Source organism: Carlito syrichta, unplaced genomic scaffold (assembly GCF_000164805.1).
Source record: "Carlito syrichta isolate Samal-C Ts95f unplaced genomic scaffold, Tarsius_syrichta-2.0.1 Scaffold301915, whole genome shotgun sequence".
NCBI lineage: Eukaryota > Metazoa > Chordata > Mammalia > Primates > Tarsiidae > Carlito > Carlito syrichta.
In genome coordinates this window covers 215,745-287,833 of record NW_007246011.1, presented here as the reverse complement: position 1 = coordinate 287,833, position 72,089 = coordinate 215,745, and positions in this window count along the sequence as shown.

Sequence of the window (72,089 nt, the reverse complement as noted above, 5' to 3'; positions counted from 1 at the left end):
TTTTTTTTTAATCAACAAAACCCTTTCTGGGAAGAAGCTGCTGGGAAAGACTGACTAAGTGGGCGCTCGTGAAGAAATGACCAGGGCTCTGCTGGTGAAGCAGCTGGTGCTGCAGCTGCACTGCTTGGTCCCTAGTGCTTCCCAGGTCATAGAAACTGAGCACCATGTTTTTTTAAACTGACAAAGGTCTTCCTGGGAAGAGGTGGCAGGGAGAGACTACTGGCTCCTGGCTCTGCTTCACCACTGCAGTGGGAGAGATTACCAGATGTAGGTTCTGCCTCATTACAGCAGTGCCTGGCTGGACACTGGCAGCAAGGACTGCAGAGGGAACCCAGAAGCAGAGCCCCACTTGAGAAGATGAAAGAAGCACCCCACCACCAACATGAAGATGGAAAAGGAAAGTGGTCCTACTTGCTCACCACAGAGCAACAGACCCATTCTCTGTGACCTATGGATCGACTACTCAGAGGTTGATTGTGACCCAGAGGGAATATCCTGAAAGTGTAGATTCTGGAGGGACAGGACAAGTGATAAGTCTCAGGTGCTCCATCCAATACCCTGATTTAGTCATAGGACAAAGGGTATGGCCAGAAAAGAATGAGGAAGATCTCCAAGGAGATCAGGGGTGAGTCTGGGGCTGTCCCAACCCCCTCCTCCCCACCAATCCTCTGAACATCAGACACACAAGGCTGAGGCATAACTGAGAGGGATGAACCCAGGTGGAGCGTAGACATCAGTCACAATAGGAATCCACTCCAGGATAGGCCTGACTGGGACACCCTCTGCTAGTACCTGGGGAACAGACAATCCTACACCTCAACTAGAGGGAATCCCCCTAACCATATAAGAATGGGAGGGAATGACTGCAGCCCCAACTGCCCCCACTGCCTCCTCCTCCTTCCCTGACTTGGACACTGGGGAGAAAGTGAATGAGGTCAAGCTCTGCAGGAGACAACAGAGGGGCAGCTGAGAGGAAGAATGACAGATTCAGCCACAAAAGGACAGGTTTTTAAAATTTTAACTACTTTTGTCTGTTCATTTGTTAGTTTTTCTAATTTTTCTGTATTTTGCCTTTGTGCATGAATGTGTATGTGAGGGTTCAATCTGCATCCCCCGCTTTTTATCTCTTTCTTCTTTTGTTTTTGTTTTCTGTTTGTATGTGTATGTGAATTATTGAGTGTTCAACTTTCAGGTTTTTTTTTTTGTTGTTGTTGTTTTTGCTCTTCTCTTTTTTAGTTTAATGTATGTGTGAATATATGTGTGAGGGTTCAAGCTGAATTCCTTTTTTTGTTTGTTTCTTTCTTTCTGTCTCTTTTTCTTCTCCTTTCATTTTGTGCTGGGCATGTGTGTATGTGTTTGGTTTTCTGAGCTTTTGTTTTATTTTGCTTTGTTGTTATTCCAGTTGGTTTTGGTGAGTGTGTGTATGTGTGTGTGTGTGCATGTTATTGTTTTTTTGCTTTGGTTTCTGCTTTCATTGCTCTGTGTTTTCTTCTTTTTTTAGTTTTTGTCTTATTTCATTCTACTCTTCTCTGTTCTCCTAATTACTGTTACTGTATCTTGGACTCAGAGGGGATACACACACACCCATTGCATCATCATATGGAGTGGTGACAGGGAGTGGGTCTCAGGAAACCCATACTACAATTAGTGAACATTGTAACTTGCAAGTATTTTCTGAATCCTAGTTCCCCATCCTCCACTTTATTTGACTCTCAAAACTACAAGAGACAGAAAGTTTCCCACCCACAGTTCTGTTTCAAAATAGACCAAATTCAGTGCCCTGATCAGAGAAGAAAGGAGAGCTGAGGAAACATCAGAAGTGAAAGCCTCTCCCACTGTCATTGAATAATGGGACTAAGGAGAAAAGAAAGAGATCTGTCACAATTGAGGACTAAAGTTCAATAATCAAAGTCCACAAAGATAAACAATTTCAATCAAGAATTTCCTTCTCAGCAATGCTCAGCTTCATCAGTGTTGAGGAATTAAAATCTTTCTGAGACATCCAATTCCTAAAAGAATATGCATCTTCAGGTCACTTCTACAGGAGATAGTTAGACAGGTATTAAGCACAGAAGAAAGATAAAAAAGTATAACCGCATACTTTCCAAGAGAACAGCACAACACAGAATCAACAGAAAATACAGTGCAACAGCAAACATGAAAGCACATACAGACATCAATCCCAAAGCTAAAAGAAAACAAACAAAAAAATTTATAAGAATCTCAAGATGGGGATAAATGATCACATTTCAATAATCAGTTTGAATATGAATGGACAAAATGCACCACTGAGAAGACACAGGATGGCAAACTGGATAAGAAACGATGACCCAATTATTTGCTGCATCCAGAAAACTTATCTCACCACAAGGCATGCACACAGAAGCAAAGTTAGAGGAAGAAAAACAAGTTTCCAGGCAAATGGATCACACCCACACACAAAGATAGGAGTAGCAATGTTAATATCAGAAAAAACAACCTTTAAGATATCCAAAACTAAAAAAGATATGAAAGTGTACTACATAATGATAAAGGGTTCAATCAATCAGTAAGAAATATTCATCCTAAATATATATACACCCAACACAGGAGCACCAGCATTTATAAAGGAACTACTAAGTCAATTACAAACAGATATAAATTCTAACACTATTATAGCTGGGGACTTATGTGCCCCCACTAAATACCCTAAGTAGACCATCAAGGCAAAAAAAAAAAAAAAAAATCAACAAAGATATCCAGAACATCAACTTGATGCTCAACTAAATGGACTTAATAGATACCTACAGGATATTCTACACAACAAATACAGAATATACATTCTACTCACTGTCACTTGAATGTACTCCAAGATCAATAACATCCTTAGCCATAAATTAAGCATAAACAAATTCTATAATGTTGAAACAATGCCATGCACCTTCTCAGACCACAGTGGAATAAAAATAGACATCAAAACCAACAAAAATTTCTCCAAGATCCACAAAAATGTGGACACTAAAAAGCATGATGGTGAATGACTACTGAATCAACACAGAAATCAAAACAGAATTTAAATAATTTCTGGAAACAAATGAAAATGAAGAGACATTCCACCAAAACCTCTGGGATGCCATGAAAACAGTTCTAAGACAGAAATTTATATCTCTATGAACACATATCAAGAAAATGGAAAGATCACAAGTTAACAGCCTAACAAATCACCTAAAGGAGTTGGAAAGACAAGACCACCAAAACCTTAATATTAGCAGAAGAATCAAGATCACCAAAGTAAAAATTGAAGTATGGGACATAGAATACAAAAGTATCATAGAAAAAATAAACCCAACAAAAAGCTGTTTCTTTGAAAGAATTAACAGGACTGATGGTTCCTTAGCCAGAATGACCAAGAAAAAGAAAGAAAAATCCCAAATGAACACAATCAGAAATGCAAAAGTTAAAATCACAACTGACCCTGAAGAAATACAAAATATTATCAGAGATTACTCTGTGCACCTGCATGCAAACAAACTTGAAAATCTAAATGAGTTGAAGGACTTTCTAACATCACACAACCTCTCAAGGTTAAAACAAGAAGACATTAGACACTAAATAGACCAATAACAACTCAGGAAATTGATTCTGTCATGAGAAAACTACCTACAAAAAAAAAAGAAAGAAAGAAAGAAAGAAAAAGCTATGGACAGGATAGCTTTCCAGTAGAACTCTATGAAATGTACAAAGAGGAGCTGATTCCAATCCTATTGAAAGTATTCAGGCAATCAAGAAAGATGGAATTTTCCCCAAATCAGTTTACAAAGCTAATATCACATCAATGCCCAAACCAGGTAAATATCCAGCAAAAAAAGAGATCTACAGGCCAATATCCCTAATGAACATAGATGCAAAAATTCTCAACAAGATTCTAGCAAATTGGATCCAACAACATATCTCAAAAACCATCCACCATGACCAAGTTTGTATGGTTGGTTCAACATTTTCAAGACTATAAATGTAATTAAATACATCAACAGATGTAAACACAAGAACTACATGATTCTATAATTAGATGCAGAAAAAGCTTTGAATAAAATCCAAAATCCCATCTTGATAAAAAAAAAAAACCCTCAAACACCTAGGTATAGAAAGAACATACTTCAAAATAGTAAGTGCCATCTACAATAAAGCCACAGCCAGCATATTGCTAAATGGATAGAAACTGGAAACATTTCCCCTGAAAACTAAAACAGGACAAGGCTGCTTACTCTCACCCCTCTAGTTCTATATTGTGTTGGAAATCCTAGATAGAACAATTAGAAAAGAGTAAGAAATCAGGGGTATACAAATAGGAAAAGAAGAAGTGAAGTTATCCCTCTCTGATGATGATATAATCCTATAACTCAAAAATCCAAGAGAATCTGTCAAAAACCCGTTTGCACTGATAAAGCATTTTGGCAAAGTCTTAGGATACAAAATAAATGTGCAAAGACTGTCACATTCTTATACATCAGCAACAAGCAGGCAGAGAACCAAATAAAAAGCACAATCCCATTCACAATAGCCACAAGAAAAATGAAAAGCTTTGACATCATTCTAAAGAGAAGTGAAAGGTTTTTACAATGAAAGCTACAAAGCACTGCTCAAAGAAATCCAAGAAGACACAAAGAAATGGAAAAATATTCCATGTTCATGGATAGAAAGAATTAACATTGTTAAGATGTCCATCTTACCAAAGCAATCTACAGATTCATTGCAATACCCATTAAATTACCAGCATTCCTCTTCTCAGACCTATGTTATGACAATACAGAAATTCATATGGAAACATAAATGACCACAAATAGCCAAAACAATCCTTAGCAAAAGAAACAAAGCTGAAGGTATCACACTTCCATACTTCAAACTTTACTATAAGACTACAGTAATCAAAACATCCTGATATTGGTACAAGAACAGGTATACAGACCAATGGAACAGGATTGCGATTCCAGAAGCAAAACTTCAATTTCTCAACCAACTCATTTTTGACAAAGTCTCTAAGAACAACCACTGGGGAGAGGATAGCCTAATCAGTAAATGGTGCTGGGAAACTTGCTGATTACATGCAGAAAATTGAAACAGGACCCCTACTATCACCATACACAAAAATCAACTCTAAATGGATCAAAGACCTAAATGCAAAACTCAAACTATAAGACCTTAGAAAATGCAGGAGACACCCTTATGGAAATTGGAACTGGCAACCAATTCCTGATCAAAGCCCCAAGTGCCAATGTTAGAGATAAGGTAGACACATGGGATTTCATCAAATTGAAAAGCTTCTGCAAAGCAAAACTAACCTTCAAGAGAATGGGGAGACACTCCACACAATGGGAAACATATTTGCCAACTGCCTATCTGACATAGGCCTAACATCCAAGATCTACTAGGAACTCAAATGTGCTGAAAGGAAAAAAAACAAATAGCCCTATTAAAAAGTGGGCAAAAGACATGAATAGACACTTCTCAAAAGTAAAGTTATGGGAAGCCAGCAGACCAAAAGAAAAAAAAAGTGCTCAGCCTCACTAATCATCAGATAAATGCAAATCAAAACCACATTGAGATACCACCTAAAGCCAGTAAGAATGTTTTTCATTAATAAAACAAACAATAAGAGATGCTGGTGAGGATGTAAAGAAAAAGGAAGGCTTCTACAATTGTTGGTGGAAATGCAAGCAAGTGCAACCTCTTTGGATAACAATTTTGCATTCTGAAAGAACTAGAAATGGGCCTTCCATGTGACCCAGCAATCCCTCTATTGAGAATATACCTGGGGGAACTCAAATAATTGTTTAAAAAAAGATATCTGCACACTCATGTTTATTGTAGCATTATCCACAATAGCAAAAACATGGAACCAACTATGCTGCCCATCCAAACTGGCCTGGTTAAAAAAATGTGACACATATACATGATGGAATATTATGTAGTCATACAGAAGGACAAACATATGGACTTTGCAGCAAGTTTGATAGATTTAGAGTGTATCATACTCAGTGATCTATCACAGAAACAAACAACAGAGCACCATATATTCTCTCTCATAAGCAGAGCTTGAACAATTATCACAATATTATAAGAAAGGGATTGGCAGTAGTGGGAAACTGCCAGGGGGTGGAGGGTGGGATTGGCAGTAGTGGGAAACTGCCATTTGAGGGGGTGCACACCACATCAGTAAGCAAGGGTACCTGTATCATGAACATTTGTATACCTAATCCTGAATTGTACCCCACATCTTTAAAATAAAAATAATTTTAAAAGTTTTAAAAAATCAAATTTATTTTCATTCATAAATGAAATATTTAGGCATAAAAATAATAAACCATGTATGCTGACAGCTACAAAAATACTGATGATATATATTATATACTTATAGACTAATACATATATAATATGCATATATATAATACACATATATATATACTAAATACATGTGACATACACCAAGCTCATGAATTGAAACTCTTAATATAATAAAGATGTCAAATTTCCCCAAATTTAAAAGGAAAGACAAAATAGAATGTCGATAACAATTTTAGAAAAAAGAATAAAGTGTGAATAAACACTTAATCTTATTTCAACATTTATTATATAGCTAAATAATAAGAACAGTGTGGTACTGGTAGGAACTACATAGACTCATAGATAAATGGAGTACACAAGTACGGTAAAATGATTCTGAAAAAATAAAAACAATTCAATGAAGAATGCTAGGGTAATCGGATATTTGTAGGCAAAAGTGATATACAGCCTAACCATACATCCTATACAAACAATTAACATAAATAAATGACAGAACCAAAAGACAAGTTTTAAAAAAATACTTTAGAAGATAACGTAGGAGGACATTTTTAAGATTTAGAGCCTGATGAGATGTTCTGAGACATGGCACTAAAATCATAATCACACAAAAATGATAAATTTTATTTCATAAAACAAAAACAAAAACAAAACACTTTTGCTCTCCTAAAGACCATGTTAGATAAAAATACAAGTTACAGACAGGGAAACATGTTTTCAAGCTACAGAGCTGACAAAAAGCTTATATCTAGAAATATAGAAAACTCTCAAAAAAATTCAGTTAGAAAACCGACACAAGAAAGGATATCTTCTTAATTCACTAAAAGGATATATTGAAACACACATGAAGAGATGATAAACATCACTAGCCAATAGAGAAATGCAAACTAAAACCATAATGAACTATCCTTACAGACCTATAAGTATAGCGAATGTATACATAGTGATAACACCAAACATATAAATGCATATATAGTGATAATACCAAATGCTTGCAAGAATACAGATAAACTAGATCTTTCATATACTGCTGGCAAAAACCTAAAATGACACAGCACCCCGAAAACCATTCTGGCAGTCTGCAAAACATACACTTACATACAACCCAACAATTGCACTCTTGGTCATTTATCCCAAAGGAATGAAACCTTGTATTTTCACAAAATCCTATACACTAATGTTTATAGCAACATTATCTGTAACACCCAAATGCAGGAAACAACCAAAGCACCCTACAATAGGTGAATGATTATATAATCTATGTTACATTGTCTATGAAATATTACACAGCCAAAAATAGGATTGCACAATTATTACACGCATCAACTTTGGTGGATCTCAAGGGCATTTTGCTGAGTGCACAAAGCCACTGTATGATTTCATTTATATGACATTCTCAAAATGACACAATTATCTAGAGGGAGAATAAATTAGTGCTTAGGGATAAGAAATAAAATGGATTGGAGATGGTAAGAAAGGATGTATATAAAACAGAAATGAAAGATCTTTGTGGTGATGAAATAGATATATCTTGCTTGTGGTAGTGCTTACAGGAATCTACCTGCATAATAAACTGAATATAATTCTGCATAAAAATAACAATAACAACAACAGAATAGAAACATAGCTACAGATGATAAATTTAACAGAGCATTACAGAAGGTAGTCATAAGTATAGGGCTAAACTACATATTTGGTCTAGGCACTGAATTGGTTTATGATCTGATTTTTCATAATTAAATAACTTAATATAGAAAAGAACAAGCAGGCACACAGATAGCAATGAAATCTTCTAAAATTCAATGTTTATCATTCCTGGCCTGCCAGTGGATTTGACATTCTGTGGTGTTTCAAAACAATAGTAAGGCTGAGAGTGGCAGAACAATTTTATTATTTTAAAACATGTTTTAAGTAGAGTTAAATTATGCAGAATACGTTAAGATATAATATTATGCTATTTTTTTTACTGGAATAAAATGAATTCAAACTGACAGATAAATTAATATGATGAATTCATTGCCCAGAAAGAAAGTCAGATCTGTCTTTAAATAATATGTCATATTCATCAAACTATAAACATTTCTTATTTATTTCTTTATAGACAAAAATATATAAGATAGAAGAATACTCTGGCTTCTGCCATTCAACTATATGGAATACGATAGCATTACATGTAATATAAAAGGAATTTCTGATTATGAAATATTGTATATATAAAAGGAAAAACCAGCCAATTTAGACTCATTTCCTGAAGCAAGTTATTTTTAATGAATTTGCCTTAAAATATGAAATATTTAGACTTCTGGAAATTTCAAATCTCATATAGACCTTTCTTTAAAGATAATATGGTTTTTGTATGATAATTTTCTTTTTTCACCACTTGCTGTATTATGTTCAGAGAAACACCTTAATATAGCCTGCTATTGTCTAAAAAGATGATTTATGACAAGGTGAACAAGTTAGAACAACTTTCTTTTTTAACTCATAGTAATAAAACCATCTTTTCTTTTGTGAATATAATTTAAAATTTTAATATCCTTCAAGAATTATATTATTCTAATTCCTATATTGCTGTTGCTAATAATGTTGTCCTCTTTTTGTATTAAAACGGTGGCTCAGCCTGTAATCCCTCGCCTTTGGGAGGCTGAGTGAGTGGATTGCCTGAGCCTGTGGGTTTGAGACCCGCCTGGGCAACTTGGCGAGACCTCATCTCTACAATAAATCAAAAAATTAGCGGCGCGTGGTAGCACGTGCCTGTACTTCCAGCTACTTGGAAGGCTGAGGCAGAAGGGTCGCCGGAGCCCAGCAGGTCGAGGCTGCGGTGGCCGGGAGCGGCCACTGCACTCCAGTCTGGGCGACAAAGTGAGATTCCAACTCAAAAAATAATTAAAAAAAAAAAAATGTGTCTCCGCTTCTATAACATTACTGTGGACACATCCCGTTGCTCTTTAGATAGTGACCAAAATCTCATTTATTCCCTTATTTTACCTGACTACAAATGGAACTATCAAAAAAAGACTTGTTTTTTATTTCCTATTTAGCGTTTAAAATGAGTTTAAACAATTAGATCACCACCACAACAACAAAATGTCAAAGTTAGCTGTCTTGAACCATAGGGGAGGTCTTATAATCACATTTTGGGAAAGAAGTTTACCTCTGGGTCCTTATTACACCAACTGAAAAAAACGATTGTTTGGTTAGCTGCAGCAAAGAAGATACTTTTTAAAAACTACTAAAAATTCCCATAAATGACTAAAGAGACAGCACTGTTTTTGTAGTTCTTTCTTTATATATATTTAATACCTCACAATCACAGGCATTAGCAATAGGTCAGCTCTATTGTCCTGTGAGTCATGGTTTTCTTAAGCATCCCTCTTGTTTGGGGTTGGAAGAATTATTGGTAGCTGTTAATCACAGTGTCTGTACTTTTAAGAATTATAGTGGTAAGTGGCAATCATATGCTTTCTTCTTTCAGTGGCTATTCTCAGTGTAATTTAAGTCCATTATAATACTGATTGGCAAATGCATACCCTTTCTTCTGGTATCCTACTGAGTATATAATTCCTTTTTCATTTTTGCTATCAGATGAGGTCCACTTGTGGTTATTAAACAGTACTTCTGTGTCTAAAGGATGCTGCATTCAATTGTAATTACCTGATCTGAGAGAGTTCTTTAGAATATTTTTTTTCTGTTTAAACTGTATGTTATATATTTAGTTTTCTTTATCAAGAATGCAAATCTGCAAAGATGTCATCACATATATAAAAAAGTAAAATCAGTGTTTTGACACTCTATCTGACCATATAGAAATATCTGCATGTTTCAATCATTTGAGTATACTTTTTTTTCTTTTTCTTTTTTTTTTTTGAGTCAGGGCACACTCTGTGGCCCAGGCTGTAATGCAGTGGTGTGATTACAACTCACCACAGCCTCAACTTCCTGGGCACAGGCAATCTTTCTGCCTCACTCTCCTGAGTGGTTGGGACTACAGGCATGAACCACTATGCCTGGCTGTTTTCTTAAAATTTTTTTGCAGAGATGAAGTCTCACTGCATTGCCCAGGCTGGTCTTGAACTCCTGGACTCAACTCCAAGCTAGTCTCAAACTCCTATCTCCACCTCCCAAAGGGCTGGGATTACAGGCATGAACCACGGTGCTAAGTGAGATTATACTTTTGTTCTGTTTTGTTTTGTGTTTGGAGTTGGAGTCTCACTCTGTCGTCCAGACTGGGGTGCAGTGGCCGCTCCTAGCCACCGCCGCCTCGACCTGCTGGACTCCGGCGATCCTTCCGCCTCAGCCTTTCAAGTAGTTGGAACTACAGGCGCACGCTACCACACCCGGTTAATTTTTTTAAATTTATTGTAGAGATGAGGTTTCGCCAAATTGTCCAAGCGGGTCTCGAACCCACAGGCTCAGGCAATTCACTCACCTCAGCCTCCCAAGGCGCGGGATTACAGGCTGAGCCACCGAGCCTGGCTCAGATTATATTTTTGTTTGTGAAGTATGCTAAAGAAAAATTATTAATTATACCATTATAATATATATTAATTATTACTATTTTATTCAGTAGTGTAGAGGTTTTTGACTATGATGATTATAACTTTGATTTTTAAGATATTTCAGCAGGTTGGAAGAGTAAACAAGTTCTGGTGACTGCATATCCATTGACACCCTTTAAGGTAGATTTAAGGGAAAAAAATGTCTGTATTCTAGCCTTCTCCTGAAGCTATGCATCTGAACAGAGGAAAAAACATTCCTCATAAAGGTCTGTAATTTCACTTAGGATATTACAGTGAAAATATGCTTTTTTGAAAAGTTTCCAAATGAATATATTAAAGTGCTTGCTATCGGTGTCTCAGTTAGCCTTAGGGAGTAGCAAACGGAATGGAGAGATACCTTCCTGCAAATGGAAAAGATTGAATAATGATAGCTCAGTTGCTAAACAACAGTGACAGCATGAAAATATCTATAGTTTTTTCTGGAAATACATAATTAGCTAATATTTATACTTTAATTTCACCCTGAAGACAATTTTTTCTGCAGACACTAAGATAATAGAATTACTTATAATTGAGTGTGAATAAATGAATAACATTGCCATGTCATGCTATTCTGGAGAAGTAAAGCTAATATAAGTTTCAGATTAATTATTTGTGAGAAACTTGGTATTAGCAAGTACTATTATATTAAGATTTTGTTGAAACTCCAGGTATCATACATCCTCTAGAACATAGATAAAAACTCATAGCAAAAGCTATGGATTGCCCCCAGATGCACATTTTCTGGCTTCTGGTACCATGTTTTGAAGGCAGTATGGCTGGGCATTTACATGCTCTATTGCAGTGTATGTGTAAGTAGCATCACATCGTCTTACATCTCTCCCATATAACACGCTTTCATATATATAGATGTATACACGCACACACACACTGAAGGAAGTTTAGTTTGTTCAAGTGCTTGGAAGGATGGTTTTCAAACTGTTTTCTGTAAGGCCATGAAGGATTCCACAAAATGCCTTAGGGCAGTTTGCAGCAAAAAGGAATACCTGCCTTAGTTTTATCTGCATTTTATACTAGCATTTTTTAAAAAATGAGTTTACTTAAAGAAAAATTTTAACTTCTATATAAACACTTGATATTATTTCCGAATAGAACACTTTAAGATTTTTTTTTTTTTTTGAGTTGGAGTGTCACTCCGTAGCCCAGACTGGAGTGCAGTGGCCACTCCCGGCCACCGCAGCCTCTTCCGAGTAGCGGGAATTACAGGCATGCGCTACCACACCGAGCTGATTTTTTGATTTATTGTAGAGATGAGGTCTCGCTGCCCAGGTGGGTCTCGAACCCGCGGGCTCAGGCAATCCACTCACCTCAGCTTCCCAAAGGCATGGGATTACAGGCTGAGCCACCGAGCCTGGCTAAGATTTTTTTTTTTAATTTTAATTTTAATAGAGACAAACCTTAATTTGAATACAAAGGCAGTCAGGGCCAAACTTTTCTTTTAAATCAGCTGCTCTAACACACTTTTTCTTTGATTTTATCAGATAAAGATGATAATTGTTTACATTTTAACTATAATTACATGATATTTATGTTAAAATATTATTTTTAAAGTATTTCAAATTCATGAGATTTTGGTAGAAGCTAGTACATTTCTTAAACCCCATTTGTTCCTTCATTTTCCATTTATGAGACTCTATATTTCAAACTAATCATAAAAGAGTAAACAACATGGAAATTTTGGAAGATAATATTATAAAACTATAAAATTCGACTTACAAAGTTTTATATTCCCAGACAACACAGTGCAGTGTATCTTAAATGTTATTGTGCATAACAAGGGTGTATTTTTGTTTAAAATACAGATGCCCAAACCTCATGCTCAGATATAATGATTTATAGTAGGTGATCTGAATCTGCACTTTTAACAACCAACACAGATGGTTCTTCATTAGAAGATTCATAGACTACATTTAGAGAAAGACTGATTAAAGTCATCATCACTTCTTTATTTTCATATTCTCTGTCAACTGTTTTATTCAGATTCACACTTACACTTTATTTTATATGCTACAAGTGAGATTACATATGAAAAGTGCACATAGTAGCTGCATTTCAAGTAGCTATGCCTTATACCTTCCCTACAGAATCATGATTGAAAGAGAAAAAGCAATGGTGCTAATATTCTAGACTGAGTATCTATAATCCATAACTTTTGTTAGCATTGTGTGCAATTACATTCGTTAAAAAAAAAAAAAAATAGATCTAAAGGAAAGAACTACACACAAACAGTGGTTGGGAATTATGCCATAGTTGCTAGAGAAAGGAAATATAAGTGATTTTCACTAGAATGTTATATATAGTAGATCTGAAAATACAGAAAAGGACACAATTCATTATCCTTTGTAGAAATTATTTTTAAAAGAATTTTATTTGAATTATTTATGTGAAACTTTATATTTTTAAAAATGTCTTTCTGTTAACATGAATCAAGTTTGCAAGTAATTTAATCTATTTTCTATCCAAAAAGGCAAGATGCACATTTCTAATCTAGCCTAATTCATCCCAATTCATCATAGCCTCATGCAACACATTACATTAATATTCTCCATTTTGCTGTTCAAATCTCCCAGAATAATTAGTAATATGTTTACATTCAGAATCAAGTGATTTAGCGGTCTACCATAAAAACATTTCTAGAAACATTATTACACTCATCTTTGGGATACTACGGATGAAAATTTTACTCTCATTTTCTTAATATAAGAGCTTATTTAAGAGCTACTAATCTTCAAAAGTCTGTACTACAAACTGTTTCATGTTCGGTTTCCAATTTACTTAAATAAATAAAAGCTGTTTTGCAACAATCATGTGTGAGTTAATAAACCTGTCATTGTGCTATATATCTGGGATGGAAAGATGTTACACATTCATTCAAGTGTTAAATTTATAAAACTTATTCCATATGTAATTATGATTATTTTATGGATATTATTGTAATTGATCTTATTGTATTTTATGAAGAATTTCTTCAAAAGAAACACTAAGCCAAAGTGCTTCAGGTAGAAATTTATAAAAGAAATGACTCCTGCATGATGAAAAAAATAGTCCTTGACCGTGCTATTCACAGGTTATCATTAAGTTAGCATTATGTTCCACACATCTTTTTTTTGAGGTCACTGAACAGAAAAGAGACTTGAAATATTGGTTTTAAATATGCCTATTTAGGAGGATATAATTTTATTTATTTTGTGAAGCATATTTTATCTATTTTTCTAATTATCTAAATTTCCATTACTGAAAATTCTGTACATATTCTGTGTTTGGAGGAAAATACAAAGATGGAAAAAAGTATACAAGATCATAAAAATCATGCCAAATATTAATTCATTTTATATTTTGGTAGTATGCACTTCAAAAATACTTTTATGTTTTTATACATGTATTTTTTGTATTTGTATATGTATTGTATTTTATCAATGTATTTATATAATCTTTTTTCTACAAAAAAGTAAATTATGAGGCTGATTATTATTTTTAGATTTTGTTTTCATTTGGTTTAAAACATAAAATCAGAGTAGCTATTCAGATATTAATAGAATAAGTTTTGTAATTTACCTGGAAAATTATAAATATTTAAGCAAATACAAACGTTTTTGTCTCATTTGTTTTCTTTTTTTGAGTTGGAGTCTCACTCTGTCACCCAGGCTGAAGTGCAGTGGCATGCTCATGGCCACAGCAGCCTCAACCTGCTGGGCTCAGGCGTTCCTTCCCCTCAGCCTCCCAAGTAACACCACACCCTGCTAATTTTTTTATTTACTGTAGAGGTGAGGTTTCACTAAGTTGCTCAGGCTGGTCTTGAACCCATGAGCTCAGGCAATCCTCTCACCTCGGCCTCCCAAAGTGCTGGGATGATAGACATGAGCCACCACGCTTGGCCTGTCTCACTTGTTTTCTTCATCAGTCGTGAATTAATATATTATATCCACATTCATTTTTTCATAGTTTATATTCACTGAATTCATCTCTGTAAACCCCACTAAAATTATGAAAAAAATAAGTTCACAGGTTGATAATAGATTTTAGTAGATCTGTCTAATCCGTGTTCATTTTTGTACATGGGAAGCATTTGCAATAGGCAGTTAAATATTGCTTCAACTGAATCAAATGAATCAAAACACACTCTGGCTGATTATGTCATTTACAAAACACAAATAGAGTGCTCAATGAAAATTGACATGCAAATATTTAAAGCCAAAAATCTTAGGGTTATTATAATTACTTTTTAATTTTCTTTCATAACCCATATCCCAATTCATTAACGCCAGTGAATTCTTTATGTCACTGTTTTCAAACATATCTAAATTTCTACCACTTCCCAAAAACTTTCACTGCTATAACTCTGGTCATAGTCACCACCTTTATTTTTAAATCCCTTTTATTCTAATAGTCACCTAACAGAATTTCTTTCTACTGTGCCTGTTTCCCTATGGTCTTTTTTTCACCCAGTATCTATACAGATATATCTAAATGCACAACATCAGAAGCTTCTGAATAAATTAATCCAAATGGCTATGCCTCACTCTTAATAAGATTTTAAAAAATTTAATACTTCCCATTCTCTAAAGGATGTTTCCCTTCCTCTTTGAAACATTCTTCTTCTTTAGGAACTGTATCAATTATCTTTTGCAGCATAACAATATCATTATAGACTTAGTAATGACTACATTTGAGGGGGTCCTACCCCTGCAAGGATCGGAAGTCTCTGGCAGTGTGATGGCATCAGCGATTTAACTGGAGGGATAGATATAAAAGGAGAAAGAAAGAGACTGGAATCCTGTTCAAGTGACCAGAAGCTGTTTAATGGGTGCAATCCCAGGCCTTTTATCCCCAAACTCTACAAAGTTATCATCATGGGAAATCCTGCTGCTATGGTTACACAAAAGGTAGCATGTGCCTTTCACATGAACAGGTGCAGGTGCACACAGGACACCCCCCACTGTCAAGCAGATGTATTTTTCAAACATAAGGAAAAACATAAAGTTCTTATTCAGTTTCTATGTACCCTTAATTGTTTATAGCTACATAACATCGTTCAATACTTACACCTGAAACCAACATAATGATATATTGCCTTTTACTATTCTATGCTAATTCAAACTGGTTTCTATAAAACAGTTGGTGCTATGGTTACTCTCTCCTAGCACCAGCTGGCCTAATACAAACTTCACTGGCCCCTCTAAATCATACTGAACTAAACACACTTCTATAATAAAATGGTTACTAAAATTTTCTTAATCTTTATAAACTATTTCTAAAACCTATATCTATAAATTTCTTAAAGTCACATCAAGAGAACCTGTGGCCTGCACTAAGACCCCTCAATGTGACTCAAAGTCAAACTTAAATTGTTTTAAAGCAAAAGACCATAAACCATGGGAAATGGGAACAATGGACGCCCGGGTTTAGCTGTGTACGTTCCCATCTCAGAGTTTTCTATTAGAGCCAACAGGAGCCTATCCTGGTTGCTTGTGCCAAATGGAAAAGGAGGGAGGGAATGGGGTCAACAGCTCCCAAACACATCCTAGTGGTATCAGGGTCAACGGCCCTTCCTGATCCCTAACGCTCAGTGGACCTCCTTGGCCGGCTCCCAACATACATTCATTTAATATTTCACAGTATCTGTAGGCCAGAAGTCCAAACTTGACCTAATTGTGGGTCCTGTTCTTCAGGACCTCACAAGTTTGCACTGCAGAAAGCTGTCAGCTGGGATCAAAGTCTCATCTGAGGGTTCACTTTGGAGATCTGAGATACATGTGGTTGTTGGCAGACATTAGTCCCTTGCATCCTCATTGATAGAGTCAAAATTTTGTGCTAGCTATCAGCCTGAGACTGCCCTCATTCCCTAGCTTGTTGCTTTCTGGAGGCTGCTATCCGTTCCTTGTCACATGAGCTTCCTCAAAATGGCAACTTATTTCATCAAAGCCAGCAAGGAAGAGTAACTTCTAACAGGATAGATACCACAACTTTTTGAAGCATAATTGAAGACATGATCTCCACTCACCTATGTGTTATTCTTTTTTATAAAGTAAGTTGTTGTTTTGCCCACACAAGGATCACCTGGAAGCATAAATATCAGGAACTAGACATCATGAGACCCACCATAGACTGTGTCTTTGCACTTATTTTTCTATCTGATCTGAAAGATTTTCCTTCAAATATCAACCAAGCTCTCACCTCTCACTTTATTGAAGACTGTATTCAAAGGTCAATTTATTGGAAAAGACTTGTTTGTCCCCACATGAAAAGAGTGTCCTGAAGACAGTTTTTAGCATCTTACCTTGTTTTAGCTTTTTTTTGTTCATGGTGGTTATCATTACTAGACAGAGCGTATATTTATTTTCTGCTTTACTTCTCTAAATATAAACTCCCTTAAGGCAGATATTCTGTATTTTATTCTCAGATTTATCTCTGCCTTCTAAAAATGTTCTAGGCCCAAAGAAAAAAAAGATGTTAAAAAATCAGTAAGGTTTTTGAAAAAACCTGAAATGTATACTTATTACCTGATACATTATGAATCTTACAGTGTCTTATATATCTGCACTGTGTAATAATAGTCACTAACAATATGTGACAATTTTAAATTAATTAAAATTGAATAAGTGTTAAATATCAGTTTCTCAGTTATATTAGCCATGTATCCAGTGATCAGTAGCCCACACAGGCCTAGTGATTACCATAATGGAAAGAACCCAAATTTAATAGCTTCATCATTGTAAAAGTTCTATCAATCAACCCTACTTTATGTGTTTACCTTTTCCTTCACACCAAGTTTTGAATTTTCATGGAGAATAAAGTCCTTCTTAGTCATTTTTATATCTAAATTTGTTTTCATTATAGAGAGCTTAGAAGAGTTTACAGAAAATTGTTGAATAGATTGTTGGATAAAAGAGTAAATACTTACAGACCAATAAATAAAATTATTTAAAATAATACAATAATTTATTTAATCAACAGATAAGACTCTTGTTCTGTTTTCTTCCTTATATTTGCTTACAAGGTATATTTTATTTTAAAAATTTTTTAGTTCTTTATGAATTTTATTTCAGTAGCAAAAATTCTCTTTCAGGAAAACTAATGAAATACATTATTGTGAGCACAAGTAGAGGAAAATACACAGTATTTGCTTCCCAAACACTATATATTTTTGTTTTCTTTTTAAGAGACCACAATGACATAAAAATCGTGCCTGCTGACTGGTAGATCTTGGAAGCACTAGGCTTGTTTTATCTTGCTCTATGTCCCTTGAAGCTCATCATAAAACCAGTAGGATTTCTGTTCAAAAGATAGATCAAGACAGAAACTATCCCCTTCATTTTTGAGAAGAATAAATTTTTTCTGGTAAACAACAACCTGCCAATTTTCAAAAATATAGACCATTATATTGGGAATGCATTGAACTTGGAATGAAAAGGTTGTAATAGATAATATGAAAGATATAATTGAAAGAATGTTTAACACCTACCCACTATACCTGTCATATAACTATATATAAAGTGTGCATATATCTATGATCTATATCTGTCAATTAAATCATATGCATATTACTTATAGTAGCAAAATATGGTACTATTTTTTCTTTTTATATTTTTATTAATCATCAGTTATATATCCTGAACTTAACTATTAATTCATGAAAATTAACATTTATTCCTCTACTCATGTCATTCGTAAATGGTGCTGGATAACATGTGTCTGATATTTCAGATCCCATATTATGAGACTACTTATTGTGAAAGGTTCTCGCAAGACCCATTTACATACAGAATAAGTCAAAATAAGTCAATAAAATTGTGGTGACACAAATACAATGTAAAACTTGGAATTCATACTAAGATAATTTATGGAAACAAAGATAGTATATGATAATAATTGTATCTGAAGGAAAGATGAAGCACCTGCTTTGCAGTTTTTGAACCTTTTCTTCTATAAGGACCCTATACTGCTCAGAGAAGACATTGAAACATGATATGTATATGTCTATATATATATTAACCCTACTAAATATCTTTAATAAAGGGCTCTGCAGCGTTGCAAAGGATATCTAAGGATGGAAACTAAAATTTAATTTTTAAGTATAAGAGATATACTCAGTTTTTTTTACAGTCTCTGGAGGTAAAGTTGAATTTTCACATAATATATATGTAATCTGGCAAATAAAATTTCTTCAGACACATGTACCTGTCAGTAGACTTACTTAAAAAGTGTATACACACACACACACAAGTCAGAGCTATAATTATCCACATAGATTTTTTGTACTGAATAATAATATTAAATGCTTCCAATGATATATCCTAGGTCAGTAAATCAATAATTTCTTTTATCAGTAGATGGAAATCGTTATCAAAATATTGGAGGTTGAGTTCTTATATTTTCCATGGAAATTTTCACTACTACCTTATTAGAAGAAAATTAAGGATGATTTATTGATAAGAAAATTTATCAGAAGGAATTTTTGTTTAAATAACTTCAAGTTCAATGGAGCCATACAGAATATTCTAAAAAAATAAAAATAAAAGCGAGAGAAAAGTATATTCGTCTATCTTAGAAAAGCTAAAGCTACATACTGGATGTCAAGTATCTCCAAGTCAGTTTCTCATTTTGCTCTGCATCTCTGCTGAGCTGATTTGTGCATAGCAATTCTTTGAAATCAATGGGAGTCTGGCAGTTGGATTAGCTAAGTGCCATCATGGAGCATGACGAAAAATTGGTCCTTTTAATCATTCCTAATATGTTTTCTCCTCTTGTGAACCAATGAGAAACAGGAGAAACTTACTAAGCAGCGTCATTATACTTTTTGTTGAGCATAGTCAAGATATTTGTTTACATTTATGCACAAATTTAATGTGTTCGTAGATTTCCTTGATCATTTTATTTTTATGTCTTTATAACGTTTAGCACTACTTGATTTTATATCACAGCATTTATATTTTTATGCCTTAATTTTTTCGTTGTTTATGGCTAGAACTCCATAATTTAGAAACTTTTAAAACTAAGTACCTTGAATTGTATCCACATCTTCAAAATAAAAAATAAAAATAAAAACTGAGTAGATGCTTAAATTATATACTAAAATATTAAATTTATTTAAATGTATCTGATATCTATAAACAATCAGAAATTTTGATGAAATTGCTCAATACTCAGTTTGGAGTATTTACTGGTGATGAAAGAACCTAGTCTAAAATCAAGGAGATATTTTCATTATTCTAGAAATTCTCATCAAGTAACAAGAAAGGGAAAAACAGAAACTATTTCTAGAGTTTTAGGCAACTATTATCATTGATGAAAGAAGTAATAATCTTGACATCCAGTCACAACTCCTGACACATCTCAGAAAGTAATTGAGACTCCCAAAGAACCATTTATGTTTATACATTCATTTCTCTTTTATTCCTAATCAATTCTTTTTCTTTCTTTCTTTTTTTAATTAGAGTCTCACTCTGTCGCCCAGTCTGGAGTGCAGTGGCACGCTCACGGCCACCTCAGCCTCAACCTGCTGGGTTCAGGTGATCCTTCTGCCTCAGCCTTCCAAGTAACTGGAACTACAGCCATGCACCACCAGGCCCGGTGAATTTTTTGATTTATTGTAGAGATGAGGTCTCGCAAGTTGCCCAGGCTGGTCTCCAACCAGCAGGCTCAGGCAATCCTCTCACCTTGGCCTCCCAAGTGCTGGGATTTTAGGTGTGAGCCACTGCACCCGGCCCCTAATTAATTCTTACCACAACTTTCTTATCATTTATATTTGGTTAAAAAAAAAATCTTCTGTTGATTTCTGCAAGCAGATAAGGAGAGGAGCTAGGAATAGATGGAGCAAAGTGATTTCTTTTTTAACTGTTTATGACATGAAAGGAAAAAAGAAGTAGATTTTGTCATGGGCATCAAAGGGTATTTATATGTCTTACTTCTACTTCACATAGAAAGGGCATTCTATTGCAAGATACCTAACCTGTCTCTCCAAAATATAGTATGCATTATGTAGACTCTACTTGGCAATGCTACATATGAAGATAATTCTGCAACCTCTTCTTCACATGGATATATTTCATACATTTTCCAGTTCCTGAATAGATATAACTGACAACAACAGTCTACTTAAACAAATGTTTACATTCAGGTTTATATTGATTTATATGATGAAAATACATGAAGCCATATTTATAAAATTTATTATATAACATTTATAAATTTAACTGTTTTTTATTTGAATTATTTTAAAAAGAATCTTGAAGATCAATGACAGATAATTTATATTTCAAGACTCTTAGGCTTAATGAGATAATTAACAAATAAATGACATAATCATTTGTTTCACTTTGTTTTTAATTGTTGAAGTATTAATGGCTGAAATAATCACATGGAGAAGATATAACTTTTTTCCCTAGTTCAAATTTGAGAAAGTTATTATGTCATAGTGAAAAACTAGTTGTTGAATATTAAAGATCTCAGAAAGAATTTCTGCAGAATGTCAAAGTTCTAAAACTTTCTTTAACTGTTTTCAGACATAGAAAACAATCATACCTCTCAAATTTTGAACATTAATTATGTCTTATTAATTTTGTCTTCATACTTCACTATTTAAAAAGAAACTGAATCGAGAGTAAACTAAAAGTCATAAACTCATGGCCAAACAAAAATTTATTTAAAGGTTAAATCTCCCTAGCAAGTTGTCAATGTAGGCTGAAGCTGATAATATTACTCCATTTTGTCCTCTACTTTAGTATCCACCATAACATTTTTGCTCTTTTAACCCTTCACAAACTTTATAACCAATTCTCTTATTGTGTCTGAAGTATTTTTCTGTTTGTTACTTTACCCAGGATAAAATAAATATCTATGAGTACATACTTTATCATTTTGTTTCTCAATAAAATATTATCTCCCAAACTCTAATGATTTGGGGGACTGTTTTTTTCTTTGGGGACTTTGTTTTTCTCAATTTTCTTGCTAATTTTATTTTTATTTCTATCATCTGCTTTATTTTACTATCTTGTTCTTTAACACTTAGTCTGTTTAACTTTCTCATGCCAATGTGATATTTTCTTTTTTCTTTGCAGTATGCTCATCTAATTTTGTATATTAATTACAATCATAATTAATCATAATATTTGATCGATTGATTAGTCACTTAACATTATTTATTTCTAGGAAATGTGAAGCGAATTCAAGAAGCTATACAGAATGAAACAGGTATTCATGAAAAAAAAGCAGAAAAAATGTTTGGGAAAAGTTATGACCACCTGCCCTCATTCTAAATAGAGATGATGGTATATATCCTAGTGTCTTATGCTTTACTAGGTAAAGGTTGCATAGTTGTTCAATATTGGACCTTAAGGGTAAGAAAGGACAAGGAATTATTTAGATTAAGGAGGAACATTCAAGAGGTGTTTTTTTCTCATTTAAGGAATATAGTGTAATGTAAGAATTTGGGTGCATTTGTTCCTAATGATTGCACTAGGAAGAATGTCTCTATACCCAATTTGCAGTAGAAAAAAAGTGTAAATAGATTTTGAAGAAGTAGTGACAGTTAACTTTGCTTTGAAGGCAAGTTGAGAAATGATGTATTAAACAGTGATAGAAAACTTTGGATGTATTTTAAAAGCTGAGTGTAGGAGGCAAAGAAATATTGACTTTATGAAAATATAGTAAAGAAGGGGTAGCCAATGGAAAATGCTTCACAAGGTATTCAGAGTGATTATCGAGTGTATATGTGGAAGAGTAACCTAGAACAAAAGTGGGTCCCGTTCTTTCCCTGATTAAAAAAAGAAACTCATAAAGATGAAATTGGAAAGTAATAAACATTATATTTAATATAGTCTTGAAAAGTCTTTTCTTGGTAACAGTTATTTTGTTTGAAATATCAGAAGAAAATTATGTGCTTATAGAGAGAAGAGGATGAAATTTGAGTTGAATAAGAATCTTTGAGATAGACAAGAAACATGGTAAGATTTACTGAACTAATACAGTAAGGAATAAAATCATTTTTTTAACTTGCAGCCACACTTAATGACTTTATATTATTAATGGTGACAATTTAATGCATATATTATCCATGTGGAACCTCTACCCAATTGTTTAAAGAGAAGTTGAAATATTGAATTGTGAACTAGATCTAGGGCTGTGATATAGTAGCACTAGAGCACTATTAGAGGAAAAATACAAGTAGTTCATAGTATTGACAATGCCTTTGTAAAAGCTAATGTATATTTGTATTTTGGAACCAGGATACTTTGACCTATTAAGTACAAGAAGAGAATCTTAAATAACTGACATAAAAGAGTTAAAGAACAGATATTTTGAGAAAGTCAAGGAACAGTTTTTTTTTTTCAGGAGTGAGAAAATAAAACTATTAGAATATATAAGAAGTTATATTAAATGTTTGGCTAATGAATTTTAGTAAGCTCAAAGTAGTATAGACATTTGTGTTGAAAAGTTGTAGAGTAAGATTATTGCTCTCGAGTATAGGTAAAAGCAACAGAAGAATGAAGACTAGAATCATTTCCCTTTATATTTTAATTAGTATTCAAGGTGTATTTGAAAATAGTCCTGAGTAATTGCATGCTTAGTGGTAGGGAATAAAACTGAAATTATTTTTACCTATCTTCTTAAATAATATAGAGAATTGAGCCTGGAAGTTTACAGATGTCAAGGATAATGCATAATGGAAAGTGATGGAATGGGATTGCAGAAAACTCCAAAGGAGGAGAGTTTTTTCTATGTGAATTGAGAAGTAGTGGTCTGGAAATAATTGTAAACTAATTCTACCTCTGGGCACAGTATGGGAGAAGACACAACTTCTCATTGGCAAGTCTGCAGGAAAATATCAACAGAAAAGCCAGGTTTTAATTAAACAGAAATGGAGAAGGACTTTTCCCTGAAGAAAGCAAGAATGAAATATTTGTTTATAATGAAATGAAAGTTTCAGATGCTACAGAGGAAAAGAGGATATAAGTGATAAGATAGACCTTGACTTGAAAGGACATGACCAAGGAGATGAGGAAATACCAAGAAACAGAAAAATGAAATTCAAGGGACCTGCGTTTTCTTCAATGGCTGAAAAACCACCAATCCTGTAACAATGCTATTTTTATCAAAGAATAGAGTTAGACTGAGGATGGCAGGCACATACATGGCATTAAGACAAAGATGTCTAGACACACATCATTAGCATTCCAGTGAATATTTTCAAGGGGAGTCAACATAATAAAACAAAAATCTTTCACAAAGTAGATTTGAGGATAATGTTTAGGTAAGAGAAGGCACAACAGATTCATCACTATGCTGTCCAGGCAGTAATGTCAAGTACTCATTTTCTCCATACCTTTTCTCCCCAACCAGATTGCAATATTTTTTTCTATGACTCAAAGACTTTAATGCATGCAATTTCACAGGAAAGTATATCAAGAATGCATATTTTATAAGTTAATTCAATAAAAATACTTATTTTTTCACTTGCCAAAATTATTACTGAAATATTTAATTAGCTACAACAGCAGAGAACATTATGGTGATGCTTAAAATTGGAAGTTAATCTCAGCAGATCTGTAATCCTATCAACAGATAGCAGGCCCCGATTCCACAAAAATGACAGCCAAAGCATAGTTTCAAAGATATTGATCTTGTGACAACATTCTTTTGAAATAACTTTATTTTATTTCCAACAAATGACTCAAGTAGATTTAAAATAAGGTTGAAGCCACATAAAGATATATACATTGGTTTTATGAAAGTGCCTATGTTGAGTGTCTGGGAGACATCACTTAGTATGTAATTTCTCTAATATAAATATATTACAAATTTTCTAAATAAATATAATGTAATATATGCTTTACGAATCAAACAAATTATAATTGCAATCAAGTATCTAAACTATTTTCTCCTGACAAATTCCCCAGCTGAAATTTTTTTCCACAAGAGTTCAATAACTTTTAATTAAGACTACAATGAGTTTTATTTATGGACATGGTTTGTTGTAGATTTTATGTTGTAGATTTTATATAATCAGAATGTAGAATTAAATTTATATATGAACTATAATCTTTTGTTTGGAGTTGCATATGTTATAAGACTGTATATAATAATCCTTTTCTAGAAAGGTTAACTAATTTAAAAATAATTCTAAAGTATTATATTTGCGTATAAAGTAATATAGCTACATTTAAAATATCATCCCATTTTTAGATATTTATTGTTGTCTGTGTTGGTCCCTTCCAAGCAGTGACACGTTATAATGCATGTGAAAATTTGGGTAAAGGAATAAAGCAAAGGAATACGTTAATAATGAAGAGAGTTGTCAAATAACTATCTGAAGTGTTTGTAAGATAGTGCTGCTGCCATCTTCTCTGTCCACTTCACTTCATCTGCTGATGTATATTGGTTGTTGCTTATAACACAGCTTGAAACAGTTGCATTCTATCTTCACACTATTTTCACCTAGATGATAAAATAGCACTTACTGCACAGTATTATGTGAACAGGTGATAGAAAAAGATGAAGCAGTACTTCATAACATTATCTGAAAACCTAAAATAAAATAACCAGAACTAGCAAGTATGTGATAACAGAGAGCATGTGCATGTGTGAAGCCCACAATAGCATACGGCATTACATGTTGAAAGTGTGTTTACGACAGTCACTGAGAAATTTTAACTGTGTAAAGACATGCTATGTACACTGTTGGCAAAACATTTCCTCATTAGAAATCTAACAGTAGATAGAAATTTTATCAAGTGCAAGCAAAAGTCTAACGAAGGAATATAGAAAATTGGAATTGATGCATGGCCTCTTCAACACAGAATAAACATTGAACTGACCTTAATGTTATGAGCATCTGGTAATTTTCCAGAAACAAATCTAATCATTATAAACACAGCAAAATATTATTTGAAGTGATGCTAAAGGCAACATGATTTTAATATACATTTTTATGACTGTTTCTTATATTTTCTGCATGACAAAATTAGCCCACTTAAATCTGATATCAGGCCCTCTATTTGAGTGTTATTATATTCTCTTTAGATTTTCACCACTCACAAAACAAATAAATCCTAAGGATTCAATTTTATATTTCCTTATGTGTAGTCTCTTAAAAATTTTTTTCTTTAAATCACCATTAGAAAGTTACATTTTCAAGTAGAACTAATTGGGAAAAATTACATTAAACATTACCTTCTACTGGATGTTAGTAACTAAATTCTTTTTTTAAAATGTATTATTTGGGCAACTCTTTCAGGTTTCTTCCCACTCTGGGGACTTTTCTGTCCTTTCAATAAATCCTACTTTTAAAAAAAAAGTATTTTTCTTATCCATCCATCTAGTCATCTACTTACTCAAAAAGAAATCTATTGAACATAAGTTACATAATAAGTACTTTGAATAAAGAGGTGAATATGGCAAAGATTTGTCTATATGAAATTGCAAGTTTAGAAATAAAAATAGATATAAAAGTAATATAATAATTATATTACCATTTGGGACATTTTATACTCTACAAAGTATTTTACAGGAGAAAAAAAAAGTTTAGAAAGTTAAGTAACCCAACCCAAGTTCCAGAAATATATGTGTATTGGAATTTTAAAATGCTTGGTTTATTTCATGCTTTAATATTACCTTAATTCCCTGGATATTTTAAGAAATTATGAATACCCTGTCTGAATAAGAAATTAAGAAACATTTCCTTTGTATTTGTTTCCTAAAATGGCTTAATAATCACTTAAACTTCAGAGATTTACTTGCACAGTTGTGAATGTCAGAAGACAAAAATAGGTTCTAAGGTCTGATCATTTCCTACCTCTTCTAAATTCCAGTAGCTATGGACATTCCTTGGTTTGTTATCCCATAACTCCAACTCTGCATTACATTACCTTCTCCTCTTATGAATGTCAACTATTTCTCTACCTCTCTCACAAAAATGTAGGTGATTACATATAGAGTCCATCCAGACAATCCAGGATAGCCTTCCCAACACAAGATCTTCAATACTTGCACTTTAAAAAATTGCAGCAAATGTACCATTCACAAGTTACAGAAATTATGATGAGAATATATTTTGGTGACCATTATAATATTTCCTCCTTATCCGTGGTTTCATTTCCCTGGGTTTCAGTTAACTCAGGTCAATGCTGGTTTGAACATAATAAATACAAATTTAGAAATAAACAATTCATACATTTTAAATTGAACATCATTCTGTGTAGTATGATTAAATATAGCTTCATCCTTCTCCATCCTGCCTGGGATGTAAATCATCCTTTTGTCCAGCATATTCACACTGTAGTATCTAACAACACATTAGTCACTTAGTGGTCATCTAGGTGATCAGATTGACTGCTGTGGTATTGTAATGCTTATGTTCAAGTCATTTTTATTGTGCTTAACCAACAACCCTAAAGAACAAGAGGAGAAATGCTGGCAATTTGAATACACCAAAAAGAAGACAAATATATGCCAAAGAGAAGTTGATAATCTCTTATTGTGCCTAATTTATAAATTAAACTTTATCTTCAGTATGCATGTGTACATGAAAAACATTATATATTTGATAATTCAGTACTATTCATAGTGTTGGGGGTCTTGTAACACATCCACACTGGATAAGAAGGGACTACAGTATTCATCCTATCACACTTTTCTAACTCTTAATCACCTTGAAATTGAATTACCACAATAGTCTTCTTTAATTGGAATTGTCTACAATTTTCCCTTTTCCAAACTACTTTGTTTGCCACCAGACTACCTTCCTTAGGTCAATTTTCCATTTAAAAATTTATTGTAGTTCTAATATCCACTCACTAATTTCTGCAAAGTTTTTCCTATTTCTAAAATTGTTGATCTTATACTTCTAACCTAACCAAATTATTTCTTCATCAAAAGTCATTCTCTACTCTAGTCAGATAATGTTATCACTGTTCAATAAATATATAATGATTACTCCTTATGCTATTTATTTGCTTATTTGCTATTTATTTCTAATGGAAACATTAACATTTACAAGGAAAAAGGAAACAATAAGTACAAAATGTGCTGAGAAAACCCATATAATAGTTAATTAGCATGTAAAACCATTGCACATAACCCATAAACAAAATTAAAATTTAAAAATAATTCAAAATCTATTTCAATAATCATTTGTATAACCAAGTATTGATTTGTTGGGGTGAAATAACATTCCCGTACATCAGCACTCATTTCCTCCATTACATCATTTTATAATTACGTACCTGTCATAATCCCTTTTTTGCCTGAATTTATTGCATTTGTCAAGGCTAATTAATAACCTAATCTTGACGTTTGGGGGCTTTTTTATAATTTAAACTTCTTAAGTCTCTTATGGTATAATGAGCAAATACATTCTTTGAAATTCCCCAATTATGAAGAAAAAATAATATCTGTATTATGTTAGAACAGGAAAGGTGACTACTAGAAAGTCTCATTTAGTTTTATAGGTCATTACATATCCAAAAAATATGAAGCAATTTTATATTGTGCCATGTTTAGTATCTTAGCTTGTATCACAACTTAGTTTTTTTAGAACAGAAATGAAATTATATATTACTTCTTTATTCTATACAAAATTTAAACAATTTTAGAAGAATATTTAATGATAAGCAATAATTATAAATTAAACTAAGGTATACATTATTTTCTTCCAAAGCAAGGTGTAATTAAAGTGGCTGTTTGCTTACCACAAATTTAGGCAGTCAAATGCATTTTCATGAGATAGTCATATATTTCATTTGCAGAAGATGTACAGTTGTACACAATATATTTTCCCACTCATCGTCTCTATCAAGAATGTTAAACCAAAGAAATGTAGGGTAACTAGTCCATCTGGAATAGAAAATTGTTAATACTACCAGTGTTGGTGGACCTGAGTAAGATTAAAGGGGTTAACAAGAAATCTGATTCAAATCTCACATGTGTCAAATAAGCAGACAGATTTCAAGTCCTTCATTGACCACTCATTTTTTTAAAAAAATCAGTGAAAATTGTTTGATGGCAAGTTCTCATATTCACACAAGATCTCATATTCACATTGCTTTACAGTTTCCTATCAATAGAAGTGCTAAAGAAGTATACATAGATTTTGTTTGTTTGTTTGTTTCTGCTGGTTCTTCCAGAACTTTTCTTTTTCCCAATACCTTATAGCAATCAAATTAACTCTTATAAAACATAAGACAAAAGTGCACATTTAAGTGTCACTTAATACTTTTGGTTATACTGAAATATTTCTGAGAGACCTGCTTGTATCAATTACCCAAAATGAAATACAAATATCAAAAGTTATACTTTAAAAAAATAAAATAGATACCTAAAGTATTTCTAGCTTATATAATGAAATTGTAATTAACTTCTAAAAAGTGATTCAAAATGTAAAAAAAATTATTTTAATATACAACCTAAATGTTCACTGAAACTATTTGTGATTTCTTCTCTTTTATGATTGAGTATATTAACTGGCATTGTTCTTCTTATATGGCAGACATATCCAGGATTTAATAATGTCACAAAAAAGTGGCTAAACATTGTAAATTAAACATTTCAATGCTTAAAAACAATCATGGGACTCTTGAAGATTCTCTGTGCTACACCATACTGGTTACCTCCTCATGGGAAATCACATAATTGTGTCTAGAGATTGAGAGACATGAGCATAGCACTTTTAACTTACACCTGCATTAAAAAGATTTTTTTAAAGTCTTATCTCTAAACTAGCACATATAATACTTTTTGATGTCTGTCAAATTCTCTTCGCCTTTGGTTTCTGTGTTATCACTTTGTGTTAAGCCTACTTTATATTGTCTATTTGCTCTTTTCAAGTCACCTTTCAAATACTTTTCCTTCTATTCATCATTTATTACTGTTCTTTTCAGAGTTCTGTCCTTTGCTTTATTCCTCTCTTGTTTGATGGTCAACAAATGACAGTTCCATACATGCCTATGAATTATGCCTCAGTGGTTCTTAACTAGGGACGATTTTGTTCTTCCACCTGGGAAGCAAGTGACAATGTCTGCAGAAATTTTGAATTATCAAAACCGGATGGTAGGATGCTACTGGCATATGAAGCGAGAGATGTTGCTAAATATCCTTCAACGTGCATAACGTTACTGCATCATAAATAGTTATCTGTTCTTAAAACATATCTCTATTTTGGAAATCATAATATTATTTACACATTTCTTATCTTATCTTTTGCTTTTATTTATTTTATCTCTTATTATAGCTCATACCAGAAAAATAATTTTCAAACACACTCAAATTTTATACCTCATGAAGATGTTGAAAAAGGTACTATCAAATTCTTATCTCAAAGATTCTAGTAAACAGAATCAAGGTCTGAGATTTCATGGATTGCTGACCAAACAATGCAAGCTACAGGATAAGTAGCATATGTGATATTAGTAACTCCTTAGGAAATTCATGAAAAAAGAGGATTCACTGAAGAGGAAGAAACAATGTTCTGAAGAAAAAGTTGTGAAATGTCTACTTTAATGATCTTTTTTCAGGCAGATGATACTCTGGTTTTAAAAATAAAATTCCCTAAGTGGACTCATTCAAACTATTGTTCTGTTGATGCTAATGAAAAGAAAGAACAGTCAAATTAATAGTATTTTCTTCATTTCTTTCATTGAATTATTACCCTTTAAAAACTACACTCTCGCAGTTGTGTCAGAACCTAACAACTTAGAGTAATATTTAGGTTTGGTTCAATGCCAAATTCATTTTACACACTTTATGTGTTAGAGGCCCTCTTTAGGGTGACTGGAGTGAAATGGGAAAGATGAATGTCTTTATGTCAATTTGTCTTATGTGTTACTAAGAATGATCGTGTTTGGTTCTGATTACTGAATAATTGATTGCAGTAGACTAATGTAATATATTCTTTGGCAGAACCTATCTTCTTTATAATTTGAATCAGTGCCCTTTCCCTAAGCAATTTCAAATAGGCGTACAATCTACTAAACAGTCACACTCTGTATGTAAACCAAAACTCTTCTAATGCTATTTTTTCCCAGGCATTCAAGCACAATAGTGTTCTGCAGTCCCTCTGTTTATAACATTATAAGTATCCACTGGCTTACTTTAAGTCTCTTCCATTTTAGTCCATTATTTTTCTCCCTAAAAAAAAGAGAAAAAAAGTATTCAATGCCACCTCCTCCCCTTTTAAAAATTATTTGTATCAGTTCTTTCATGCTCATTAAAGGTAATCCAGGTGAGGAGTTGATAAATAAAATTTTAGAATTATTAATAATATTATATACTCATACATTTTTTAAAAGTTAATAATTATTAATGATTATCTCCTTGACTTTAAAAAAAGTATGAGTATATAAGTTATGACAAAATTATATTTCAGAAATTGCAACCTCATAAAATAAATTATAATTATCTTTTACTATTATCTTTTAAATATGTCTTTTGACACATTTAACTTATTTAATATTTAATGTTACTATAATGTATTTTTCAGATATATTAAATTTATAATTATAACAGATTTTCATGACTCTATAAAAATATCAATTGTGTGACCTATATTTTGACAGTCTAATTAAGGGGAGACAACTTGGAACGTCACGTTATAGTTAATATAGTTTGAAAATTATAGCAATGAATGAGGAAAAACAACTCAAATATCCTATGTAAAGTTTATGTTTTTTGCTTATTTTTTTCATTGCCTAGAAGATATGCTTGGCATATCTTGAAGAAGCAGAAATACCACTGTGAATATCCATCAGGTAAAGCAATTTTTTATCCTATTAGGAGGTCTATCAAAGACATGAATAGACAGGAAAAATAATTTTATGTTGGGGAGAAAATGTACATGATGTTACCATCTGCTTTGAAAGAAAGCCATAAAGATAAGAGTGAAAATCCATTTGATGGTGATACTCTGTAAGAAATTGGAATAATAAAATTTTATTTCTTAAAGACAAAACTCAGAAATGCTTAAGAAAATTGGAAAATGCCAAGCAGACTGGCAGCAAACAAGACAGACATATTGTCTATGTTAAAAACAGAGTCTTATAGTGATAGACGAAGTTCTTCAAATACATTTGCTTAAAAAGTGATGCATGGAATTCATAAATTAGTCCTCATTACTTATTATAGTGTACCTTCATATTTTGAATCAATAACCATTTTAAAGAATACTCTTTATACTGCAATAAAAATAAGCTTTCTGTATTTAATAAATAATACCTTTCTTGCAGATAGTTTATTTACTCACATTGTAATAGTCTCACTGCATTTTGGATGTTCAGTTACTGACAGACTGACTGCAAGTCCTCCATTTGCCTTTCCTATCCCCTCCATCTAGGTAAACTTGTACCCAAGTCCTTCTTCCTTTGATATCAGTAAGGAGTTAAAACCATGTAAACCACTGCACACATAGAAATCCTCAGTTCAGCCCTACTTTCTAACTATAGTAAAACTCAAATTCAGTTGCCTTTCTTTGCTCTCTCAAATCATGTTCAGACCTGCTTAAAAGGTTGCCTTGCTCTCCCAAGAAATCTGCATATGCCAGTAAAAAATCTCTTCATGCCTTCTTGGTGCATGTGTGGTATCATCAGTTGTGACATTTGAATAACGTTTTGGGTAGTGGGACTTCATCCTCTATTTGTAGGGTGGCTATAGCATACCTCAATAGATAAATATATATGTAAGATAATAGAAATAAAATATATGTGGTGGAAACTATCGATTGCAGAAAATATCTTAATGTAAGTCATCTTATAAATGTTAACCTAATAAAATATTTTAGTTAGGTTTTCATGTATTGTTAAGTTAGTTCCTCTTTAAATGATATAGTTAAAAGTACCCTTTTCCTAAGATAGTTTTATTTATTTATTTTGAGTTGGAGTGAAATTCTGTCACCCAGGCTGGAGTGTAGTGGCATGCTTATGCCACCTCAACCTCAACCTGCTGGACTCAGGTGATCTTTCTATATCAGTCTTTCAAGTATCTGAAACTATAGACTTTTTTTTTTAAATTTATTGTAGAGACCAGGTCTCACCAAGTTGCCCAGGCTGGTCTCGAAAACCTGGGTTCAGGCTATCCTCTTGCCTCTGCCTCCCAAAGTGCTGGGATTACAGGCTAGCTCAGTATTATTTTAAATATTTGTATATGGATATTAAAACAAGAATTATAATTTAATGTTTAAATGAAATAGGTAGGAGAGTCTATAGTCACAATGAGTTGTGAAATAAAAATTATTACTAATTTCTGAAGATACTAAATCTGTAAATTAAGAATAAGTGTATTGGGTGTGCTGGCTCACTCCTGTAACCCCAACAGTTTGGGAGGCAGGGGTAAGAAGATTGCCTGAGTCCACAGGTTCAAGACCAGCCTGGGCAACATGGCGAGACCTCTTCTCCACAATAAATCAAAATATAGTCACCAGGTGATGGCGCACGTCTGTAGTTTCAGCTACTTGCAAGGTTGAGGCAGAAGGATCGCCTGAGGCCAACAGGTCGAAGTGGCAGTGGCCGTGAGCATGCCACTGCTCTCCCTCCAACCTAGGTGGCAGAGTGAGACTCCAATTCAAAAAATAAAATAAAATAAAAAGTAAGTGCATTTAGGGAAAGATAAAAATACAATATTAATTTTTGTACATTGGTACTCCTATTCAATTTTAACTTTGACAAATATCTACAAATTACAGTTAATAATTTGTGATATGGAAAAACAAATACTGTTCTGGTTCTACATTGTGTTAATCAAATGTTTCTGCTTGTGTATGAAGATCACAGACTAGTGACTGACTGAGGTAGAAATTAATATAATAGATTTATATTCATTTACTATCATATTTAAATTCAAGTTTATTTCATACCATAGGAATTTTAATTATTCACACACAGATATGCACATATATAAGGCATCAATATATATATATTTTTGTATGTCATTTTATATGTGCTGTAAACTAGATTATATATGTATGCTGCATATCAATTTAAAAATGGTTGGTGTTACTTGTTTGTGTATATGTTTGTATATATATAAACATGCACACATAATCTGTCTATGTATGCGTATATATTTGCATACTTAAATACTATGTACAATATGCTTAGTTTTAGACATTATTTTATTCTGTTTTATGTATCCATTATAGGACATCTAGAAAATATTGATGTATTATTTCAAGATAGAATGAATTATTAATTTGCACCATTGAGATCATGATCAGAATGTTAATTGTGTGTGTGTTTATATTATGTGGTTAGAATCCAGATAAAGACATTTTAAAATTAAAAATAGATATTCAACAGAACCAATAATAATAGAAAATGTCTTCTGAAATATATAAACTCTTAGCATGTCTCATCCCGCTTGGTGAAAATCTAAAAATATGAAAACCAAGTCTACAGAGAGGCAGCAATGAATCAAACCTATTACTGAGACTTTAAGCCTCTCCAGCTGCATGTGAAGGAGGTGTGAAAAAATGAAAGTTCAATAATCTAAAAAAAAGTAGTGCCTTTCCGCACTTTGTGGGATGCTGGCGATTGTGGAGCACATAGAGTAGAAATCACTCAGTGGGTGATTTTTGCTGTAGCAGTCTGATCTAACTCTAAACCCTAATCCAAAATTAAAACTCAAGATGTGTTTCATTGCTTCTGAGCCAACAGTTTTCTGAACTGTATTCTCTAGCTAAGCTCCCCTAAGTCTCTGATCGTCTTATGATTCTTTCCTTATTTCAGATGAAGCACTTTAGAATATCCCTTTTGCAAGAAAAGTTTCCATTTTAAACACACCTGCCTGGGTGATAGCTTCTTATTCTCATTACCTCATTTGGAAAATCATAGGTGTTCTCTATTGTAAGGTGGAATTGTAAAATGAGATGGAACCTGTCTCTAGAATTTCATGGTTTTTACTGTGTCATCCTGGGAGACACCTAACTTATAGAATATAACTCCACAGATTTTCAATCTTTTAATTTGTGGTGTTAAAAATATAAATTGTGATAAACATGAAGAGCTAAATTTTCTTTTGGTGGGAATATAAAAATGGTTAAATCTTTGTTTCCCTTTTTCATATGGGTCCGTTATTCCAACCAAATAATAAGTTAATAATATACACTGATACATTTTTGGAGTAAACTTTTTAAAGAAAATCATAATTTTGCATATACTGAAAAGCTATTTGTAATTATTAGTCCACTGAGTACATGATGAAATTAAGTAAATGGTTTGTTCTGAGTTCTTTGTACATAAAACTCCATCTAATAGAGCTTTGTTTCTATGAAATAGCATCAAATCTCAGATTTATGAGGAACTGTATCCTACTGTACAATTACTTTACTGGGCATAATGATAAGCTCAGCAAGGACAAAATGCCAAAATACATTATAAAGATACAAATGATCACTAAGATGACAAGTGCTAAATAAAATGTCAAAAGTATAAAATCATTATTTTTTATGCATCAATTAAAAATTTATATACATTATATTACATTTTCTGTTTTGTACTATGTATCTACCAACCCAATCTCAATAATATTTTATCTAATCATATAATAAAGCTTAGATATGAAATCAGTGGACACACATCAAATTATATTAATATATACGATATGTGATAGAAAAAAATCTTGATACAATAGGAAGAAATATAGATTTTAGCACCAGGAGGACATTGGATATTATTTTCTCATCTACATGCAAAATCATCAATGAACTCTAATTCTATGGAGGCACTGATACTACATTTCTTAAATACTTTAAGGACACCTAAGTACATAATGTATACATAGCATCTGCCACAAAAGAGGTTCAAGATAAAATTTCCAAAATGACTGAATATTAGGACACAGTATATCATGTAAAATTGGAAAAGTGTTTTGTATTTTGGATGTGTTCAAAAAACAAAGGTTGGGGTAAAGTGAAAACATATTTAAAAACATGATCTTCTCAACAGATACTGATGTAGAGCATTCAACCCAATATTATACTTTTTCATGATAAAGAAATACTCAACAAACTGGAAAATGAAGGGAATTTTCCAACTTCATAAAAGGCAACTGAGCAAACTCCACAGCTAACATTAAATGTAATGGCGAAAGCCTGAAATCTTTTCCTCTGTAATCAGGAACAACACTAGAATGTACACTCTTACAATTTCTGCTTGACATTTTAAAGGAAGTTCTAGCCAGAGATACTGAAGAAAATAATAAGAAGCAAAGCGCATTCAGATTCAAATAATAAGTAACACTAACTTCATTTGCAGATGACATAATTTTGTGAGAAGAAAATAATAAAGAATTCACATACACACTAACAAATAAAGCAAATAAACAAGTCCAGTAAGACTGCAGTATAAAGGTCAATGTACAAAAATCAGTTGTATTTCTACACACCAACAATGGAACTTCTGAACATAAAATTAAGAAAACTTTATTTTTATAATTACATCAAAACAATAAAGTACTTGGGATAAATTCATTCCAAGAAATACAACTCTTGTATACTAAAAACTACCGATATTGATGAAATAAAATAGTCTTAAATGAGTGGAAAAATATCACATGCTCATGAAATTTAAATTTAATATTGTAACATGGTGATAGACTCCACATTAACCTACAGATTCAGCACAATTCCTAACAAAATCCAAGCTGTCTTTTTTGCATAAATTTACAAACTTTGTCTGAAAATGCAAATGATGCAGAATGTGCAAAACAATCTTAAGAAAAAAATGCAAAGCTGGAAAACACATCTTGTTTTCAAAATTTACTTTAAAAAACTTATAGTAATCAAGAATGTGTAGTACTGGTATAAGGATAGGCATGATTATCAGTGGTATAAAATTGATAGCCAAGAAAAGCATGTATTTAAAGTCTGTGATTTTCCACAGAAATTCAAATACTATTTAGTGGAGAATAACAGTTTTTCCAACAAATATTACTCTGTCAAATAGATATTCACATACACAAAAAGGAAGGGGGGAGCAAATATAAAGTTCAGGGTGTACCCCTATTTCACACTATATACTACAATTACCAAAACAGATACTTGCATGTGTATGTTAATCTCAACACTATTTACAATAGCAAAAATATGGTACTAACTCAGGTGCCTATCAATGATGGACTAGATTAAATTTTAAAAAGTGTACATATATACTATGGAATAATACACAGTCATAAAAAAGAACAAAATAATGACATTTGTAGCAACACAGATGCAGCTGGTGACAATCTTTCTTAAGTGAATAATCACAAAAACAGAATACTGCACATTCTCACTCAAAAGTGAGTACTAAATAATTAGTACACACAGGCATAAAGATGGGAATAATGGACACTGGGGAATAAGGAATGTAAAACCATCCATCAGGCACTATGCTCACCACTGGGTTAGGGGAAACTTGTTGCAAACTCAAACTTGCCTTCATTAATTATATCTGTGTAATAAATACTCACATGTATCCCTGATGGTAAAATAAAATTTAAAAACTTGATTAATGATCTAAATGAGAACTAAATTCATATATAAAAGAAGAAATAAGTCTAAATTCTTGCAACTTTGTGCAATCTTTTCAAAATATAATTATGCCACATATGGCACAAGCAGTTAAAAGAAAGTGAACATCATCAAAATAAAAAATATATATATTAAAAAGATGCCACCAAGACAGGAAAAAGATAGCTCAGAGAATGCATGAAAATGGAATAAAGTACTCATAAGGGCCTCAACAAGGATGAGTCGTGAAAACATTATGGTACATGAAGGAAACTAGATACAAAAAGACTCAAATTTTACTATTCCCCTTACATGAATTAGGAAAATTAATAGGATAAAAGCAGACTAGAAATTTCCAGGGTTCAGGAAAGGAGGGAATGGTCATTGACTGCTAATGGACATATTTTCAATTAGTAACATAAAAATATTTTAAAATTAGATAGTCACAAATGTTAGATAATCTGTGACTCTAACTCACTTCACTAGATTGTAAATTACAATGAGTGAATTTCATAAAATGTGAATTATACCTCAAATAAAAATTATCTCATTTTCTACTTTCCACTCAAGATATTCTGTTTTCAAACAAGATTTAAAAAAATAAAAACATGAAAAAGTAATTGAGAGGAGAAAAAGCAGAGTAAACCCATACTCAGTTATGAGATTGATGGTGGAAGTAAAGGGAATCGAAAATAACACTAAATAACATGTTAATAACTCTGACGGAACATGTGAATTACAAACATGATCAAATGATAAATATCAGCAGAGAGATATAGATTGTGCAAAAGAATTAAATGCTAATTCTACAAGTAACAGCAGCAACAACAAAGCAGGAAAGTATAAAGGATGTCTTTATGGGCACATCTGTAACTTGGCATGACTGAGGGAGAAATAAGTGAACTTTAGGATCAGTCAGAAAATTGCATGGATTGAAATGCAAACAAAACAAAGTGAAGAAGGAGAAGAGAGGGAAGGGGAAGGAGGGCCAAAGGGCCAGAGAAGAGAAAAAGAAGAGGAGGTAGAGAAGGATAAACAGAAGAAAGAAGGAGGACAAGAATGAGGAGGATGAGGTAAAGGAGAAGGAAGAGGAAAAGAACAACCAACACTTATAAGACAATATACAGTGTCTTCGTGCACATTTTTGTAATTGCATAACACATTCCTAAAGTCACTATCATATAAATGAGCTAGCTATATCATTTCATTCAGACTTTCAAACTTAAAACTCAGTTTTTACACAGATGTTATATTGTGTTTCAGAAAAACACATACACTGTAGCTGTAGTAGACTGGGCAAACTAATACAAGTTACTAGTAGGAAATCCAAAATCTTAATGGCTTGACATGGCTAAAATATATGCCTTGCCCCCCCAAATTTTTTAAAGATCAGAACGTACTACTGAGAGTTTTCTGAGAAGTTGGTAACTCAGGGATTTTGGTCCTTCCACTTGGTTATTTTTGCATGGCAAGAGAAAGCTTGGTGTATATCAAGGGATATTTTATATCTGGAAATAGATGTTGTATATATGACTTCTGCTCCTATTCCATTGAATAGAACTCAGTTACATTGCTCCAGTTAAAGGCAGGAAACTTAAGAATGCAGATTTATTGTTCAGCTAGGAGAAAATGTGAATGGTGCAAATTTAGTCTTTCTTTGCTAATATAAACATATTATATGGCACAGACTATGTGATATATAAATTTTTACCATATGAATACCTTAATTACATATATAATCTCTGATCAATAAAATCTAGGTATCTTTTGAATTAGTTTTCCAGAGTTGCATTACAATAAAAAAATTTATAAATTTAAATCAAAAGCAATATAAATTTATTATTTCATAATTTCTTTGGGTAAAGAATACAGACACAGGTTAAGTGGGTCTTCTGCTATGGATCTCACCAGGCTGAAATCACAATTTTTGAAAGAGCTGCAATCTTGCCTGGGGCTTGCAGTTCTCTGCCAAACTCAAAGGTTGTTGATTGTAGGACTAAGAACTTCAAATCTAAAAGATTTCCTCCATGACCTTCTCTAAAACATGGAAGTTTTCTTCTTCAAATCCAAGAGAAGAATGTCTAGGTGCTTCAACTCTCCTTGATTTCTCCCATTGTGGACCTCTAAACCCTCTTTTATCTTCTATAGGTTATGTGTTTGAATAACTGGAAAGAGTTATATTACAAATTGCTACTGAATCTCTTTTATCCTTCAACTCTCACAAGAAAATAACACTTGTGGCCTGTCTTCTCTAGGCACATTAGAAAGGGAATTCTGATGAACATGGTTTAATCAAGCCAATATGACATCTCACAAAGCCATCATAGGACACCATTTGTCAGTTTGGCACCCATTCACATCTACTTAAATAGAACTTAAATAGAAAATAGCAAAGTTATACCTCTCTCTATATAGCATATAATAAAAAACGTCTTCTTTCAGAAAACGATACTGAGTTTCTCAATGATACTCTTTTCCATTTATAACCAAATCCCTAATCATTCAGACAAACCATTAGCCATAGGTCATCTCACAATCCAGACAAAACACTTTTTAAATGAAAAATAAAGTATTCAGAGCATGCTTGGACACTCATAGACTTTTCCTTCACTACATTTTATAGAAGTTAAGTTCCTTAAGGTGTGAGTTGTATCTTTATAAATACTTCTTAAAACTGTGAAAATTTATTTTTCTATGATTGAGAGCACTTTAAAATGATATTCTATTTCCAAATTAGAAATATTGACCCTTCATTTACCTTAGTCAAGTTTTCCCTCTATACAAGTATTAATGTATCATACAAAATCTACGGTTTTTAAACTACTTGGCAGACAGTAACAATAACCAAAGTTCAGGCTGAGCAAATCTTAACATTGACAAATGCTAGTGTGAGTTAATCTTTAAAAAACATCATGAAGGGAGAGATGGCTTATTTCTCAGTTTTCATTTGTGCGGAGTTATCTTTAACAACTATTATTATCTTTTTAATATTACAGTAAGTAAACAAGATTATCAAGAAAAATGATTTTTTCCTCATAGAATAAAAGACCATTTCCAAAACAATTTCTCACAGTCATGGTGAGAGAGGAGATAGGAAGAAACTGGATAGGCAGACAGATTAGGGTGGTTTTCCAGTAAAAACTTCTGCAGCAAGCCCTACAGACTGGAGGGAGCACACCCATCTCTAGGTTCGAAGACTTCCCATTTCACGTGCTTCTTCTTGATTGGCCTTTTTCCACCCTCTCCCAATTGGTGCATTTCAATCCCACACTATGATGCCTCTCTCTGATTGGTACTACTGCCATCCAATCAGCATGATCTGAAGACTATACAAACCCCTGACTTAGGCCTCTGGTCAGCAACACTCTTTGGGGTCCCCTCCCACTGCCAGAAGCTTTCCGGTCTTCTAATAAATTCCTACTTACTTACTCGTCAGTATATGTGTCCCTCAGTCTTCCTGGGTGTGAGACAAGAACCTGAGACTGCTGAAGTAGAAAAGCTGCTGAACTAGAAGAGCCACACATGCTGGACTGGACAAGTTGGCCTGCATGTTGAGAGAGCTTCAACACTTCATTTTGGCTGGCTTGCCAGTCTGCTGAACTGGCAGAGCTGTGAACACTTCTCGCAGCCTGGCTCACTGATTCCCATGCTAGGAGAACTGTCTAACACTTTTAAGAGCCTCCACAGATGTTAGCATCCCTGAGTTCTCAGGCACCACCATCACTCCAAGCCACCCTGTGGGTCCAGAGCTGGGAGTGCAGTTTCAGGAACTGCAACATTCCTTGGGAGCCCAGCTCACCAACTGGTCAAATGAAAAACCATAACAGTGGTTTTACTTCTTAAAAAAAAAAACATCGTGTTTTGTCTTCTTACTTTTGATAGCTTTTTGTATTACATGTATATGTAATACATATAATAAATATTCTTGTATAGGGAACTCCCACCCCCCCAAAAAAAACCAGAATTATCTTTGGTCGAGTGAGCCTCTTGGAGTACAAACTTCAAACTTCTCCCGCCAAATAAGTGTCCTAGAAAACCATTGGCATCAGTGTACCAGCTAGTATTGTTGTGAGAAGCTTCGGTGATTTTTTTTCTTTTTTTGAGATTTCTTTCAATGCATTTGTCCATTTTATGATGGATGATTTATGGGTACACCTATCCACACTGTGCTGAGTGCTCAGCGGTTTTTCATAAACTGGTGTAAGCCCCATGTCCTACATTCTCTATTCACTTGATCTCCCCCAAATGACTTTCTTTTTTTTTTTAGCCTGAATGAATGACGTCCTCAAAGGAAAACATTTTGCTCATATGGAAGAGGTGAGCAAAAGCACTAAAAAAATCAAAATTGACAAGTTCAAAAACGGTTTTGAGCAGCAGAAAAAGCATCTTGATACGTGCATTGAATCAATCAAATGAAGAGTACTTGAAAGTGACTGAAGTTTAAAATGTAAGAATAAATACATAATATTTGATAAATAAATTCTGTTTTGGGGGTCTCCATATATGTATGCATATGCACTTATGTGTTCATATAAAATGAACAAATAAGCAACAAATATGGCAAAATGCTAAAATATAGCAACAGGCCGGGCTCGGTGGCTCAGCCTGTAATCCCGCGCCTTTGGGAAGCTGAGGTGAGTGGATTGCCTGAGCCTGCGGGTTCGAGACCCACCTGGGCAGCGAGACCTCATCTCTACAATAAATCAAAAAATCAGCCCGGCGTGGTAGCGCATGCCTGTAATTCCGGCTACTGGGAAGACTGAGGCGGAAGGATCGCTGGAGTCCAGCAGGCGAGGCTGTGGTGGCCGGGAGAGGCCACTGCATTGCAATCTGGGCGACTGAATGAGACTCCAACTCAAAAAAAAAAATATATATATATATATATATATATACACACACACATATATATATATATATATATAGCAACAGCATTAAATTGTTTATATTCAGTCTGTAAAAACAGTAAAAAGTTAGTGTGATTCATTTCGGATAATATTGGTAATTTAAAAAAAATAGTGTGATTATATAATTTCTATAAAAACTGCAGTAACTCTTATAGAAATCAACTTTTATATATAAATATGTTGCTTCTCTCTAAAATATTTTATTCATATATGTATAATTGACTGACTAATACATCTGTACTTAATCAATGGGATACAAATACGTTTTTTAGCAAGAATATCTGTCATTCGTATTTTCTTTCAAATTCTGTATTCAGAAAATAGAAATCAAATTCTAGATGAATAAGAAGCTGTATGTTTATGACTATAGGTGTAAATTTACCAGAAGCTATTTTGTCTGTCTGTAATAAAGCTCTTTCCTATAGGTAGAAGTGTCAGTATTGTATAATTGAAGCATATCCTTAGTAATAGATGTTGTTAGAAGAGTTACTTGGTGAAAATGTATATAAGAGACTAAAATAATTACACTAGAATAAACATAAATCAGTAATTTTTGCATAGTACCTTTGTGCACAGTTGAATAATAAATATTATATCAGGGGTTATTTTATAATAATTTTCAAGCTCCCTCTGCATTTTATGTATATATCTCATGTTGATCTAAATGGAAATTATTTACGCCTTTAAAGATAGAATATAGAGGACATTGCTATTTAGATGATCACTTAAGAAGATTGAAATATGTTGGCATCACTCTGCAATTTTACTGGAAAATGAAAGAAAGTATATATATATATTTATATATGCAATAAGAGTTTTCATATTGAACTGATAGTAATTTGAGACTTAAAAGAAAGACTAAAATTTTTAAACAACATAATTCTTATTCTTATTCAATATTCTTATTATAAAGAATAATTTAATAACTCTAAGTAGAAAACATTATTTTTAGTTATAAATATTATAAGTCAAATCAAAAAGTATCTATTAGCTATTAGGAGTAAAATCATAAACAAAATTCCTAAAAAAAAAATTTGAGAAACAGTTGAAATATTTATTGTAGGATCATAATTAAAGACTTTCTCCTTTTGATTTTAATGATATATTCAAAAATACTTATGACATGTGAATTTATTTCATGAAATCAGTGATTATATGGACAGACTTCAAATTAAAGTATCATGCATTAATGTATAAATAATTACAAATACTATACCTTTTCACCTTTGCTTTACATTATTTGATATTGTATCTCCTGTTTTAAACTTTCTGTTGAGCAAAATTCCCAAGGACCATCATTCCACTCCTTTCAAGAACTAATATTGTAGCATATTTGCCATTTGTTATTTTTGATTATCCAAAGTATCTATAGCACCATGTTTCCTAGAGATGCAATTGTGTGTGGTGAAATCTGGGCGTGGTGTGTGCTATGTGTAGCTCTAATCCCACCTTTCTTCTCACAAACTAAAGACACCACGTCATGTCTTTTTTGTTTGAAAGCCTATATTTGAACATAATGAGGTGATAAATAAGTCCCTTTATGATTTATAAATTTAAGTTAAGAAGTTGCAATGTAATATTCCATTTTGAGTTACGTTTATACATGGAATATATCTTTGTATTGAATTACTATTACTTGACAAATTGAAACATGTTTTATCTTTACTTTTAGAATAATTTCTTTACTTCTAAATATCGTATTCCGGATTAGATTTCTTCAGGTTCTGTTTTTAGTGTTTTACTTTATAATAGACTATGTCTGTTAAATATTTATGTACATTAAGTTCAATTTAATATAAAATAATCACATTTTTGTGCATGTACAACTTTTAAAAATTACAAGACTTTACAAATCAAATAGAAAGCATGTCACAAATTTTATATATCATATTACTTTTTAAATCATTACTTGGAGCATAAGAACCACTATAGTCATAATGTGTCTTAATTATTAAGAGTTTGTGCTTGTATGTACTTTTACTTTACACATACTGAGGACAAAGTTTTCAAGTTAACTCTTCTGCTTGTAGCAATAAATATTTATCTTTTCAAGAAAAAATAGCGCTTTGCTATTACCTCACAAAAATGACAGCAATACATTTTAGTATTGTTAAAAAATCTGCGAAGCTATTGATTTCTGGGAACCAGATGTCAGCTATGCCTTAGTATATCTCATTTATGGAACTTTATTTTAAAGGGCACAGGAGTTTTACATAGAAAATGAGAATGTAAACCTCCAAAAAAATTGTAGCTCTGAAACATACTTGTATAATAAACAATGTACAGTGGCACATAGGAAAAAATGGTTGTGTCCAAAAATATTAAAATTTTGCTTTATCGTTAATTTTTTACGTCATAAGATTATCTATAGTGACTTTTACCTGTTTCATAATAAACCTGATTGTTATAAATAGCAAAACATTATTTTCCACAAATTGATGTCTAAATTAAGAGAAAAATAGTTCTAATTTCAATTTTTATAAAAGGATAATTTAATTATGAACTGTGTGATTCTACACAATAAAGTAATATGTTAAAGGGAATAGTCCAAATTAAATTAAAGAAACATTTATTGCTAATCTATTAGGTGCTGGCCTTAGGTAATGTCTAAATGAATAATGCTTTCTTTCCTTAATTTAGTTAAAATATAATGAAGAGAAGAACATGTAAAAACAAATGATTATTAGAAGGTGTATTAAGAATTAAACTAACCTATAATTGACATTTTTCCAGAGACCCAGTGGATGAATTATTATATCAAAATAATAAAACTTTTTGTAAAGAAATTGGAATCTTTTGGATGTTAAACAAAAAAGTTTTACAAGCCTTGCAAGGGAGTTTATAATAGCACTTAGCGAGACAATGTAGGCTAATAGCAAATGCAAACAGAAGGCCAACAATTTAAGGACAGCTAAAAAGAAGTTGCCAAAAAATGTATGTCATGAGAGGACTTTGAAAACAGGGAATACTCAAGAAGTTGTTCCCAAAGTCTTGTAAATCTAGATGTCAGGTATAACATAAAAAACATGGTTCATACTTTGGATGTGCACTAGAGTCAACTATGCCTAAGATTACTATGGTGACAACAGAATCATCATCCCAGAACTTCTAGAGGGAGATGATTAAAAATATCTTGGCATTTGTGAAAGAATGTCTAAATGAATGTGAACATAGAGAGAGGGGTATATAGCTGTGTATTAATCACTCATCAGTAAAGAATCCTTCTATAAATGTTTCTTCTTAGGTCCTTAGAAATAGTTGCTAAAGTGACATGACACATTAATATTTTATCAATATTAGTAGATGAAGAAATGAAAACAACAATATATTACTTTAATGACAACAAAAGCTGCTTTAAATCTTTGAGAGTGCCTTGCAAGATTTAGCAAATTTAACAAAATGGGGAGCTGCACTTTAAATGAGAACATATTGTAGTTTGAGTCCATCCCATGCAAATTTTACACAAAATATGTATAACCCAATACAAAGATGAAATATAGAATCACAGAAGTTTTTGTTGTCACAGAGACTCAGAAAGGGTCCCCATTTCATTTACTAGATTTAAGATAATTGAAAAATCATTACAACTCTTTGATCATTGGGTTGTTTTCTTCTCCTTCTGATAGTCATGGTCATATACAACTACAAATAAAGTGTGAAATGAGAATCAAGGGACAGTTTATTTAGAGTGCAAAACACAGTTAAAATATCTCAGAATAACTTAGTAGATGTTCTCATTTTATACATATTACAATATATATGTGACTGTAATATTTTCTATAATTAGCATGATAGTTTTGGTTTAATAGTGTTAAAGCTATGACATTATTAGTGGTCTTTGTAGAAATAAACATATGCTAATAGTTTATGTGATCTGATTAGTCTAAATAGTATTGTATTTATATTCATTGTTAATATAAATATGCTGAAATACATGTTAGAAAAGATCACTTGGAACAGAAATAATTGGCATTTGTTGTCCAATTCACCTCCAAACAAATAAATGTAAATAATTCAAAATATTTTGACTGAAGCAAAGTATCTCAATGGAAAAACATAAACTGTAAAATCAGAGTTGACTTTGTTGAATTCTTACTCTACCAATTAACATGTTTTGTAAACGTAGGCAATTTTTGTAGTGTCTGTCAGTCTCTGTTTCCCCCAGAATATGAACATAGTGGAAGGGAAGGACTATGGAATGGAGTAGCCAATGCAAAATTTTACAGTGAAGAATTTTTTTTTTTTGTAAAAGATAATACAGGTTAACCTGCTTTGTAACACTAAGATAAACGTTATCAATTTGTTCCTAATGAGTAAAAGCATCCTGTCAATCATTTCTATGACTGGTAAGCCAGGGGTGCCCAACTCCCTAGCAGCCGACAGTACCAGTCTGTGGCATGTTAGGAACCTGGTCATGGTTGTATTCCAGGAATCCGGTTCCTGATGCCAAAAAGGCTGGAGTCTGCTGTGGTAGGCTATTGGCAAGTATAGTGTTTGGTGATTAATTAACAGTTGCCAATATTAAATTTCATATAGTTCTCATTAGAAAAAAAATTTTCTGCTTCTCTTGAAAAATTGGGATATCTGGCACCATTGATACAATATTTTTTGAAGGGTGACAATTGAAAGAAGCTGAGTAATTTTTCCCTTTTAAGCAGAGCGTGCTCCTCTAGGTTCAGCTCTTCACACCTCCTGGTGGTCTCCCTGACATAGTAATATCAATTGCTAGTTAGCATTGCACTTGATAAATTTTGACTTCATCGATTTTAGAGAAAAGTAAAATATTTTTATACCTAATCATTGACAAGAATTTGAGGCCAACATACAGAGCAAAGGGTGAATATTTTATATTTTCATTGGGAGAATAGAATACTTACGCATGTTTAACTTTGGAATAAAAGGATCAGTGTTGACATAATCAAAGCTAGACAAAATTATTAACCAAGTTTCACATCTCCATCTATTACCTTACTTATGTGGTTTCTCTATTGATTTGGGTTACAGATTATGTTCTCAGAATATATAATTATCAGCTACAAATTCACTGATATATGCATAAAAGGATGGAACAATAAGTTTGGTGAATATGCCAAGAGACGATAAGGAAAGAAATGCTGGTACATTCAATAATCATGACTAATTTTGAATGACATTACCACAGTAGTTCATAATACTTCAGCATCTCTAAATATTACACTACTCTCTTTAATTCACAAGTATTTTCATACTAAACACAAATACATCTTCAAGTTCTACACAATAAAACATTCTCCATTAGTGTGATTACTGCTAGTATCCTTGCTCAGTCAGATGTCTTTTATGTAAGCAAACTTTTTTCTAAAAATTATCTATGTGATTTTAATTAAAGCAACCAATTATGAAGAACAGATGGTGTATTTAGTATTAGCTACATTTTGAAATAATATTTCCATGCATTTCTCATACTGAAGTTACTTTCAGGTCACCTAGTTAAAATGGAATTTATTTGTGAACAAATTGCATAGTAGCTCTTAAAACTGTAAATCACTAAATATTTGCAATTTCCATCTTCACCACTGTGTGATTTATATAACTAAAAACTAATTTTTGATTTCCTAAAATATATTTTAAGCCACTCCTTCAACTACCAGTATATTTTAGGTGATGTTTGTTAAGTGATCATATTGTAAAAATTAATAATTTTTACTCTATGTATATGAAATAGTATTATTCAAAGATGAGCAAATTAAGAAGTACAACATAATATTTTGATATAGAATGCAAAGAACTATAACAAAAGTCTGCATAAAACTCAGCATTCATTAAAATTATATATGTTGCATGATAATGACAATAAAAAATAAATTGACATAAATTTTTAAACAATATATTAATAAAAATTATTAAAAACAATTTGTTATACTGAAAATGCAAAACTCTAACTTATGCATATCAACATATAGTTATTAGATAAATTTAATCTTAATGCTTGTAATGATGTAGTCTAGAAATAACAAGCATGTTGGATTAAAATATTTAACTATAAGGTTGTGATAAAGTATTGCTTACTAGATAATAATTTAATTTTTGAAAAAAGCTTTCTATCACTTTTAGAATTGGGACATGTGCATAAACACATTATAAATTCATCTTTTCAGAATTATAACTTTTGAGATTTCCAATATATGAAAAGATAGAAACTGCAATATAACTACAGTTAGGTCAATTGATAAAATCTCTTATGAAGAGAAGCATTCTTTCTTTCCATTCATGGTTAATGTCTATTTTTTCTTAAATAAACATTTGTATTGGGTTCAACTTTAATATTTGTTATTTCTGGCTTATGAAATACATTAACGTTTTTCTGGGAAATTGGGAAGCGTTAGGAAAAGCATTCTTTGACCTTCACATAAATAGTGGAGTCCGGGGAAGAAAAAAGGGGAGGTAGAGTTTTGACTATTATGCACGACTTTATTTTTATTTGTAGAAATTTATGCACAAGTACAATTTTGTTACATACACAGATTACACAGTGGTCAAGTAAGGCTTGTAGGGTACTCATTACCCCAAATAAATTACATTGTACCCAATAACTAGCTTATCATCCTCCTTTCCCCAACCAACCCTTCACCCTTATGATTCCCCACTATCTATCATTTCATTTTCTATGTGCAAATGAGCATATTTTTAGCACACACTTATGTGTGAGAACATGTGATATTTGTCTTTCTATGACTGGCTTGTTTCACTTAAGACAATGACTTTCAGTTTATAATGTTGCTGCAAGAAGCATTATTCCATTATTTATTATTACTGTTTAATTATTTTTATAGCTGAACAGTATTGCATTTTGTATGTATACCCTATTTTATTCATCCATGCATCTACTGATGGACACTTAGGATGATTCCTTATGTTTACTACTGTGAATAGTTCTAAAATGAACACATCAGCGCAAGTATTTTTTTAAATTATAGGAATGTGAGGTACAAGTGAGGATTAACTACATAAGTAGACTGCGTGCAGGTGAAGTTTGGGCTTCTAACAGGTCTTCACACAATGGAGTATCATACAGTCGTAAAGAAGTGCACGGGCTTGGCTGAGTGGCTCAGCCTGTAATCCCAGCACTTTGGGAGGCCGAGGCAAATGGATTGCCTGAGCCTACGGGTTCGAGACCCGCCTGGGCAACTTGGCGAGATCGCATCTCGACAATACATAAAAACTTAGCCAGGTGCAGTAGCGCGCGCCTGTAGTTCCAGTTACTTGGAAGCCTGAGATGGAAGGAAGGCCTGAGCCCAACAGGCTGAAGCTGCAGTGGCCGTGAGCATGCCACTGCACTCCAGTCTGGGTGATAGAGTGAGACTCCAACTAAAAGAAAAGTGCACTTAAGTTTTTGATACATTAATTTCTTTTCCGGTGGGTAGACTGGATTTCTGGATTCAATGGTAGTTCTATTTTAATTCTCTGAGAAATCTTCGTACTGTTTTCATTAGAGGTTGTACTGATTTATATTCCTGCCAAGAGTGTATAAAAGTTATCTTTTTTGTCTTCATCCTCGTCAACATCTGTTATTTTATGTCTTTTTAACAAAGCCCATTCTGACTTGAGTAAGACAATATTTTGTTGCGATTTTGATTTGCATTTTTCTGATAATTAGCAATGCTGAGCACTTTTAGTATACCTGCTGGCCATTTGTATGTCTTCTTTTGAAAAAATGTCTATTCATTTATTTTGCTTACTTTTAAGTGGGATTATTTATCTATTTGGTTTTTGTTGTTAAGCTGTTTAAGTTCCCTGTATATTCTGTATATTATTATCCTCTTAGATGAATAGTTTGCAAACATTTTATTTCATTCAACAGGTTGTCTATTTACTTGGTTTAATATCTCTTTTGTTATGCAAAAGTTTTTAATTTAATCAAGTCCCATTTATCTATTTTTAAATTTTACTATTAAGATCTTAGTTACAAATTATTTAACTAGACCACTTAACAGGAGAGTTTTTCCTATATTTTCTTCTAGTTTTGTGTTTTATGTTTAAATCGTTAATCCATTTTGATTTTTTTTTTCATATAATGAGTGATGGGGATCCAGTTTCGTACGTCTGCATAGGGCAAACCAATATTCCCAGCACCATTTATTGAAGATGCTGTTCATTACCCATGTATGTTCTTGTCAGTTTTGTTGAAGATCAGTTTACTTTAAATATATAGACTTATTTCTAGGTTCTATATTCAGTTCAATTGATCTACATGTCTGTTTTAATACCATGGTGCTTTATTTACAATAGTCTTGTAACATAATATGAAGTCAGGTAATTCTTTGCCTCAAACTTTGTTATTTTAGCTCAGGATTGCTTTGCCTTTTTGTATTCTTTTTGGGTCCTATCTGAATGTTATAATTGTTTACAAAACCCTGTAAGATGGCATTGATTTTTTTTTTTTTGAGTTGGAGTCTCACTCTGTCGCCCAGACTGGAGTGCAGTGGCTGCTCCCGGCCACTGCAGCTTTGACCTGCTGGGCTCTGGCAATCCTTCTGCCTCAGCCTTCCAAGTAGCTGGAATTACAGGCCTGCGCTACCACACCCGGCTGATTTTTTGATTTATTGTAGAGATGAGGTCTCACTGCCCAGGCGGGTCTGGAACCCGTGGGCTCAGGCAATCTACTCACCTCAGCCTCCCACAGGTGTGGGATTACAGGCTGAGCCACCGAGCCCGGCTGGCATTGATATTTTTATAGAAATGACATTGAATCTATAGATTGCTTTAGGCAGTATGCCTATTTTAAGGATATTAATTCTACTGATTAATGACCTTGGGGTGATGTTCCATTAATTTCTGTCATCTACACTTTCTTTCAACAGGGTTTTATAGTTTTTCTTGTAGAGCTCTTTAACATCCTTAATTAAATTTATTCATAGATATTTTATTATTTTGGTAGCTATTGTAATTGAAATAGTCTTATTGATTTCTTTTTTAGCTAGATCATTGTTGAATGGTACTAATTTTTATATGTTGATTTTGTGTTTTATAACTTTACTGAATATATTTTTTAAATCTAAGAGTTTTTTGATGGAGTCTTTACACATATTTCTAGATATGAGATTATAGCATCAGCAAACAGGAATAATTTGACTCCTTTCTTTTACATTTGGATGACTTTTATTTATTTCTCTTGCCTAATTGCTCTGGTAAGCCTTCCAGTACTGTGTTGAATAAGAGTGGTGAAAGTGGGTATCCTTGTATTTTTTCAGTTTTTAGAGAAAATGCTTTCAAATTTTCCCCAATCACTGTGAGTTAACTTTGGGTTTGTCATATATGACTTTTCCTATTTTGATGTTCCTTATATGCTTAGTTGAAAGTTTTTATCATGAAAACATGCTGAATTTTATCAAATGCTTTTTCTGCATTTATTGTGATGATCATATGGTTTTTGTCCTTAACTCTGTTTATGTGGTATATCACATTTATTGATTTATGTAGGTTGAATCATCTTTGCATCCCTTTTATAAAATCCATTTGATCATGGTGTATTATCTTTTTCATGTGTTGTTGGATTTGGTTTGCTAATATATTTGAGGATTTTTTTGTCTATGTTCATTAAGGATATTGGTCTGTAGTTTTTTTTAATGTTTGTATCTGGTCTTAATATTGGGGGACACTGGCCTCATGGAAGGAGTTAGGGTAGCAATGGTGAGCTACTCTTCTGCGTTCTGACCACTGTGCACTTATGTTGACAGTGGTTGCTTTTAGATTGTGCTAGCTGGCCTCCAAGTCAGCAGGTGGTGTTTGCAAGTAGGAGCCAGCTGAGTTGGAGGTTGTACTGTGTTTAAGACAAAACTCAATCTCCAAGGAAGCATGTTCAGGGGTCCCAGGTGATGGACTGAGTTGTGCAATTCCCAAGACCCTGGACCCTGCACTCTTTCTCAAGGAGGAGAAGAGCAAAGCTAGAGCCAGATTGTATGGGTTATTGTTCAGCAACTCCCCCTCCTATGACTAAGACTCTTGGTAGAATGTTTGGGTGAGAGGTGACAGCCATCACACTGATGTCCTCCTACAGGGAGTGTGGGCCTGGTCCCAGCAGTCACAGATTTGACCAGTGAGTGGAAGATGCACATGCTACTCATGCCCTAGTCTTTATGGGGTTTGCTCCTCAGTGCCAGCTGTTGTAGCAGGCCTGTACTATTTGTCAGAACCAGTGAAATATCCAGCAGAACAGAAAATTAAACCCCCTGATGTCTACATGTAATTGTTGTAACGTTCCCCTGACCACAGACCCACAGCTTTTTTCCCCTGAGCTGAATATGCTGACCATTCTTGCTGACCGTTTGAAAACTCCCTAGCCACAAGTACTGTGTAATTTTATGCTTTGTTAACTAAAATCAAATGTTACACCTCGCAAAACCCTGTTGTTACATTCTCATATTTCATTTTTATATTTTGTTAGAAATCTAACCAAGGTAACTCCATTGTGCAATGGTTCTTCCACCTTGTCTCTATGTAACAACCTTAAACCATATCTTGTTGACAAATCTCCAGGAACTTTCCAGTTACTGGCTGTGCCTGGGACATAAATTAATGAAAACTCCCCAACAATTAAAAGTTCTCATATTGGTTGCTAAGTTGCTAGTTTATGGTTGCTATGGTTCCTAAATTGCTATGAAGCCCACTTGCAGATTTTGCCTTTATAAGCTTCTTGCTAATGCCACTCAAGGTCAAGAGATTTTATGGCAATAGCATCTCTCGGACGCCGGCTCAAATAAAAGACTCAAAATTTGAATCCAGTGTGCTGGCGATTCTCCTTTTTTTCAGTTTGGTCGTAACACCAGCAGTTCCTACCTAAGTACCACTCAACTGAGGCTATAGGAGTACCTGTCGAGCTCAAGACTGAGCCTCCATGGCAACTCATTCTCACTCAAGTCTCAGGGATAGCACTTATTTCACAGTGCCAGAGGCTGTAGTTTCAGCTGTGGGAGACCCTCTTCTTCTTGTACTCCTGTTTTGCAAACTACAATCCAAGTTTTCCTTATGCCTGGAACTGGTATTGTTCCTTCCCAGAACAATGTGCCATTTGTTAAAAACTAGGATTGGAAATGGTATCTAGCTGTAGCCACTCGGGTTTAAACAGGCATATGACCAAGGGTTAGTTTCTTACCTGGAACTACTCCTTCTTACAACAATCCAGCTGTTCTCTATGTTTTATGCAGAATTAGAATGGGTCAAAGTGCTATCTCATGGCCTGAACAGTGATTCTCCAGTGGGAAAGTAAACCACAAAAAGCTGTCACTCACTCTCTCCCTGTACTATTGAGTCATTCCCTGGTCTCAGCTGGTCCTGGACGTCTTTGCTGCCATTTTTGTCTTCCTTTCTAGTTTTTGGTGTTTCCTGTTGATTTTCTGTTGAACTCCCACATCCCCTCTTGGATAAGATATTAAAAGTTTGAATGTCTACACAGTATTTTGGTTCTTATAAGTGGATAAGGCAAGTATAAAATGTTCCTAGTCAGCCATTGTGACAAAAAAGGTGACTTTTTAAAAAAATACTCATGTGAATTTGTAATCAAGAAAAGTGTTATTTTTCTAACAAAAATTGAAATGGCTTAAGTAAGATAACCTTTATTTTACTTTAACAAACATTTTGTCACCTTAATTATCATAGACACGTTTCTTATTTTATTAATATAAAAGTTAATCTGTGTGATTAGTTTTCCTTTCAACTGTCATTAAGACCCTATTTGATTCCGTTTCTTACCCAGTCATTAAGACCCTATTTGATTCCATTTCTTACCCATTTACTAATGTAAAGGTTATATTTGTAATATGCTGGTTCTCATTCTTGAGGTATTGTTAATTTCTGTATTCTTAGTAACTTAACAGAAAACTCAAGTAAATTACAAAGTATGAGGCAGTGGCTTTTAGGGTGTATGCATGCATTTACTGTGACTAAATATCTGTGTGTGTCTCTCTGTGTGTGTGTGAGAGAGCGAGAGAGAGAGAGAGAGAGAGAGACAGAGACAGAGAGAGCAAGAGAGAAACATTTAAATCATCTTTAAACCAAAAGTTGTAATAAACATAATTTTAAGGAATCGCCACACTGCTTCCCACAGAGGTTGCACTAGTTTGCACTCCCACCAACAGTGTAGAAGTGTTCCCTTTTCACCACACCCTCTCCAGCAACTGTTATTTTTTGAGTTACTGATAATTGCCATTCTGACTGGAGTTAGGTGGATTTAAAAAATATGGTACATATACACGATGGAATACTACACAGTCATAAAAAAGAACAAAATCATGAATTTTGCAGCAACCTGGATGGAACTAGAGTCTATAGTACTGAGTGTCCTCTCACAGAAACAAAGATCTGTGTATCACATGTTCTCACTCATAAAGTAGACATGGAACATCTATCGTAATACTATAAGAAAAGGATTGACAGTGGAGGGAGACTATGGAGGGGGGGAGGGAGGGGAAGGGAGGTGGGATTAACAGTAGTCAATATCTGTCTGAGGCTGGGGAGATACCCCTTATCAACAAGGGTGCCTGAATGAAGCATATTTGTATACCTAATCCTTAACTGTACCCCACAATATCAAAATAAAAAATATTGATTTAATAATTAAAAAAAATTTTTTAATGAATTAAATTCTACAATTTAAAAAGATAGGTGATAGGTAGTGTCCAGTCATGTAGTGATAACGTAGTTTCACTTACGTGATCAGGGAAACCAACTTCTCCTTTTAACAGTACTTCTATCCCTCGTTCTTCACACTAAAATATTACAAAGAGGTGATTCAAATTAAAATATCAGTCATCACATCCTTATTCTTTTCAGAAGGATAGAAATGTCAAAAAGGGAAGAGACATGACTTCTTCCTTGACTGATTTTTCAGAAGCTAGTGAAAATATATGATGGGGAACAATTTGCTGTCTCTGGTACATGCACTTACTTCCAATAATTTGTTTGAGATATTTATTGAATACATGGTTTCTAAAGTTAATGCATAACTGAGTGTATATAATTCGATCATTTTCTAAAAGAAACCTTAATATAAAAACCAGAGTTAAAATTTCCATTCTAGCAACATGTGGTCTAGTATATATCATTTTAAATCCATAAAATTGTCACCAACTGCTTTGTTATGACAGATTCTAGAATCAATAAGATTTTTTTAAAAGATGATTTGGAAACTTTTAAAGAAATAGATTGTCAAGAGCTGAGTTGAGCTGGAGAGAGCCAAGCTACCATGTGTTGGAGTAGTCAATTAAGAAAACAAGCCAAAATGAAAGTAACAGTCAAGTTTTTAATCTCTTACTGCAGTAGTACAAGCAACATGATATGTGCCAGCTTCACTAATGTTCAGGAGCAGTGCCAGGTGAGAGACAGACTCATCACCAAAGATGTTAGTGGGTGAGATGAGGAGATGTCTCACTGCTGAGGGAGCCTAGAACAAAAGGTTTCACCATTGTGTGGACATAAGGACCAGGGAGAGAGAAGGTGAAAAGGTTAGTAGTGGAAGAATATTAAGAACTGAGTTAGAGAAAAGAAAAATGTCTCCAAAATCTTCTTCCTCCCCGTGATAAGGAGGTATTAACAGAGGCAACAGAAAAAAAACCTCTGTCAAGGGCTCTCAGAAAACACTGCCTCGGAACAGAGGTATCAAGACTAGAACGAAGGATGCGTAAGAGCATGACTGAGCAGAGAAACCTGATTCTTTGAAATCAGAGATTGTGATGCTTTGACTGTGCATCAAGTCTTGTTTGGGATGGGTAGTTTTCCTAGTGCTAATGTACTTTGTATTTGCTTTTTATCAGTCTGCATAGGCTGCCAAAAAAAAAAAAAAAAAAAATACCATGAATTGGGTGGCTTAAACAACAGACATTTGTTCTGGAGGCTTTGAAGTCCAAAATTAAGTTACTGCTGACCTAGTAGGTTTCATTCTGAGGTTACTTCACCTAGGTTGTAAATAGCAGTCATCTATTGTGCGCAACTGCAGAGAGAGCAAATGAGTTGTCTGTTGTCTCTTTTTATAAAAACTTTAATCTCAGAAGACCTCATTTAACTGTAATTACTCCCATAAGGGTCCTTTATCCAAGTAAAGGTGAGTTAGGAATTTAACATATGAATTTGAAAGGACACAAATAGTTTTACACCATACCAATTTATTTGAATTTAATTAATTAGAGTCACTTCAAAGCCAATTGTGAGACATAAAAAATATAGTTTAAAACTACTTTAGATTCTTAATATAAAATAGACTTTTTTAAGTTTTAAGAAGAAATAGATAATTTTTTATTGTTTCACTTATAAGATAACTAACAGGAAGCATAAAAATTAATAAACAATTCGGATTTATCTACATGTTAACTGATAATAAAAATGTCTTTATGGTAGTAGATCTGTGACTGAAAGTTAAAGAGAACTGATAAATAAGTAACATTGGTATACAGATCTACAAATTTGCGAATCAAACCTGTAAACAGTGTTTTTTATTTGGTATGTGTTTATGCATACCGCGGGTTCGAGACCTGCCTGGGCAACTTGGCGAGACCTCATCTCTACAATAAATAAATAAAAAAACTAGCAGGGCGTGGTAGCACGCATCTGTAGTTCCAGCTACTTGGAAGGCTGAGGCGGAAGGATCCCCGGAGCCCAGCAGGTCGAGGCTGCGGTGGCCGGGAGCGGCCACTGCACTCCCGTCTGGGCGACAGAGTGAGACTCTAACTCAAAAAAAAAAAAAAAAGAAAAAGAAAAAGAAAAAAATGCATATCTTTATATAATTATTAAATCATGGCATTTAACACTATACTAGATCACCTATTAAAGTTATTAACTTCGTAGAATCCCAGTAAGACCATCTGAAGTGGCTTTATTACGGTTGTTTTGTATTAGTGCTCATATATCCTACTATAATTCATTGTAATTCATCCTTATATTTCCTACTGTTGGTGACGTTTTTAATTTAGGATAAAATTTATATCCATAACATTCATTTCATAGTGCTCCATATGCAAAAATTTAGACAAACATAGTTCTTAAATGCTTCAGGACCAGATTGTACATATTTGGGTTGCTCTGATTTTAATCTAATTTAAAGATATAGCTTGGGGAAATTACAAAGTGTGTATAAGACTTAGCTTCTCATCTTATTAAATGAGAATAATAATAAACAGTTCGAAATAGAATCCTAGCACAATCTTCCCTGATAAAATATGAGTTTTGCAATAAATAAAATCCTTAAGTCTCTCATTTAGTTATATAATGCAATATAACTTGGATTCTATATAATTGATTTTGTATTATAGTCTTTATAGTCCCTATTATTTCCCACCTAAGATATCCATATAAAATGATATGTCTTCTGTACTTAGGAGGGTATATGTTAGCCTTTAATTCATGTCAATATTCTTATTTATTTTGTTTTATTTTAAAAGTGTATCCTAAAAGATAATAGATGCATTTGTAGACTATTATACCTAAACTATCTGTTTTATTTTATTTAATTCCTTAATATTTTTGGTGTTTATCTAAGATATGCTGTTTATCAAAGTATCCATCCTGAAGTAAATGTATCAATTTATATTCATGTAAATATTTTTACATATGTCTATTTTGAAAGTAGATGCTAAATTGAGAATATGCAGGATGGCATGCTCCTGTCAAAATGCATTTCCAATTATGTTTTATTCTACAAATATATTATGTAACTTAATCTAGCTCTCTAATGGCTACCACTTAAAATTGGTTCACACAAATCTGCTTGTCTATTTTTTAGTTGCTGAAAACCATTGGTATTAAGATTATTAATAGATAAAAACTAGTCAAATGGCCAACTCAACCAAAGGATTTCAAATCACCAGAATTTAATTTTCTGTTTGAAAAAAAAATCTAAACTTTTTATATTCTCAGGATGAGAATATTTGATATAAACAAGTGGCAAACATATTAATTTGCAAAAATGTTAAAATCTTTGCTCAGGAATGGAACTGCATTTATTACTGAATTTGAGGATGGTAAATTCAAGAAATAGAAACAAAACATAAACTTCAGTCTGAGCTGCAGTCTTTATAGTGTGTACATAGCACTTAATATAACTCTTTTAATTAAACTAGCATAAATACTTTCTTATGGACATCTCAATTGCCGGATTGTTCTCAAGTCCCTTCCCTAAGAATCTCCTATCCCCATGGCCACTGTCAAAATGGTCATTCTAGCATGCTCATTAGCACCACATGCCCTTTGAGTTAACAGTCCGTTTTTGATTTGCTTTGAACTAAATAACCAATGGCTTAATGTATTCTTCAAAGGCACAACCCAGAAGTTTTAACAGAAAAGGAAATATTTTGTTTTTAAAAAACTGACCCCCCCAAAAGGTGGGGGGGATAAAGAAACTTGAAGATGGTACTATAAAGTGTGAAAGAATGATAGTTCCCAGGTTATGACTACATACAGATGTTACTTGATCATAATGAGGTTATATCCCAATAAATCAATTGTAAATTAAATATCAAGTTAGTAAAAAATACATTTTATATACCTAAGCTACCAAATTTCATAGCTTAGCCTAGCCTACCTTAACTGTGCTCAGAATACCTACAGTAGCCTAGAGTTAGGCAGACTCATCTCACACAAAGCCTATTTTATTAAAAAGTATTGAATATCTCATGCAATTTATTGAATAATGAACTGAGAGTGAAAAACAGAATGACTGGATGGGCACCCACCATTAATGAACACAGCTGAATGCACACTAGGTCTGAGAAATTACAACATTGAACTAAAATTAATTGTTAAATTATGGGGAATGCTACAGTGAGAGATTCAATTTTTTTTTCTTTTATTTTGATGAGACTTGAGAATAGCTGGTATTAAGAGCAGGCACTGGGGCATCAACTCTTGACGGTTTAGCAGGCATAGAGTTCTTCAGGAAGATATCGGGTTTTGGCTATACAGTTTGCTTCTTTTCATTATATATTTTTTCATACTATGCAAGCAAGCACGTTCTGTACATTACTGTTCATAGTAGCAAATGCTTACACCAGTTTTTTCGTTTGTATATTTTCCATAAACTTTCTTGGTGCCTCAGGTATAACTTAATTTCTTTTTTGTTTGTTTGTTTGTGTGTGTGTGTGTGTGTGTTTGTTTGTTTGTTTGTTGAGTTGGAGTCTCACTCTGTTGTCCAGACTGGAGTGCAGTGACCACTCCCGGCCACCGCAGCCTGGACCTGCTGGGCTGCGGCGATCCTTCCACCTCAGCCTTCCAAGTAACTGGAACTACAGGTGCGTGCTACCACACCCGGCTAATTTTTTTTTAAATTTATTGTAGAGATGAGTTCTCGCCAAATTGCCCAGGCGGGTCTCGAATCCGCGGGCTCAGGTAATTCACTCACCTCAGCCTCCCAAAGCACGGGATTACAGGCTGAGCCACTGAGCCCAGCTTCAATTTCTTTACTTCTTTTTCATCCAAATCAGTCAGTTCCTCATTGGGCAGTTCTTCAGCCTCAGTGCCAACAAGTTCATGAATATTCTCTTCATCAGTGTCAATTTCTAGTTGTTTCCCAAGGAATATTATCTTGTTATTAGTTAATCAGCACCAGAATCTTTGGTAAAGCCTTTGAATGTGTTCACATGTCTTCAAATTTTTTCCAAATGATATCACTTGTTTGACTTTTTTCAGTACCGCAGCAAAGTTCCAGATAACATTTAGAATGTTAAAACATTTTCAAATTTCTCAGAGTACTGGGACAGAAACAGTCATTGCACCAACCTGTGTAATTGTTTGGTGTAAATAATACACTTTGAAGGCAGTTGCTGCACCTTGGTCCATTGGTTGTGCTCGCTGGCAAATATAAAATCTATCTCAGGATGCTTGTTGATGCTGTTATGTTGTGAATGGCCCAGAGCATTGTCAGAGTGTTGTCTAAGTTCAGAGGAACTCTGAAGATGTTTTTTCCACAATATTCTCATGGTTGTGCAACAAAACATTCAAAAACCTATCTTCAGACAATGCTTATGTCATCTTGGTTTTCTTATTATGGTGATAATAAAGGAAGTGTATGCTTATTTACATTCTTGAATGCTCTTTGTTTTTTCCAAGTTGTAGATTAGGAAAGGCTTTAATTTGAACCCAGCAATGTTGCCACACCAAAACAGCATGACAGGGTTTTTGAATGCTTTGGATTCTGGCATTGTCTTGGACTCTTATCTGCTGTATTTATGATATGGTATATGCTTCCAGAACAAGCACATTTATTGGCATTAAATATTTGGTCTGGCAAATATTTCTCCTTACCCTATGCAACTCCTTCTTAAAAGCTTTGGCATCTTCAGTATCGTTGTCTATTGTCTCATCATTGGCTTTCACATTATGAAAATTAACACACCTTTTGAAGTGTTATAACTACTCGTAACTTGAAATAAACATGTAAACATTCACATGATCATCAGCACACTCTTTTGTCATATCTATGACTTCTTACCTCAGCCTGGATCATTCCACTAAGGAGTATATACTTCTGTGGCTTCCATCGACATGGCAGGTAGCTCTTCTATATCACAATGTAGCCAGCATGTTTTTTGTGTGGTGAAAGAGGATTTAACCCAAGCTGATGATTTTGCTTCATCACTGATTTTCTTCGTATCCTTTTATATGATGAAGGTCACCGATTGGAGAAGTCTTAACTCCCGTGCAGTGGCCATTATTGGCTTGTCACCTTCATGCTGAAAGAAGATGTTGAGTACTATCTCAAGAGTAGTTCCTTTATTCTTCTCACCAGAAGGAGAAGAAACAGATGAGTATTTTGTAGACATGATGGAATCCAAACACACAAAATACAACATCTAAAAAACACTAGCAGCACAGGTATACCGTAGAGTAGCAGGCTTTTACCCTTATGATTGTGTGGGTGACTGGGAGCTGTGGCTCACTGCCACTGCCCAGCATCTCTAGGAAGTATTATTCTGTGCATCACTAACCCAGAAAAAGTTCAAAATCCAAACCTTAAGTATAGTTTTTACCAAATGTGTATCACTTTAGAACTATTGCAAAGCTGAAAAATCATAGGTCAAATCGTTGTATGCTAGGGACCATCTGTAGTTAACAGGTAGAAAAGTAACTACACTTTAGTAAAACAACAGTTAGTCAATCACCCCATAAATGAGAGTTCTGAAGAGAAAATACTACAGAATAGATGAAAGTGCCATTGCCAGAGTCAGAATATTTAAGTCTCACTGAAAGAACTAAAACATACACATGAAGCTAGGTTCTCAAACCACTACTTTCTCTTATGTAATTAACTCTAAACAAAAGATTTTAAAGCAAAACAAGTTCAACTAAAATTCGTAGTTATAAGAAACATCATACTTCCTCTTTCCAAACACAAATTGAGATCATCATTTCAAATTCTTTGCACACAGTAGTTTCAGGGATTCTTAAAGTAATTGGACATGAAAGCCAAGGAAAAAATTACACCAAAGATTTTATTTTTGTACTGCTTGTAGATAAATGAGCATTGTGAAAACAAATGGATTTTTTCACAATTAAGTAATCAGTGCAACACTATTCCACAAATTCAGGAGTGGGCTGCTAATTAGAAGTTGCTCATGTTTTCTGGTATTGATGGAGATTCAGTCTTCATTCTATTTTTGGCCAGTGGATTCTCCTTAGAGTCCCAAATACTGAACCAGAGGCAGTTTCTCTATAAACAGGGAAATTGCTGTACAAAGGTTTTGTCTATTATTTACAAATATAAAGTTTTTCTTTTGATGTTTTAATACAATTTACCCATAATTTACTTTGTACAGAAAACATATTGGTGAATCTAATATGATATGGTAGACATGATCTATTGCTCTCAAACATGAAGCCTGCAACAGCATTCAAGTTCCTGGTGTTGAGCCAGAGGTTATCTGAAGCTTAAGGATAAATGTGGCTCATGTTCCTGAAAGTTAATTTTATCCATGTAAAGGTAAACATCATTTTTGCATTAAAATATGAATATATTATTCAATAGAAACCATAAAATGAGAGCATTTTTAAAGGTAAAAGGTAAGAATTGACGAATATATTGACCTTTCATCACAGTATACCAGACTTTGACCCAGAGCTTTAGTACCACATTAAGTCGTTAACTGACATTAAGTTCTTGGCTAAAAGGCATTTGCCACCTGTGGCAGTGCCATCCGGGAGAATATCAATGTAGCATCATAAAGGATTGTCAGGATTTGATACAATAGAAGCTGTTCAGTATAGTTTAAGGGAGAGATAGTTAAAAAAAAAAAAAAGCCCAATGCTACATCTGGTCTTTATAGGTATTTTATTTACCCCAAACATTATTTTCCTTAAAAATGTATTTGCTTGCTACATAAGAAGTCTATTTTAGTTAGGAAAACAAAAAACAGTGGGTTTCCAGATTTTCTTAAAAGCCGTCAAACTCTGATGACACTTCTACCACAGAGTGAGTTCCCTCTTGGTGAAGCACGCATACTGTTTGCCAGGAGCTCCAAACTTTTCTATGTCAACTTCCACTTGCTTAATGCATTTGCAATAATAGCATGTGACTTAATGTCTTTTGGTTTATAGATTAATGAGCTTTGACAAAGAAATGCCAAAACATGGAATGAGACTACACTGGTTTCTTTAAAGGAACCACGCCACGTACCACAAACGCAAACACAAGCAAATCATGTTTCACTGACTGTATCACAGATGTCATTTAACTGTAGTAAAATTAATAACACAATCAGAGGAACTTTATTATAAATCTTGGATCTGGAAGGGAAACCCCACTTACAACAAAGTCTAAGTCATCTGTAACCAACTATCCAGTCCAGGCACAAAAGAAGGATCAAGGAGGGGGTGCAAAGATTTTATTCTAGCTATGTATCAAACAAGAGGAAGGAAAGAGGATTCCAAAATTTAATGACTTCCTGAGATCTTTAAAAAATAAGGCCTCATTTAAACAAGACAATTTGACATTTCGGTCAAAAAAATCTGCATTTAAGAAAAAATACACATGATGAAATACACTAAATACATATATTTTGCTACTGTGTTCTGGCACCAAAAAAAAATGTGGAACAGATTTCATTAGGATAAACTTGAGTTTGTTCGTAAGTAGAAGAGGGTTCATTAGTGAAGCTATAAAATTGACATTTATTAGTAATAGGAAAACTACTTTCTTATGTTCCATAAAACAATTTTAGTAGTTTTCAAAACCTTGCTGAAGGCAAATGAAATTTAAAACAATGCAACTTTTGCTCCTTGGTCCTTTGCAGTGAGTTACAGAAGTTCCTTGACATTATTTAAAAAAGCAAGAATTAGAGAAAAAAAAAGTAATTTAAAAAGCGTTTCTTCAATGCATGCTGTCTTTCTTTTATCTTCTTTCTGCATACTTCTTTGTTTATACGGTTTTTCCTGCTCAGGAGATATCACTGAATGCTAATGTGTCAGTGTGTGCCTATTAAACTTACTGCTTTATTTTCCAAGGAGCCCCTGCTTCATTAATCTGAGTGTTCAGGGAATTTATATTACAGTTGGGACTCAGGTATGAACGTAAAAAGTGCATATAAATAGACAGGTCAGGATTGTGAGTCCTTATATTTTTCTAAACTTTTTATATCTGCTCTTCCTAGCTTCTGTTCATTAGAAAGTAATCTTAAATTAATATGTCTCTTTCAAAACTTAACTTCAAAAATAAAATCTCCTTGTTCAAGGAGATATTTTTCAAGTAAAAAATTGTGAATATTAATGGCTGCCTCAGAAATAGTATGATTGGGAGAGGAGTGATTCTAGAGATGCTCATCTTTTAGTTGAAACATTTATGGGCCTAGTATACATACCTGTTTATGTCCTTTCATTTACTCTAGACTTTTTACTATAAAATATATATTTTTATAGTTTATTTTAATTATTTTTTTGAGTCAGAATATCCCTGTTATCCAGGTTGGAGTGTAGTGGCTCACTCATAGCCACCACTGTCTTGATCTGCTGGACTCAGGTGATCCTCACACCTCGGCCTTCTTAGTATCTGAAACCAGAGGCCAGCACAACCACTCCTGGCTCATGTTTTTGATTTATTGTAGAGATGAGGTCTCGCCAAGTTGCCCAGGCTTGTCTTGAGCTCCTGGGCTCAGGCAATCCTTTTGCTCCACCTCTCAAGGTGCTGGGATTACAGGTGTGAGCCACCACACCTGGCTTAAAATATAAAATTTTAAAACCAAAATAATACCAAGTATGTGAGTGTGTGTGTGTGTGTGTGTGTGTGTGTGTGTGTGTCTGTGTGTGTCTGTGTGAACGGATGGCTTTGAACACAACTATCAAGATTTTTCAGGGAAAATATAAAATAAAAAATGTAAAACCAAATAGAAACATCCTTCTCTTTCAGTCTGACTCCTGTTGTCATACAAAATAGACTCCGATCATCAGATAATTCAACATTGTTTCCTCCTGAGAAACTTGGACTTAGTATTGGCCGTCCCTAATAACTATAAAATTGAAGTACATTTCCAGAGTTTTGTTTCATCACCACACAGTGCCTTCCAATAATGAGAAAAAAAAAAAAAAAAAGATGTACTAAAGGCAAAGAAAAGAAAGAGAGAAAATGAAAGAAGAGAAAGACAACCAAAACAACCAAATCAAAACTGCTTGGCTTAAGATATTTGCTTTGCTTCCCTATACTTTCATATACATCTCCGTTTATATTTGGCATAGTTAAGGAAAAAACAACAACAACAAAACGGCAGGTAGCAGTTTGAGACCATATTTAAATTTACATAGTATATAAAAGTCCAGCATTAAAATTTCTGTTTAACAGAACATGAAAAATGTAAAACATCCACAGACTTGAGAATACAAAAACATAAACAGAAATGTCCCTGTGTTCATATTTGCATTATTACTTAAAAATATACATTTTCAAAAAAGATAATTTCATAATTCAATGAATATGAAGTTACATATAAAATGTATTACACTGTTGAATATTTTTTTTTCTTCATTTTGTCTTTTTGTGTGTTTCTGAAAAATATACTCTAAGACTATTTTGTGGATGAATTTTTTAAATTAAACAAAATATCTAATCAATACCAAATCAATATTTCAATATTTGAACACACTTTTTTGAAATTTATTTTAACTATTTCTAGATACATATATATATAAATAATATCCTAAACTAATTTCTAGCTTGTTATAAATTACTATAAATGTTTTGATGTTTTTACTTAAGAGCTAGTGTAACGAATTCTAATCATATTGCATGCTACTTTTATGCATCAAATAGGACATCAGAACTACCCATAAAAATCTTAAGAATCATTTATCTTCTGTGTTTATTTTATTTTGAATTATCTTACTGTTAGAAACTACATAACATATTGATGCTAGAAATATATTTTTTTCAGCGTTGTTTTAAAGACAAGTAAACCACATATATAAGCAGTAGATACACACAAATTAATTTTTGTCATCATCTTAAATATAATTTCTCTCTATATTGTACCAGAAGTTCTAATTATTATTCTGAAGTGTTGGAAAGAAAATGACATTAAAAAGACAAAACAAGAAGAAAAACTGGAAAAGAATTCCAGGATTTGGTGTTTGGTTAAATAGTGTTATTTCTGGGAGTAATTTAGTACTTTATTGCCCTTCTTTAATTTGAGACATTTTAAAACATTTTATTATTCTTCTCTCTCCACCATAATAGGAGCAATACAACTAAACAATGGTTAATTATTTGCACTACCATTGGATGTAAATGTAGACATTAATTTATTTTCCTGCAAAGAACATTACCTCTCAACAATGTAGCATATTTAATATTCTATTTAAATAGCTTATTGAATAAAGCAACTTTAAAAGAGTCTACCCTTTTTAAGCATTCACAAATTTTTCTCCCTTTTTTACTGAAATGTAATTCACATACACTAATATTTTCTGTAACATATACAATCCCATATTTACTGCTTTTTAATATTTTCTCAAAGTTTCACACCCATCACCACTGCCTACCCTAATCATGATATTTCAGAATATCTTTGTCATTCCATCCATCATCTATCATACCCCACATTCCTCTCTGACCTTACCCTAGAAGCTACTTCTACTTGCTATAGTTTGAATATGGTTTGTTTTGTCCCCACCAAATCTCACGTTGAAATTTAATTTCTAATATTAGAAGTGGCCTAATGGAAAGCATTTGTCATGAATAGATTAGTGACCTTTGTCAGAGATCAGTGAGTTCTCACATTATTAGTTTTCACAAGACCTGGTGGTTACAGAGAGCCTGACACTTTCCCACAACTCTCTTGCTTCCTATCTCGTCATGCAATTTCTGCATACTGGCTCCTTTTTGCTTTCTTCCATGAGTGAAAGAAACCTGAGGCCCTCACTGGAAACCAGGGAGGTGTTGTCACCGTGCTTCTTGTACAGTCTGCAGAAACAAGAGCTAAATAGGCCTATTTTCTTTATAAATTACCCAGCCTCAGCCATTCCTTTATAGCAAAAAATGAATTAAGATACTATTAATCTATTTTGTTTGTACAAATTGTCAATTCTGAATATTTAGTATGATAAAATCATACAATACAAGTCCTTTTGTATCTGGTTTACTTCACTTACCATAAATGCTTTCAAGATTCATCCATTGTGTAGCATGTGTCAGTAATTCTTTTTTACAACTGAATAATATTCCATTTTACAGTTATATACATTTAAGCTACCTAGTCATCAATTCATGAACATTTGGGTTGGTTTTAGTTTTAATTATTATAAATAATGTTTCTATGGGCACTTGGGAATACATTTTTGTGTGGACATACACTTCAGACCTCCTTATATAACTGTGAGTAGAATCGCTAGGTTACATAATCCTATGTTTAACTTTTTGTGAAACTGCAAAACCATTCTTTGAAGCAACCTCAAGTTTTCACATGTCCACCAGCAGTGTGTGAAGATTCCAATTTCTTCACATCCTGACTTACATTTGTTATTGTCCATTTTTTTTACATTGTAGCCATTCTGGTCAGTGTGAAATGGTGTCTCACAGTTTTGATTTACATTTCCCTAATTACTAATAAGATTGGGCATCTTTTCATGTACTTATTGGCCGTTTGTATTTGTCCTTATCCCAGTACCATACAGTTTTGATTAATGTATCTGTGTAGTAAGTTTTGAAATTGAAAAAAGAGAGCATTCCAACTTTTTTCTTTTTAAATATGAGCATGGGATCTTTTTGCATTCATACATCTCCTTTTATTTCTTTCAACGTTGTTTTGTAGTTTTTAGTTTATAAGGGTTGTGTTTTTTGTTAAATGTTATTCTACTTATCTTACTTTTTTTGATACTACCATAAAGAGAGTTGTAGTTTTCTTTTTGAATTTTGATTAATAACCTGTGACTTTGTGCCATGCAATGTTGCTGAACTTGTGTACAGACTCGAGTGATTATTTTTAGTAGATTTATTTGAATTTTCTACCTACTATATAATGACATTTGCAAATAGAGATAGTTATACTCCCTCCTTTCCTACCTAGATACATTGTATTTATCTTTCTGACTCTACTGCCCTAATTAGAATCTATACAGTGGGAAGCCAGCAAATACTCTGAAGTGGTGGAGGCAAATGCTTTGAATAGAAGTGGTGAAAATAAATACTTTGTCTTGTTCTTGATCTTAGAAGGAGGGTTTTTGATCTTTCCTCATTGAAGTCTGATGTTAGCTGTGGGTACTCTTATGTATCCTTTATCAGATTGAAGAAGTTCCTTTTTATTTCCAGTTATTGAATTTTTTGTTATGAAAAGGTGCTAGTTTTTGTCAAATGCTTTTTTAATGTAACTGTTGAGATGATCATAAGTTTTGTTTGATTTTTTCTTTTTATGATACAATAAGATGGTGTATCACTGTGAACAATTTTTATGTGTTAAATCAAATGTGACTTTGTGGAGTAAATCATACTTAGTCATGCTGTACAAGCCATTTTATATGTTATTGGATTTGTCTTTCTAGTATTTTGTTGAAGATTTTCACATCTATACTTATGAGAAATATCAATTTGCTGTTTCCTTGCTTGTGATGCCTTTTCTACTTTTGATATTAGTATAATACAGGCTTCAATAAATAAGTTGAGAAATGTCTTCTTCCTTTTTTAAGGAATAATTTGTACAGGATCCAATTAATTCTACTTTAGACATTTGGATAAATTTACCAGTGAACTCAATTTTTTGGTTTTTCTTTATGAAAAAATATGACTGAATGTAATCACATGCTGATAATTGATATCTTCAGAATGTTCATTCTTCTTCAGTTTATTTCAGTAATCTTAGTCTTTCTAGAAATATGTTTCTGCTTTATCTAATTTGTTGTCATACAATTTTTCATAGTATATCATTATAATTTTTTTATCATGGGTTGCTAGCTATATCTATCTTTTGTTTCTCATTTTAAAATTGATTCTTCTATTTTATTTTTGCTTATTCAATCAAGATACATGTTTGTCGTTTTTGTTAATCTTTTTGAAGAATCAGCACTTGGCTTGTTAATCTATTGTTCTTTTTATTTCATATTTTATTTATATTTGCTATTATTTATGTATTTTCCTTTGCTTGATTTATGTTTATCTTGCCCCTTTTATAGTTTCTTAAGATACAAAATTAGGTTATTAATTTGTGGTATTTTTCCTTTTTAGCTTAGATGTTCATAGCTGTACATTTCCTTATACAATTTGTCTTAATTGTATCACCTATGTTTTGATATATTGTGACTTTATTTTCCTTAATTTCTAAATATTTTCTAATTCCTCTTATGATTTATTATTTTACAAATTTCTTATTTAGAATTGTGCTGTTTGATTTCTGAAAATGTATATATTTTACAAATCTCATTGCTATTTATTTCTAATTTAATTTTATGGTAGCCAATCTGATTTATATGACTTATTTTCCTTATATTTATTGATACTTGTTTTTATCAACTAACATACAGCTGTCCTGTAGAAACTTTCATGTAAATTTGAGCAAAAAATGTATTAATCTCTTGTTGGATTGAGTGCCCTGTTAGATTTAGTTGATTTATAATGTTTGTATTATTATTTTACTTGATCTATTTGTTTATCTTCTATTGAAATTGGGTTAAGAAGGCTACAAGCTATTATTTAAATTATTATGTTCTATTTTAGTTTTATTCAGAGATGTACTTTCTCTCTCTGACACTTTATTCGTTTGCACAGAACTCTTTAGATTGTTTAGTTTTGCAGTTGAATTATATGTTTTTTAAGTTAAATAAGTTTTAAATTAATTTAGTTTTTATTTTATTATAGTAATAAATTTAGTAATATCCTAAGTATAATTTTTGAGTGATACAAAAATTTGAAATATTATTTTAGTCATTCTCTGTAATTCATTGATAGAATGAATAAATCACATTCCATGATCATTCTACCAAAGGTTTTGAAAGAAAAAAATTATGTCTATTTAGATAGAAAGTTTAATTTGTCAATGTTAATTTGAAGTATTATTTTATATGGGAATTTGTTATTTTACTATTTACAAGTGTTCTATGGTATTTTGTGAACACATAAAACAACATATTTCCAAAAGCCATGAGAACAGTAATTGTCTTATCAAAACTACAATTAGTATAATAGAAAATAATAAGTATATGTAAGAAGTCCATTAACATTAAACAATAATTTGACTCCAAAACAAATTTTGAAGGTATAGTTTATACTTTATGTCAATAATCTGCTTGTGGTAACTCAATGAAAAACTTGTAAACCTCTGAATGTGCACTAGGCAACACTCCTACCAATCTGAGCCTCAACTATCAATCTTAGAATGGATTGAAAGAGAAAAGATTTCTTTGTGATCTCCAGTCACATTACTTCAGTCAACTCAATGTAACTTTGAAGGAGCTTGGCTTATATTCTGTAAATAAAATGAATCTACCTTTTAGAATGCATTTTTTGTTTTTTTATTGAGAACAATCTTAATGAAACCAACCCTTTACAGGCTTCCTGGTGAACATGCACAACAAATTTAGGTCATGAATCTAGGTAAGAATTTATTGGATAAATGTTTGTGCATTATTAACTTTGCCAGGTAATACCAACATTTTTCCATATATAAAAATGTAACTATATATCATTTCATGCAACAGATGATAAATTTAGAATACTCTCATATTCTTTGTTCTCTCTCTACCATTGAAAATGATTGATTTTTATTAAAATTTTATGTTGGGTTATTGTGAATATACAGCCTTTTCTCTATTGTCTCGGTGATCGTTAAAATCACTGAGAAATATAAAAATGTGCATTACAAAATTTTGTAAATGTTCAAAATTATTTAATCAATTTTATTTCACGTCTCTTGCAAAATCTTCTGAAAATGTTTCTTATTTTGTATACATAGTTTATCTAAAGTGGCTTTTTAATATTTGTCCGTGTATGTCAGATATTTTGGAACTTTATAGGTTTGCGCATACTTTTAATATAACCTCATTGTTTAATGACAGTACTATTAAGATTTTTTCAATATTTATAAAGATTTAATTTTTTTAGGTGGGATCACTGAAATATGACATTCTGATTTCTATGCTTTAATGAAAACGATATTTTATTTTCTTTACTTTCATTTTATTTTATTATAGAGATGTGGGATACACGTGAGGAATGTAAGGAATAACTACACAAGTAAGCTGCATGCAGATGAAATCTGAGCTTCCTACTGGCCCTCATTCTCCTGGTGTAGGACCAACACTTTGTGTTGTCACATGCCTTCGGCCTTTCTCCCACCCCAGCAGTGCTCTGTGACTGCTGATCCCTTTCTTGTGCTGATGTGATTAATGTTCAGGTCCCTCTTATTAGTGAGAAAATGTGATATTCAGTTCTTTGTTTCTGTGATATATCACTAAGTATGGTGGTCTCCAACTCCATCAAATTTGCTATGAAGGACATGATTTTTCTATTCTTTATGGCTGTGTAATACTCCATCACTTATATGTACCACATTTTCTTTTTCTTTTTTTTTTTTTGAGTTGGAGTCTCACTCTGTCGCCCAGAATGGAGTGCAGTGACCGCTCCTGGCCACCGCAGCCTTGACCTGCTGGGCTCCGGCGATCCTTCCGCCTCAGCCTTCCGAGTAGCCAGAATTATAGGCATGCGCTACCACGCCTGGCTGATTGTTTGATTTATTGTAAAGATGAGGTCTTGCTACCCCGGTGGGTCATGAACCCACGGGCTCAGGCAATCCACTCACCTCAGCCTCCCAAAGGCGTGGAATTACAGGCTGAGCCACCGAGCCCGGCTGTACCACATTTTCTTTATCCAGTCCACCACATTCAATGGAAGTAGGGTTAGTTCCATGTTTTTGCTATTGTGATTTTCTTATGACTACAACCATGTGTGTGCAGGTGTCTTTGGGGTGGAATAATTTTTGTTCCTGGGAATATTCCCAGGAAAGGGATCATTGGATTGTATGGAAGGTCAATTTTTAGCTTCTGTAGGAGTCACCACACTGCTTTCCAAAGAGGTTGAACTAGTTTGCACTCCCACCAACAGTGCAGAAGTGTGGTCTTTTCTGTGCACTTGTGCCAATATCTGCTGTCTCTTTGATTTATTAATGATGACGATCCTTACCCGAGTTAGGTAATATCTGATCGTAGCTTTGATTTGCATTTCTGATGATTAGTGAGGCTAAGCATTTTTTCATGTATCTGTTGACTGCTTCTATGTCTTCTTTTGAAAAGTGTCTAGTCATGTCTTTTGCCTACTTTGTAATAGGATTTTTTTTTCCCACCTTCATTTTGTTTCAGTTCTTTGTAGATTCTGGATGTCAGACCTTTGTCAGAAACAAAATTAGAAAATATATTTTT